Genomic DNA, 61,603 nt, shown 5'->3' with positions numbered 1-61,603 from the left:
TTTTTGTTTAAGATAAAATCTACATAGCTAACATTTTCAGAAAGAATTTGGAAAATTATAGACATAGAAGAACGAAGAAAGTACAGTAAGGTTTCAAGAATGTTTCATTGAAGGTCGGCAATATTTTAAAATAATATTATGGGATGTGTATTTTTATTTTATTTGCACTAAATCATCTGGTTTTTTTGATATCCGCAAAAAGTTCAAAAAGTTCTGGATGAGTTTATCGTAGTATACTTTATTAAAATTCTCATATGTATATCTTATATGATTTGCTAAAAAATTTGCTCGAACAATAACTTTGTGTTTTTCTCTAAAACTAAATTAATGAAAAATATTTGATTGTATTTACCAACTATTTAGTTAAAACTGATTTCTTCACTGACGAGTCTCCAAAAAAAAAAAAACTATTAAATGAACTTAGTCTGGGTTATTTTATTAGTCACTGATCATATATAGTATAAGGCGAGAAAGGCAGAAAGTCTCTAAGAAAACTGATTAGTCTATTAGAAAAAATGGCTCTAATATTTTATTAGTCACTGATTATAGTGATGTATTCCACTCATTTGGGTAATAGAAATATTGAGGGATTGATTAGTAAATTGTGTTTGTGGTGAAAAGGTTATTAGTTAAGATGTATTTGTCAATATTTTGACAGCGAAATGATTGTTGACAGAGTCTGTTGTCGGTATCAGCAAAATTTACTTTAAATATTAAATTTAACTAATGTATAAGAACATTGGCTTTATCTTTTTAATGCATGCTTAATATCTGGATATAATCGAAATAATACGTATATATAATCGAAACTAAGAAAAAATTTTATGTTTATATTAAAGTATGTTTAACTTTTTCTTAATTACTTTTGATTTAGTCTTCCTTCTTCTTTTAAAGTAAGTTTGGCATTGATAACCTTATGGAACAAGTTCTGCACCTTACTTAAGTCTTTGTTTTTTGTTGGGGATCATGACGATAGATCTCCAAGTTACGATGCACAAAATAATTTTTACCTATTCTGAAACATTTCACATTTGTACTCCTATATGTTTTAGTTGCATTGTTAGCGGTGGTGACACCTATTGTGCATATAGGTTTTTAAAATGGAAAACCTGACATTGGATATTGTTCACTATGCTTAATAAAAAGATTATTACTTCTACTTAATCATTATTTATTAATCGATAATCTTTTAGTAATAGTTTTTATCTAGTTTCTTGATCTTATAGATCTTTAAGGTTAACATAACTAAACAAATCGGCTCACTTAGAAAGCATTGTCTTTAAAGAAATGGGTTTACTTGACATATTTATTTTAATATAAATTTTCATTAAATATTTTTTAAAAGCAATTTTAAATTTAATTAAAGATTAAAATTAGAGATTAAAATTAAATTTTAAATATATTCTGAGGAGAGATGATGGATGAGTTGGATGGTGTTAGACAGGAAACAAGAACCCTCAAAATAGTTGTGTTCTACCCCTATTTATATTAATTAATATTATATATTTTATACACGTTTATATTTATGTTATGTTTATTTACATTTTTTGTGAATACAATATAATAAATGCACATATAACATTAAATATTTATTATAAAACCCCATTGCATTTATTTACAAAATTTGTTAAGATTAGGGTGATATCTCTACCTATATATTTCAAAACTTTTATAAAACGAAATTCAAAATCAAGTTGATTGATAATATTCAATTTTAAAGCATTTTTCGACAGAAATGCAATAACTATCAAGTGCACTTGAGATTCAGATTAAAATTAAAAATTTTGTACTCAACAAAAGTCCAAGTAATTTGGACAGTATATATCAGTCCAAGGAAATATCAAGTAAAATTTATTATAGGAATTAATAGAAAATGAAATGTAAATATTTATTATTTTAAAGCAAATTGCATCAGTAAAGTAAGTTTTCATATAAATAATTTCTTTATAAAAATTTGAAATAAAAATTTATAGTCAATCTAATTGAAAGCTAAAGTTCATATATAAAATTAATCAAGACGTTGATAATACGTTAAGAGATAGAATGTATTTGGAATACATAGTAAACAGAAATCATAGCAAACAGAAATAAATAAAAGGGATAAAGGGATAATAAATAAATAAATAAGAACACAAATAAAGTTTTTGTAGTAAACCGATTGATTTTTCTCTAAATAAATCTTATTTGGCTCAACATTGCGATTTGCACAATCTGAAATCATTTTAAAAGAGCGTTTTAGACTGTTAACTGATATATCTTACAAAAAAACGGAACAAGCTTTTTAGATAGCTTCCACATCCATAAAACACTTTTTCCTTTAAGAAGCAAATGCATATTCCGATAGAAGTAAGAGTCAAGTCAAGTGAATACTTAGATTAGTTGACGGTTGAAATTCGATTTCTAGTCAAAATCTCGGTTAGAAGTATTGATAGATAATATGACGGACAATCGTGTAGCGAATGTTAATTTTCTTCTACTTGACATTCTGACGAAGAACAGTTAATATTATAAATCGAACGCTTAAAAAAGTCAAAATAGAATTCTCCATTAAGAGCTTAGCTTTGTGAATGGGTTACTTTTTATAACAGCATCTTTAGAATCCAAAAAATAAATCATTGTTTTTAGTTTTGTCTACTTCAAACAATTTTTTTTTTTGGATTTTTGCCGACCACTTGAAATTTCATTGTTTAGTCTCTCATTATTTCACTATCAGTAAAAGCAGATTTTCTTTGCTCTTTGGTCCTCGATTATATTCTTCGAATGTTGGATTTTGAGCAAGTAGTAGACTGATCAAAATGAAATAAGTTCAAGTTTTCGAGAAAGCTCAGCGCCTATTTTCTGAACTTTAATAAAAATTTTATCTGGTCTTTGATAAAGTCATGCACAATTTTGATGAAATTTCTGATTGTTACAGATTTCAGTTGATCAACATATTGCTCCGGACGATTGTTTGTATGTGAGGATTCAAAGTACATCTTAAGTGAAAAATGTTTACAGACTGCTTCTATAATAACATATTAAGACTCACTTTCACTACAGTAGCTTTGGTAAGTAACAGAATTAAAGGTAACAGATTTAGTTTTTCATGTATGGGTGAACATAATTTGGATTAAACGAGACTATACTATATGTTATATTATCACTTGATGGCTATATTGTCTACAGAAATCGTGCCGTATATTGGCTTTCAAAATCATATGATTAATCACTGGTAGAGCATTTTTTCTTACTCAGTGAAATGCGTTATATACAATAAGATCCACCATTTAAATATCGTAATCTTCTGGAACTATAAGTTGTAATCAAATATCTAGTAGACGCTACAGCTACATCCTTAACAGTGCGAGAGTGCCGCAATGTCATTAACGTGGAAGCTAGGTTATCAATGTCCAGCTGACATGGGCTCTTAGGCACAGGGACACATGCTTTGTTGCCTGATATTTCTTTCTTTGATATTGGTATCTCACTTTCAACGGTCAAACTAATATTTAAACAAAAATATCTGGGTATTGTTAATAAACTTGGATAGTTAAAAATTCCTGTTAGATCTTAATAACGATCTGCTCCAATTTGGACAACACACATATCGTTCAGCTAATTCATTAAGGGATAACCTGTACTGCACTACAATAATATTTCTACTGATAGGTCACTGCGTACAAAGAAGACATACTGTGAAAACCTATATAGACCATCTTATGAGGTCTGCCCTATAATGCACTTTGTAGGGGTTGTGGCTTAGCGGATGAGTTGAAAACTGTATTCTACTTTACGTTTCAAACTTGATATCCTAAACCAGGACAGATAATCTACTTATTATCACATTCTAATTGAACAACAAATCTCCAACAGCTTATCATTTATGATTAATATACTGTAGATTAGATTTTAATATCAGCGGATTTCCAATTCGAAAATTCTTTTGAGATTAACTGAAATTTATATTAGACGTAAAAATTAAAACGCAATTAGGTTTTTATTTCATTTTATTTAAAATTAATTCTGTTTCTTTAAATTCACATATTTGTTTTGCTAAAAATTAATTAAATTTTATATTTAAAATATATAAATACATATTAAGACGTGTGCTTAAATCGAGAAAAATAAACTTTAAACGTAAACCTAAAAATAAAATAATTACAATATATGTTATATATATATATATATATATATATATATATATATATTTCTTTAAATTGTTTTCAATAAAAATCTAATAATTAAATTAGTTGCCTTTTTTTTGCGCATAAATGAAAAATAAATTTTTCTTTTAAACAATGGGAAATCCATTTAAAAATAATTTGTTAAATTTAATTTAAGTTTTTTTTTTTTTTTTTTTTTTTGCTAATAAAATCATTACAATTTTCAAACAGTGATTTTATTTATTTAATTCTATTTTAACCTATTTTTTTTATTTTTATTTAAAACATGAGGATGTACTTTTGCTTTACACTCGTAGTATAAGTATATTATTGGTATTTATTACACTTTTGTAATTAATTATGATATTTATATTCCTTTGCATATGTAAATAGAAATTTGTGTATTTTAAAAATAAATTTATTTTATTTTTTTATTACATATAACTTTTAAAAACAAATAACAAAAAACCCTGCTTCTAAAATAGTGTCTTAAGGATCATGCAGTAGCGAAAGTACGTTTAATTAAAACCGAATATTATAATGCACATCTCTTTTAAGTTTATACATTATAATAATGCAGTTGAAAATTGCACGGAATTTAAAAAAGGGAACTAAATTCAAATTATCCAATTAAATTAGAATTCGCCAACACATATTTTTTTTATAAGCCTTAGAACTAAATTAAAACTAAAAATCTTAGAACTTAATTAAGTAGCTTATAAAAGTTTTTGTTTGGGACGGCTAGGGGGAAGTGGGAGAACATACGATACATATGATACATACGGTTACTGTAAATAAATTTACTACTTAATTCATTTTTAAGACGTCATCATAAACAAAGAAACGAACATTCACATATATTTATATAAATAAGATATTTAATTATTAATAAAGTACTCATATTTAATACATTTAAAAACAAAACAATAAAAAATTTAAAAACATTAACTTCAAATTAAATTTGGTTGAGTGCATTTTAAGTTGCCTTTACTTATCTAAGAAGAAAGTGTAATTTTTTTCAGTGTACACTGTGCGTTGTTGTAATTTATTTTATTGTGCATTAAATGTGCCTTTAAGTCAAAAATTGTACCGCATACGCCACGTTGTCCCTGTTGCTTACAAGAGGAGCTTAATTGTACAAATAAAAAACAACGATACGAATTGTTCAGTATCGTTGTGGGTGTAGGGTGTCAACATGCGGCAAGCAACTTAAAATTTACCCTTTGACCAAATATTATAAATCTTAGCTTACGTTAATATAACCCACATCCACCGAAAAGGCGTGATGGTATTTAAGTAGTGACATTTGTTTAAGTCAACGCCTGTAGAGCGATTACAATTTAATGCCATTTATTTCATTTACTATTAGAAAAAAAAAAAAAAACTATTTTATGTAAAAATTGCAGTTGCTGCAAAAAACAAATCCTACACTAAACTAAAGAATTACCAACGACTGCAACAGTGGCAGCATGGCAAATATTATTACAATAACTACGCTGTTGCATATTTGTATTAGCGACAACAGCAGCTGCTGCAGCAACTGCAGCAAACGCTGCATCAACCTCGTCTGCACCAGTTGCAATATGGTCGTTACCAATGATGGTGCTATCGTTGTGGCTATTATCGATATTGTTGTTAGTAGTATTGTTGCTGTACTCGTAAGTGCTGCTCGTGTATGTGTTGCTATTGTTTTGTGGCATGTAAGGTTGTCACATCGATAATGAACCAACGCTCGCCACTGCGGCGGCACTGGCCGACATGGGCGCATGTGGTGATTGATGCAATTGATGTGAATGTGCTGCACTGACGGCCAACGCATGGTGATGACTGTTGAAGTGATGCAAATTCATCGCTGGTGGCATACTCATAGCCATAGGACTGATTGAATGGAGTGAATGTTGCAAGTGTAATGGATCCAATTTGGCTTTTGCATCAATCAAATTTGCATAGTCGCCATGCTGCATGCTGCTCATTACTGTAGGATCGTTGCCTTTCTTGCTTTGTTTACGCTCCTTGGCCCGTCTATTTTGAAACCAAATCTTCACCTGCCGTTCAGATAACGATAACGCTTGAGCCAGCTCCGATTTGCGACGTATAGTTATATATCGTGATGTGCAATACTCCTTTTCAAGTTCCAAGCGTTGAAAGTCTGTATAAACAACACGATACTTATCTTTTGTGCGAGTTTTACCTGAAAAAAAAAAAATAAAACAAAAATATATTAATAAGTATATTCAAATATATTTATATTGAATATTTATTTAGTAAATATAAATAAACAAATAAGATTTTTAAATTAAAAAAAAAAAATTACTATATAATTTAATAAAAAATAATAATATTTTTAAGAATATAGAAAAAAATACTGCTGTGTTGTGATGGAAAAATTGACTTGGAAAAATCCAAGAAATATTTTCGATTCTTCAAAATATAGCATTTAGCAATATAGCTAGATGTTCTAGCTGCTTAAAGACATTTAAGGTATTTAATTATTTTTGAGATGCTCAAAGATGTTCGAGCTTGTCAAAGATGTTCGATCCGATCAAAGGTATTCGAGCTGGTCAAAGATGGTCGAGCTGGACAAAGATGTTTGAGCCGTTTAAAGTTATTCGAGGTACTGAAAGATGTTCGACCTAGTAAAAGATATTCTAGCTGCTCAAAAATGTTCGAGCTGCTCAAAGATATTTTAGCTGCTCAAAGATATTCGAGGTACTGAAAGATGTTCGGGCTGGTCAAAGATATTCTAGCTGCTCAAAGATGTTTTAGCTGCTCAAAGATACTCGAGGTACAGAAAGACGTTTGAGCTGTTCAAAAATGTTCGAGCTGCTCAAAGATGTTTGAGGTACTCAAGAGTATTTTAGCTGCCCAAGGATGTTTGTGTTACTCAAAGGTGTTTAAGTTATTCAAATAGCAAATTTTCTTTCTATTTAATTTGCTTTAAGCTACGTTTTGTTTCGCAAAAATATATTAAAGAAAATGCTCGAATACAAATGCCGTGATTTCAAGGAATTTTTTATAGTCATATATAAAAGTTTGAATAGCTCTATTTTTACACCAATAATAGTCACTGATGAGAAAACAAAATTCGGATGTAGAATACTTCCATTATCTTATGCTTCCTTTTAGTATAAGACAATCGCTTAAAAAGTAATATATTTAGTAATATATGAATAAGTACATCATTTATTTACCATTATTCACTCATAGATGTCGTTGAGTTAAGACTTTTTATATAATGAGAGTAATCGGATCTGCAATAGATTGTGAACGCATTCATTGCACAAAGTATCAAGAGTTATAAAATGAAATGCTCGAAAATCAATGACTCAAAGTGTATTTTGTCGTTTTTAAAATAGATCATACATATTGACTGTAACATAACTATACTATACTATCGCTTTACCCAATCCATAAAATTTTCATAGGCTGATTTATATTTAACGCTAAATTGTTTCAATAAATTTTCTTTTATGGCCGCAATCGACTTGAAATTATCTCTACTTCGAAGTGATAGTTTTAGCTTCATGAGTAGAATAAACTTACACAGGGCTATATCGTACGGTGCTTGGTCGATAACGTTTTTAAGTTCTTTTGGTAAAAATTCTTGCAAAATAAAATATTTTTTTATTATATTTGAGAACACTTGAAGGTACTATAATGATTTAGAGAAGTTCACTTTATGTCCCCATAGTTTTAGCCATACGTTAAGTGTATTTTAGCTTTTGTGTACTTGACTAGATGTCACTGCTGGACTTATGTTTGCAGATATATTTTCAGTTAATGTTGAATTAAAAATTTTAAAATTGTAAATAATTTTAAGGGGCTTCATATGTCATAGCGTATATGTTGAATTAATCAGAGTGATCTGTAGGAAAGCGGGGTGCAAGTCCATCATTCCGTTTTAGTCTAGAGGAATTTGTCATATTAACAATAGATCTAGCCAGCGAATTTACATGTATGTATGCTGATCCTTTTTTCGAGTCAGCGCAACTGAGCACTTTTACTCTTTGATAGCTGGGGGTACTACAGAGTCCCACCCATCTCTTTGACTAATTTATGTATTCCTTATAAGCTTCATGATTATTCAGTTATTGATCTAAGATCTGCGTATCTCCCCGTGCTAAATAGACTAAATTTTTTAAAAATTAGACACATGTACGTATTGTTCATTATATACAATACAAAGTATTGCTTTCTACATATATTCTATAGAGATTACTGTACATTTACATTCCTCACAATTTGGATTACGGCGTTTGTTAATTCCCTTATTTGAAGGTTAGACAAATGTAAATATAAAATTTAATTATTTCAGAAATAAATGAAACAATTGCGAAATTCGTTAAATAATTGTAATGAAGTACATATATAATAGTTATATAGTGTTATTTAAAAATAAGAGTATCATTATTTATACAAATGAGTGAATTAATTTTTCGGATTTACTTTGGATTTCGTCTTAAAAGGCTTTTGAAAACTTTTCTGTGTAAAGATTTTTATTAAGAATTGTTTTTTTAATTTTATATTTATTTTTATTGTCAACAAATCTAATCAGTCTAAGTAAGCTGTTATCATTTTCACAATTTTAACGCTTACACAAATAAATCCATTCGAACAAACAAGAAAATATCATAAAGACACGTACACAAAGTGAATGAGAAGTGTCTAGAATCTAAAAATCACAGGATTGCGAAACGTCAAGATTTACAAAAAGCAAGAATAAAGACCCAAAACTGAAAAAAATCACTTCTAAGACAACTGCAGCATTTAATATCAAAGGCAAATTCTGAAGTTGATCCAAGCTAAAGACTGTTTACCTTGGTTGACATTTCAGCGTTTGCGCCCACACAAATTGCATTTTGGGTATATGCCCGTAGCACGCACATTAGCACTGGTTGTATATGCGTGCTCATCCAGAAATATGGCAATGGAGCGCTGTGGTCCGATATGTGGGTTAGCGGCGGCGTTGCTGGTGTTGCTGGTGTTGCTGTTAGTGATGGGTTTATATGCGTAAAAAATGTGACTACGCGACAACACGCTATAAATTCTCGTCTAAATAAAAGTGTAAAAAACAAATAATACGCTAGAAAGATAAGCTATATTTTTAAGTTCTTCAACGGCATTAGTAGACCAACAACAAAAACACGCAAAACATACACAAATATCTCAAATACCCAAATACGTAACAGATATACTGAATTCTAGTGTTACTAAAGTGTACTGGTTGGCATAACAACCAGTACATACTCGTATATACCTACTCGTATATATGTAGTTATTCTTATAAATATGTGGCGAAATGTGTGTAGATATGTAAGTAGGATCGTGTACTTGTACAAGCAAACTAGAACTTATCATGTAGAACAATATTTATGTTTGTATAGTTTAATTGTTGCTTACACAAAAAGTAGAAAAAAATTAGAGCAAATTTATAAGAACACAAAAATTTTTAATAAAAAATTTAGATGTTTGCCTTTTGCGGGTAAAATATTTAACAAAAAAATCACACTTAGTCGTTGTCATAACCACTTTAACAGTTAGTGAAAAGATATTTTAGCAGAAGACCCAGTAGGAAGAAGAGGTGTCATAAGGATAGCGTTTAATGTCATTAAGGACTACTTAACATGTCTTACAAGTTTATAAATCACTTCTGATAGTAGGGAAGCAGAAAGAAAGAGAGAGACAGAGAGAGAGAGAGAGAGGGAGAGAGAAGTAGATATAGAAAATAAGAGATAAAAAAACCGAAAGATAGAGAAAATGAGAGATACAGAAAATAAGAGATATAGAAAATGAGAGATACATATGATTAAATATAAAAATAATGAGAGAAAAAAATAATGAGAAAAAAAATAATTAGAAAAAGAAATAATTAGAAAAAGAAATAATGAGAGATAGAAATAATTAGAGACAAAAATAATGAAAGAAAGAAATAATGAGAAATAGAAATAATATGAGATAGACATAATGAGAGAGAATGGGAGATAGAAATAATGAAAAATAGAAATAATGAGAGACAGAAATAATGAGAAATAGAAATGTAGAAATAATGAGAGATAAAAATAATAAGAGATAGAAATAATGAGATAAAAATAATGAAAAAAATATATAATGAGAAATAGAAATAATAAAAGATAGACATAATGAGAGATAGATATAATAAGAGAAAGAAATAATAAGAACGAGAGAGAATGAGAGATAGAAATAATGAGAGAAAGAAATAATAGAAGTGTTAGAGAAGGAATGAGAGATAGAGATAATGAAAGAAAGAAATAATGGAAGATAGAAATGATGACAGATATATATGACTTAGAAAAGGAAAGAGGGATAGAAATACTAACAGATAGAAGTAATAAAAATAAGAGACATATATAATAAAAAAGAGAGTAATAGGGAATGAAAGAGATAATAAGAATATAGAGCGAAAGACGAGATATGAGAGAAGGAAAAAGGAAATATAAAAGCGAATAAGACAAAGATGAATGTAAAAATTAAAAGCGGGTAAAAGCAAGAAAAATATAAAAAATTAAAATAATAAAAATATGGCAAAAAAAAAAAATTAAATCAAATAAGGAAAATAAATAAATAAAAAATTAAAATTCGAATAGCTGACATTTCATTCGAATGTTTTTTGATCAGATAGGGCCGATTAGAAGCACAAAAGATCAGTCATGATTGCAATACTCTGCTCCACTGGAAGTCAGTACCCCGAATATTTACTATTCTATTCTAGATGTGACACCTGTGATTCAAGTTATATTATTGATATATATTTTGATATTACTGTATTTTACTTATTATAACAATACTTTTGGTTAATCTAACAAATGTATAATCACATGCAAGACTGACAGCATAACGTAAGCTGCTTAGACACATTCTTCAATTACGTCTTATGAGCTAGCAAGACAACAAAAATATAATATATGTAATTCTTATTCTTAAGAGCTCAAACAAAATGAAATAAAAAATTTTAATATACGTTTTAAAGTTTTGAGGAGTGTAGACAGGGATTGCCACCGTACGTGGTCTACGAAATGTACATAATGATCACTATCCATCATTACTTATGCTTCTATTGTCAGTTTGTAGATATGGGATAACAATGTGTCATTAAATGTGCTCTCAAGACTATGAGAGTCTATAGTGTGGAAATCAGTTAACTGTAATTGAACGAAAATTTTTATTCTAAACCTTGGATGGTGTTTTGGTTAAATCAGAGTTTGAATCAACTACAATTTACATAACATTAATACTGTTTTTTAAAATGTGTAGGATATGTAGAGGTTGCCAATACCAAAAAGAAAGTGAAGCTTATTCATCATTCTCTATGTTTTTTTCAGGAAATCATTACCCTAAAGGCTTGGCAAGGGTAGTGAAGGTGAACTTAACGGATCTCTTTAATTTCATCTGAAAGATCATTTGATTTAAAAAGGATAGAACATAGATTTGTAGTGGAAATAACGGTGCTCTCTTAACTCAATCTTAAGTAATGGATTATGTATAACAGAAGGCAGTCAAAAGGATATATATGTCTATGTATCAAAATATATGTGAGATTATGAAATCATGAAATATCGGATTTAATCACAAAAAAAAAATGGCTGCTCGTTAAAAGTTGGTTTTCCAAGTAGCAACTATCTAAGATGGTTAGTTTATAGGCAGATAAAATTTTTATGTGATTGAAATATATAATTTAATTAATTTTAAAATTAATTAATAATAATTAAAAAATTAATTAAAGACTAAACTTTTTTTTATAATATGTTCACACTTATCGAACCCTTTTAGCATATTTTTTTATGGATTTTGTATAGATTTTGTTAAAAAAATCGAGTCTATTGCACATTGTTCAAATTATAAAATTCCCGATATTTTTTAGATAGTATATATTTAAATATAACTTACTTTAAATTACATTTAAAGAAATTATACCGTATCATTTAAGTTGTGTTCAACCATTTTAGACATTAAATACAAATTTGTTAATACTGTAAATATTTTTATATACCCAATTTGTTAATAGTTAAGCTTAAACTATTTTTCTTCATATAAAATAAGACATCTATTCTAGGTTTTCAAGTAACTTCTTTTCCTGAAAAATTTCTTGATGCGAACATGCATTCCATTTAAATGTATATAAGTATTTATTATATTTATACATATACTATATATGCATATAAAATATATAAACGTAACTTAAATAAACACTTGATAGGTCTTTCAATGTCAAAACCTTGACACTTTCCCACTGGGCATTTATATTGCCAAATCGTAAATCTTCTCTATATTTTTTTAATTAATTTGCAGGGTTATACGGTAAGTTACATACATATGTAGTAGTGTTTGTAAGTGAGAATTTGTATAAAGTGATTTCTTTCTCCATTACGTATTATGAAAACTGCTATATAAACACCTACTCGTCATATACCTATGTACATAATCGTAATTTCAGGTATGAGCTTGTTGTGAGCATATGACTTCGCTAATGTTGACAGCTGTCATTTGTTTAACTTTTGATTGACTAATTGCGCAGTAAGTACGTCTACGGACCCGTCTACATACCGAGCAATGATCCCTAAAATGAGGAATTCACTTAAATAACAATAATAATGAATTTTGTATCTTTTAAAGCAGATATTTTAAAATTAAAGTTCGCCGCCTTTTCGTCAGAGACAATCAACACGAAAGTATCATAATTCAAATATTGGCCACAAAGAATAAAATTGAAATAAAGCAGAAAATCAAAATATACCAAAATGAACGGTTATATAAATATTTTGATACGTTTTAACCTATGAAAAAATCTGATACAGAAAAAAACAGCGATGATGCTGAACGCGATGACGATGATGAGATGATGTGATGTGATGTGATATGATGGTGCAGCGTTTCGCAAAAATTCTTGGAGTTCCTCAAAAATTTAGAATATTTTAGCGGTTATTTTTGTTCCAAGAAGTTAAGATTGATTAGCTGTATTAAAAAAAATTTAATGCGAAAGGAATTTCGTTCAAAACATTAGTAATATAATAAATATATATATTATATATAAAAAATGTTTTCAATTATTAAAATTTTTTTAAAGATTAAAATTTTTTAAAATTTTAAAATTTGGGACTTATGGTTTAAAGTTGTACAAAAATTTTATTTTGTAAATATACTTAATAAAGAAATCGAGAGAGAATAAGAAAACGATTTTTTCAAATTTCAAAAGAAAAAATTTAAAATACATAAATTATTTACAGTTAAATTAAAATTTCATTACATTGGCCCCAATTTGTTCTTTCAGAGTTGTAAAAAAAACAACATAAGTCTGGTTGAAAAAAATTGGCATCACTTTTAAATTATGTTAAATGTTTTTTTTTTTTGACATATGTTTTCTATTGTTTTGTGTATGATATAAAATATTAAAATTATAAACACTGAAAATTAATTAATTTAAATAAAAGAAAACAAAATGAATATTACAATGGCAATGGTAAACATTTTTATCTTTTATATATAAATTAATTTATTTATTTAATTATTAATTTATATGTTTGAATTTATATATTAGTAAATAAAATGCTCATTAGATTTTAACATATGACTGGAATTTTGCAACATATTTCCAGTGAATATTTACAATAGGTTGATTTTTTAATTTGACCGCTATGAAACTTAAGAATCAAAATTTTTGACGAGTAAAACCTAACTCTGAAGATTTTAAGAGCATTGTTGTTGCTTCACATGTTTTCTTTTGTAAGTTGCGAGTATTTTTTTGCTACTCTGAAAGAAAAAATTACGGTTATTATAATGGTTTATTGGTGGTAGTAATTGGCAGCACTGTATCAGTAACATATAACAAATCCTACTACAAATCTGGTGATTCTGTTAAAGGTATACTCCCCGCAATTCGACTAAATCATAATTGATATAATCGTCCATCTTAGCGTTCTAAAGACAGAATTGTTAAAAAGTTGAAAGAAACTAGATCCGTAGCAGATCTATTAAGATCTGTAGCCGACGGTACTTATATATTAATCAGTAGAATGGATATATGTATTCCATATATTCTACCATGATTTCAAAATACTCGGCTCTGTTGAGAACTAGTATTTTGTTAGCTTAGACTATTATATTGCGGTATTAGAGAAGCTTAAAAAATAATAGTTTTTTTGACTTTCCTTTTTTAAAATAAAAATATAAAATTTTTAAATTTGTCTCTGATGACAAAAATAACAAAATAGTGAAAGAAAAGTTTTTAAAAAAGTTTGATAAAATTTTGCTGGTTGATGAAAAAAAATATCAATGAAAATTTTATAAATTTTTGAATTAAAAAAAGAATAATAATATAATAAGATTATTTTTACCTCATAGCTTGACATGAAGACAACACAAAAATTTATGTATATAATTTTATACAAAAAAATATTTACTTAGTTTTATTCAAAGAATCTTCATTTGGGGACAATGCGTTTATATATGTTAACAGGAAAGGAAATTATTTCATAAAAGTTGTGAGAAGTTGGGAGGCGATATTTATATTAAGGACTATATATAAAAAAAAATAAAAACAAATTTACAAGTTTTAATTTTATTTACATAAGCCTTTTTAAAATACAGAGAGTATAATTTATTTTAACTGATCAGTTAGTATTTAGTTATTAGTAAACTTTAAGAAAAGTAGAATATATTTCAGGTCTTAGTTATATGTATTTTTACCATAACACATTACTCGATTAGACCCAGTACTTAATAACATGAAAAGCTACATATATAAATAATATATGTTTTTTTTAGGTGGAGAATACGATTCTGACTATAAGTCATTGAGTTAAAATTATTTGAGTAACGTTGTCTTTAGGAGGAAGAAATCTATCTAATATCATGAAGAAAGAATTGGACCTTCAACAAACAATGCATCGAGTCACAAAGCGAAGGTTACGATTTCCACGTTGTAGTAATCCTTTTACCACCGTATTTGTAAGATTTGACTTCCTTCTCTTCTTATCTGGCACTACAGTCCAGTATGAACCTTGGCCTCCCTTACTACAGGCGGTATAACCTGAAAACATATAGTTCAGCGGAAATTCTTTAACTACTAAACACCGATCCTCTCTTCAGGTTAGTACATAAGAAGATCTGACCCTCCAGGTTGGGGGTTGATCGTAAGGCCAGCAATCTTGCATTGCAACCCTCAGACATACCTCGGAATAATGGAAGAATACACGTTGACGGACTTAAGATTTGAAACATGGAACATATACTAATAATAGGAAAATTGATGGAAATTGCTGATGAATAATGCAGATATAGCGTCCAGCTGCTACTAAATCCTCGCAAGATCGAAATATGATTCAAGGTAATAACAAACACATATTTTGATGATAAAAGATAAATCGTTCTACAATAAAAAAATTGAAATGTCTTTTTCAAATGTATTAAAATCCAATATTCTATACTACTTATTCTTTTTATTCTAACAATAAATTTCGTTATTTATATATATATATATATATTTCTCAGAGTTAACTTCCAAATTCAAACAAAGTACAATATTTTTACTTATAATATCAGTTTATGGTAAGAACTTCATTACTATTTCGTTCGGAGAACTGTGTCAAGGTATATAAGTCGTTCACTTGCTATATTATAAAAAGTAAATTAAGTCTTTTGCATTATAAATATTTTGCACTTATTTACTGTTTTATGAAAATATACATATAACGTATACGAATTATTTATTAATTAACCCAGTAGGAAAGTGGATAAATGCAGATATCTTAATAACAAGCGGGAAAATTTTTATTTATTTTGTGTATAAATAGATATCTTGGCTAAGTAAACTTTGTCAAGAATAGAAACAAAAAATAAAGTAAAACCCATAGGAAAATTAGTTGACTTTGCAAAAGATTAAATACCCTTCGCACAAATTTATAAAGAAATTAATAACAAGGTTTTTCATGGTATTTTTTACTAAATCTTCAATCTTTTGATATGGGGTATTCGCGATCACAAGAGGATGGCAACTACAAAAGCTACAACCACTAATAGCATTATATTTACTATTCAGCCGTAAGTATCTGTTGCATAAGTCCTCAAACATATCAATGTGAATAAATATTTTGAATCCTCAATTATACCGTATACGGTACGTATAAACGAAACTGGTAGTATTGAAAGGTACTATGGTCTTGATCGGTGGTACAAACACTGTATCTACGACAGAAGTGGTTTAAAAAGTAAAGGCTCGAATTGCACGAGTAATCAGCTAAACATACTGAAAATATTGACGGAATATTTTAAAATGAACTCAATAGAAAGCTTTGAATCACAATTTTCGATATAGCGATATATATACATATATTTCGATATATTGCGATATAGCACAGAAGCTGTTATGCTTGTGGAGTATTATATTTTTTGACAAGAAAATTTTTAAAACATTTTTGCTAACTAAATGATGGACTTTATCTAACAAATAGATCATTTATAAAAAATTAGATATTTAAATAACCAGAAGATGTGAAGTAGCACCTAAACCATGTTTCTTTAGCATATCGATTCTCTCTTCGTTGGTGTTTATAGAGCACGGCGTTAAAGTAAATGCGATATATATTATAAAAATGTTTCGCAAGGTGCTTTAAAACCGTAGTAAACCATATATATCAATGAAAAATAAAGTAAAATTTCAACAAAATTCTGTACCGTCATTCAAAGCACACAATAACCAACAATAGCCGTAATTTTTTCTTTCAGAGTAGCCAAAAAAAATACTCGCAACTTACAAAAGAAAACATGTGAAGCAACAAATATGCTCTTAAAATCTTCAGAGTTAGTTTTTATTCGCAAAAAATTATACGTCTTAAATTTTAATGCCGCCAAATTCAAAAATTAGTTTATTGTGGATATTCAGTGGAAATATGTTGCAAAATTCCAGTTGGCCGTTAAAATCATATGAGCATTTTATTTACTAATAAATACAAATACATAAATAAATAAATCATGTTTAAATATATAAGATAAAAATGCTAACCTTTAAATTTGTTACATTCATTTTGTTTTCTTTTCTTTAAATTAATTAATTTTCAGTGTTTATAATTTTAATATTTTATATTGTACACAAAACAATTAAAAATATATGTCAAAAAAGAATTTACTTGTTTAAAAAGTGATGCCCATTTGTTTCAACCAGACCTAATGTTGTTTTTTTACAACTCAGAAGGAAAAAAACTAAAGCGGTTAATGAATCGGAAATAATGTTCCACACTTAAAATTGTTATAAAATAAAATTTACATTCAAGAATAGTGATATTTTCTGTTAAATAATGATGTTTGGTAAGTGTCATAAAGTAACTAAGAACCATTATTAAATATTTATGTTCTAGAAATTCATTGAACAGTCCTAGTCATTGACTAGGACTACAAATAACTTATAGGTATATACTTATCCAACGTCAACCATTAATTTGTCAATTTGTCTTCCCAGAATATGTCACTAATATACTGAATAATAATTTATTTAAAAAGCACAACTTTTAGGATTTGTTTTTAAAACACATATGTTTAGGGGTGTTCACGATGCCGCGTAAAGAACTCGGTATACGAATAACACAGTAATAGTGCAAGACAGTAATAAATGAATGTATTTCGAGTATAAGTATTTTGTTATTGGCACTTAACAGTGTTACTATGTCAATCGTTTACCGAGCTAGATACTCGAGTTCTAGAATACCCTGTATATGTTCTCTGATTTATAGTACATAGTTTATAGTTCTCTGATTTGTAGTTTGAACGGAATTAAAAAGTTTGTAATTCAAATTTTTAGTGAACATTTGTATATCTTTATATAAATTGTCTGTTTTTAGACTTTTTATATATTTTATAGAATCTTAATGTAATGCTATATGTTGAAGTATGAATATTAATATATGGTTACTCTAGAACTTTTTGAAAGGTCTTTGCCAATGCTGAAATTCTAGTAATACTTACAATGTATAAATTCTGTACGGACTAATAGACTAAATAAAATATAAGAATATTTCCTAAAGATCTTTGATGCTGAGTAATTGGCAATACTAGAAAGAATGTTGTGTGGTCAGCCAAATTTCAATAAATTAACTAAAATTTTTGTTGTTGTCTTTTCATTACTATTCGAACCCTTCTAATAATAGTTTCTTAAATATTTTTTTGAACGTATTAATTGCATATTGGAGTCTTGTATATAGATTTGTACAAATCTGGGTGTTTGTTAGTAATTATGAATAAATTATAAAAAGAAATATTACATATGATTTTAGGGTTTTCAGCAAGTGCTCGTATGAAAAGTTTTATAAACATTTTTAAATAACTTAACAGTGTGCAAATAATGAAATTAATTAAAATATATATAATGTTTTATACAATATATTGTCTGAACACAATCCAAATGGATCAAATCTAAAGTGTACTTAGGCCGTGTGGTTAAGATTTTTTTCAGTTTTTATTTTATTTTATTTGCTTTTGTTTTAATTGCTGTGACTTTGCTCATTAAGTTGATTTGCTCGAAAGAAAAATATATGATATATGATAAGATATCAGGCGAAACCAAAAAATGGTACTTTAAGATACTTTAAGAAAAGCAAAGCATAATGAGGGAATCGCGCTAGTCGTTTAGCTTTTTTGTGGATATTCAACACACAAACGTTATTCATAATCTTAGAGCAAGTGTACATAAATTTTTTTAATGTCATTTAAGCAAATAATAGTGTTAATAAAGTATAAGAAAAAACAATTAACAAAAAAATTAAACAAATTTTATCATTTATCATGTGTTAATATTTGTTGTAGAAGAGATGAGATATAGCGCGGTAGAGGGAGGGTTGGTTATAAACTGCAAAAACTTTTCTAAATTTTACTGGTTATAAAATGAACTAAGCATATCTGATCTATATATACCCGTATGTCTGTATGTTTGCATGTTTGTATGTTTGTATGTTTATGTCTAGAATATCACTACAAATATAGCGCTTTGCTACTTTTTATTACTGAGGGCAACTCTTTTTTTATTTTTTTTATTTAGAATAACGTATTTTAATTGCTTTATACTTTTAAGAACTTTTTACGAGTGTTTATTGCACAAAATAATAGAAGGTGTGAAATTGTTTATTGGGGTGTCAGTAATAATACTCCAGAAAAATAAGAAAAATGTTATAAAAATGGCAATATAATAATTAATTTTTATTTTATTTTTTTTATTTTTTTTTTTTTTGGTTTTTTTCAACAATATTTAGAAAAGTTGTTTTGTGACAGATTTTATAATATAAACGAATAAATCAACACCATTAAACACATTGTCTACTTTGGAAAAGATTTATATATTTAAAAGATTTTGAAAAATTTATTATTTTATATGTTTTGTTTGAATAGCTTAAGTATTTGAGCAGAAAAGGCGTCTTAAGTTTTTCAAGTTCATTTATTCCTACGCAGTCCAAAAAATTGGCAACGTGTCAAAAAATAGATTTAATTACATTTGTTACGTTTTTGTTACATTTTTGTTACGTTTTCAATTAATATATTATTCAAAGAAACAAACTAATACTAAATGTCATAGTACCATTTTCTTTAAGAATAATTAGTTAAGTGAAAGGTACATTCAGAATTCAGATACATTTAGAAAACAAAAAACTATGTATTGTACAAGGTCAGATCCCAAAATAAAAAGAAATTGTGTTAGGTTTTAAATACCTATTCCAATAACTTTGAGACCACTTTGTAGGAAACAAGGCACAGGTAAATGAATCCGACTAGTTCGTCCATTTGTTTGGCCAAACTATTGAAGGAAAATGAATTTTATAAAAAGTTTTGAAAATCTCTTCAAATATTTTGACAAATAACAGAAAATCCTTATAACAAAGGTAAACGAAATAAAAATTCGTTAAATTCTAGGTAGTTTAAAAGTACTTATAATTTTCATATACCAGTTATTCAATATATTTAGTTATTTAATAATTTACTGGTTATTACAACGAAAAACAAAACATATTAAATAAAAAGCTTTGAACAAGTACTTTTTGACTATTTCAAAAAATTGACCTAAGAAAATATATTAATAGGAACCCTCTAAGTTTAGTTGAAACAAAGTATAGATGCAAACAGCAAATGTCTCTTTCTTCACAGTGAGATATTTATTGCAATCCCTTTAAAATTGCTAGGCCAAGGTAACTCCCACTAACCATTGTTGGCTATATAAACAGTTTTCTCTTCCAGACAGTTTTTCTGGCAGAGTTCAATGAAGAAACAGTTTTATAGACATGGAACCAAGTCTACAGTCCTAAGCAATACATATATAAAACTATTAATAGATTCCACATTGCTCTCATTATGACAATGACTGCATAGTCCGCTTGTTGGAATGTGTCACCATTGAAGCATTGTAGTAGTTTTGCTGAAACCCATAACATCTTCTACTTTTCGCATATCTAAAGAAGATTCTATCTGACCTAGCGTCCTAACCAACCGGGTATTATGACAAAATATTTAAGCTTGCCGAAGATATGGATCTTTGATGCAATAACAATTGCAAGTAGTATTCAAACGTTAGTTACTTGTGGTTATATCGTATATCTATTTCATAATATTATATTCTATTGATATTATAGTTACCTATAACGTTATTAAATACGATTTTCTATGACATATATTACTTGCATATATCCAACAAGTTATTAACAACTACCAAGTCACTTTCCAGACAAGCAAATCCCTTGCTAACCATATTTATTAATTCATATATTCAGTCCGATCTTAAAAAAATCAAACGCAAACCAAATAATATTACATTTAATTTATTAGTTTGATTTTAAAGCCATTTATTAATTATGTTGAGGCTAGTTGAGTCAGTGCACCTGAGCACTTTTACTCTCTATTAACTGCGAGGTTTCATCAAAACCCCTCTTTACGCCTTGACTAGATTATTGTTTATCACTTCATCAGACTAAGCAATAATTGACCTCAGATCTGCATACCTCCCCGAGGCATTCTGAGATTTGATAATGCGGTGTTATTTAGTCTGTCAGTTTTTTCAAATAATTTCAGGGTTCTATCCTTCATATTTTGATGGGATCAATCTTGAGGTCCCTGAGGATGTCATTCTTCCTAAAGTATCATGGTACACTTATGTTGGATTTATTTGTTTTATATAAAAAATTATGTTCAATTTTTTTGAACTTTTAAAAAAGTATATATACATGCATACCTGCTACAATATCAAAAGTCAGAAATATAGTTAATGTTAATTGTTTTTAAAGCAATCTTTAAATATTATTAACATACATAATTCAATATTATATTCATACGTAGATGCCTTCTCATTCCGTAATGATGAGCTGCTTAAATGTTTTGTGGAAAGACGATTACAGAATCGTCATTATAACTAGAGTAAACAAGTTAATAATACTATTACTAGAAAAGGATCTAAAGGCAATGTCATCTATAATAATAAAATTCCCGATACTTCTTGCACTGAGTATAATTTTTTCTCTGTTAGCTTAGAAATTAATGGTAATCTTTTAGCATTTGAGCTAAACGATGAAACTTTTCGTAGAAACCTATCGTGAACGGTAGAAGATAAGATCGAGAAAAGTAAGAAATTGGCTGATAAACCAGGTAACCCCTATACTAAAAACCTGTTGATAATGAGATCACGTTTTTAAAAATCTAAGTGATATTTATAAAAAAAAAACAAAACCCCCTTATAAATATTTAATAGAAAAGAATTAAAAAAAAATATACATTTTGTATTAAATAAATATAATAGAGTTATGACCATAACGAAAGATATAGTATGAAGGAAGGCCTTTTGTTATTACGAATGTATTTTATGTACAACATTAATTATTTAGAGAAAATATTTTTAGTATATTAGTTCTTTAAAGATTTCATTTTATTGAGTATTCATCAAACTGAGAGTCTACTCTAGTAAATGCTTAATTGATCTGTAACAGCTTAACATATATGTGATGGTATAAAAATTTTAGCGAAGCTGAAAGCTAACTTTTTACACGTTTAAATACAATTTACTCATGAGTTCATGAGTATAAAAGATATCCCACAAAAACACATTCAAAATCAAGATAAAATATATATATAAATATGTTATATACTAGTATCTCAGTATAGTATATTCATATGTGTATTTATTGTATTTCTTGATCAATAGACATATTGACGACTTTATATGCAATTGTACAATAGTACCGTGCCTTGATTTTCTTTATTAGCTTTTATGAGTATTGCTGCTATTTATAATGAGTCTTTGGATTTACAAGTATAATAATATTTACACATGTTTATTCAATTTAAAAAAATAAAAATCGTAAAGAAGTATATTTTTTTTTGTTAAGCAGTTTTATATGTTTAATCAATATGCCGTAAAGTACCATTATTTAACATAAATATCCCTACCGTTGGACTATATGAGTGTTTATATATTGTGTGCATATAAACATTGAACTTTTTTTTTTGTATTTTGCGGCAGTAACGCAACTGAATACAGTCCCGCCATGATGGATTAGGGAACATGCATAGATAATAAATAGGCAAATAACAAAATATACTCAGACCATATTCAGGTATTAAACTTGTCATATATGTGCAATGATGACAATGACGTATCGTATCTGTACTGTGGGCACATACAATTCGACATACGTATATGTAAAAATATATCTGCGATATCAAATACTAACAAATATCACATCAAATGCACCGCTGCTCTATAAAACTGATATTTATTAATTCCACTTGAGTAACAAACTAACATAGTGAAATAGTTGAACTTAATTCTATCGTATCATTATCAATATCGTTCAATATCAGATAAGCCATAGGTTCGTTGCATTCGCATTGAGTAGAATATTAGTTTGACTTCGTATTATAACATTAAATATGCCATTAATATTGAATCGTCATAGTTAATACACAAAAAATAAGTAAATCGTTTGAATTATGTTAATTTGATTTAAATTATAGTTAATAATAAATAATAATTATATAGTTAATAAATAATAAAAAATGTATATATAATGAATTTGCTAATTAAATAATTAATATTGTATGAAAGGTCCTTTTAGAGTTTCGAATTTATTGTTAAAATTTATAATATATACATATTGTGATATATATATTCTTTTAAATAGATTTTTAAGCATAGAAAGCATTAACTTATTTTTTTTATTTTAGATAATTGCCAAAAATAAAATATTTTTAATATGTTTAAGTTTCTCCAACTCAGACTGCAGATACTGTAGAGAAGAGAGAAAAACTGCATACAATGTGCTTGAGGAGTGCCCGACACTGATGTACAAGTGGAAGAAACACCTTGGAAAGTATTTCATGGATCATACGGATGCTAGACTAGGAAAGATATGCTCTATATTGTCTTTCATTAAAGACATCGGACTTGAAGAAACACTCTAATCCGACTAAGGGGCACAATAGGTCTTTTAGGTCGCTGTGCACTATCCCTTCTTTTCAATAATAATAGAAAGATTTCGTGACATAGTCATTGGGAAATACATATATACAGAATGGTTCATCTATAACTTCCGATAATTACTAAGCTGATGCCTTTGTTCTAGAATAGAAAAACATCTTATTCAGAGACGTAGTTAATTTTCAATATATACTGAAAGGGTGCAAAGCTAAAATCTACCAAAAAAAAAAAAAAATTGCACTGAAAAAATAACAAATAACTCAAAAACGGTTGAATCATATAGCTTTAGTCATTTATCAGCTTTTAATACCCTGTAATTTGATACATAATACATCCATGTACATACTTTAATGATGTGTTTAGAAGTTCCGTTGTTTCATTGTTGATTTTTTTGAAAGGTTTTAGTTCATTTTCAATATATATTGAAAGGGTGTAAAGCTAAAATCTACCAAAAAAAAAAAAATTGCAGTGAAAAAATAACAAATAACTCAAAAACGGTTGAATCATATAGCTTTAGTCATTTATCAGCTTTTAAGACCCTGTAATTTGATACATAATACGTCCATGTATGTACTTTAATTCGAAGTTCCGTTGTTTCATTATTGATTTTTTTGAAAGATTTTCGTTTATTTTTGGGGAGGGCCTTTTTAATTTGAAAAATTTTTTAAATAAAATCGACTAAAATTAAGTTATATATTATTGAACAAGCGAAAGTTTATAGAAAATAACATTGCTGAGCAAAAATTACAGCAAGGGTTAAGACTTCCATTTGGTGTAAAGTACTGCGATAGAAAGACATTTCGTACTGAAACTGTTTCGAATAGCAGGTAGTTGGCTTTTCGAAAAAAGATTAGAATATTTCTCGATGGTGATGGAGACAAAAGCTTTTGTTTCAGAATTCACGTCATGACCCAGATTGAATTCGGTCATTCAGTCATAATATATGTGACAAGACTTATAGGCTACCTTCAAGAAGGGATGACATACTGTCATTTTACACAAATCTATTTTATTGAGTTGATACATAGAGAATAAAGTTCTGACTGGTACTCTTGCCTGCAATCATAAATCTGTGTTACTGTAAAGTCTCTTTTTGAAATCGAATGGACGACGTAGCTTTTTAACGCAAGAGTTATGTAGAGCATAGTTTTAACAGCGGCATCTTTTGGAATTTATTCAATACCAAATGAGATTTTGACATAAAATTATATGGCTGATTTAGTTTTTTTTAATTTGAATGGATTTTTCTTATTTTTAAATTGAATGGACAAACTAGCTTTATAATGCAAGGGTTAAGTGAAGCATTGTTTTAACGATCGCGTCTTTCGGAATTTATCCAATACCAGATGAGTTATACCAGCCCATTACACTTGAAAGATAATAAATTAATAGTAACTATAACTGTTTGTGTAAATACAGTTAGAATTGTCACTTCAGAAACGTTTGTAAAGATTATGTAAACCACAGACTTCAAGTAAAGTTTTAACTCAGACACTTTCTACCTAAGATCTGTCAAATTTTTGCTTGTCAGATATTTGCTTAAGCGTGTCATTGTAACCCGTCACCTTAAAAAGGGTACAGAATATCTTATGACCTTTTAAACCATTTTAAAGATATCGAGCGCAGACTTTAACTAAAGCATTAGGCGTTTGAAAGCTCTTTCGTTCTATATGTACATAAGTACTTGATGCTGTCAAGGAGCAAACAGAGAGATGTACAAAAATATCTATGAACTATAGCTTGCAATATATGACTAAAATAGTTGCGATAGTGAATTTTAATAAAGAAGAACTGTGACACAACAATAAGTTGGCAACTAATTAAAAAAATCATGTGTGAAGCGTTTATGTACTTGAAAGTATGTATAAAATTAATCTTATTAAATAGATGCATAATATATATATAAACTTGTTTATACAAACGTGTATATTTATTTTTTATCACTATCTGAAAATATGTTCTATTTTTCCATTCCATTTGAATGAAATTATTTACAACTTTTTTTTTAATTAGTAAGTTATTATGTCTACAAATTCAAATTGATAACATATTAGAGTAAAGGAATATTAACACTTTTTTATGTACTTATCTGCCAAATTAGTCTGATAGTCTGATAACAAATTCTTTTTCTTAATAAATTCATATATATTTGTACAGTTTTAAGTTGCATGAAAATATGTATTATATATTATCAAAAGCAAAAAATCGATAGCACTTAAAATTTTTAGATTTTCACAATTGGCCAATCAGAGTCGTTTTGATATTAACAAAAAGCCTATTTAAAAAAACAAAATTACTAAAAAATTTTTATTTAAATCCTATATAATTTTGGCTCAAATTGACTTAATTTAAAATGATACTATATTATGTGTGGACAAGGCCTACTACTTATCTAACATTACTCATATAAGCCACCTAAGAAATATACGGCGCAGTTCATAAATTAATATCCAACGACCAATCAGTCGGGTAACAAACTATTTTAGTAGACCCCTCGTATTCAAATGGCTTTACGCGAAGAGCTCTTGTAAATACAACACGAACTTGTACACAATCATTTGTCACAATTGATAATATATATTATGTACATATACATATATGCCACATAATAGCATACTATTTGTTTTTATATTAAAATCCTGTGCTATAAAACTTTAAGCCTCCGGACTATCTTCTTGTTTGCACGCTCGCCTTTGTCGGCGAAAAAATCTAAAACCATTCAAAAGTAACTTTAATGCATGAAATATAGAATAAAAAAAAAAAACTTCAATTTTCCAATACGGAAACTCATATGTCCCAACTTAAATAGATACGATATAGGTAGATATTGTATGGGCACGATTAAAACGATCGCATTTATAATATTTGATTAGTTTACATTGTATTGTGGTTACTGATTGTTGTGGTTATTGGTGTGCTTCTAACGATAAATCATTTTCAGATGGACTTAATATGCTATATCATTTAATTAAACAAATTGTGTATTCTTCTTCATATATATTTAACCATTAATTCCGTACACTTCTTTACGGTAATATATCAAAGTGATATATTGCAAATATTTTTTAGACTTTTTTTTTTGTCAGACAAAGATCATCGTATTTAAATGTTGTATTTGAGAAGAGAATAACAATTTATTATTAATAATTATATGATCATATTTAGATCAATTAGACAACAAATTTTATATTAATTAACATTTTTATATACACACGTTAAAGTTAGAGATGCATATCTCTTTAATGAATAATACTCTCTCTTATGTTATAACAATGTTATATTTATTAAATATCGGTTTGAAATTTTTATCTACTGTTCGTAATATGATTATAACTTATTTTTTTATTTATTAATAATTATTAACTTTCATTAATAAACAGTTTTGATAAAAAAAGCTATTGTATCTTTACTCTGTATTATGTATTTTGGAGAAGCTGACAAGTTCTTCCCTTTCAATCGATATAATGTACAGTGTCACGGGCACGTCAAAATCAAAACTGTTGTTGTTTTCAATGCAAATAAACTATATCAGACTGCAGATACTGTAGAGAAGAGAGAAAAACTGCATACAATGTGCTTGAGGAGTGCCCGGCACTGATGTACAAGTGGAAGAAACACCTTGGAGAGTATTTCATGGATCATACGGATGCTAGACTAGGAAAAATATGCTCTATACTGTCTTTCATTAAAGAAATCGGACTTGAAGAAACACTCTAATCCGACTAAGGGACACAATAGATCTTTTAGGTCGCAGTGCACTATCCCTTCTTTTTAATAATAATAGAAAGATTTCGTGACTTAGACATTGGGAAATACATATACACAGAATGGTTCATGCAATGCAAATAAAAGTACTGAAAGTTAGAGAAAAAAAATAATGACGTTTTAAATTCGGTCATGAGAGTCGAGGCTATCACTACTTCGTCGTTCAGTCAAAGAATAGTTAATATACGAAATTGACAAACTGATGAGACACTCTATATATCATGCATTTTCGTCTTAGCTTGAAAGAGTCAATTTTGACGTGCCCATGACACATAATTAGAACTATGAAATTAGCTTTTAATCAAAGGTTTCAAATAGTAGTGAATTGTAATAACAAAATTTTCATTTTTTTATTTTTAATTAATTGATCAGAAAGTTTCGAAACCTGTCTAATAAATTTAATAGAGTTTCTTAAATAAAATAGCGTATCTATCGTTTCATATATTAAATAAATAAAATTATAAAAAAAATTTAGGAAATGATTTCGATTTTTATGAATTTTAAAAATTAAGGATCCGTCTTTTTTAGTAAGCCACATAATAAACCAAGTTTAGTTCTTAACAACGAACTTTTAGAATTTTTGAAGCAAAATAACTATAGATTAAAGTCAAAATATCGGTAACAATCAAATATTTGTAAAAACTAATTCAAAAAATGATTAAGGAATTCAAAACCCCTTTCGAGTTGGAGAGTTCCAAGAGAATGATGATGACTTCATTATTTAAATTTTTAATAATATAAATAATTTTATATTTCCCTGAAGATGTCAATAGTCATCTTCAGTCGAAATGTTGGAAAAATATTTTAATAAAATATAAACTATTTTTAAATATAAATAATATATTATAATTTTTTTATTACTATTTAAATTGACCAATTAACCCGTTAATAAATTATTATTTTTAATAATGTGACAATATGTGACTTATTCGCCCGTAAGAAAATAAATTATATAAAGAAAAGAAAAAATAGTTAAGAAATCCAAAACCCATTTTGAGTTGGAGAGCTCAAAAAAGATGATGATGATGATTTAATTATTTAAATCTTAAAGAACATGTGATGAAAAAATTTAGATTTGTAAGTTTTGAAAATATTTTTGTTATAAACAAACAACTTAAAATATATTATTGCTATTACTCAATATCTCTAAACAGTGAGTTAGATGAAATAATTAAAAATGTATACTTCCGGCAAAGCAGGATGAAACGATTAGTGAGAGTAAGAACTGAAAGAATTAATCTGCTACGATGATTCAGTGGTGTTTTAAAAAATGGACATTTCTTGAAAAACTACAGAGTTTATACTACGCTAAATTCTGGGTAGCAACAAAATAATATTTTGCTAAGATGGGTGAGTTGATATTCAGTGATTTAAACAATCAGTATTAATTTGAAGAGTTTTACATAAATAATCAGTATTATTATTTATAATAAATTGGAAAATTGTAGTTTATTAATAAAAAACAAATAATATTTTTCTGATTTGGCTTAAGTAATTGATTAGTAGTTAATGAAGTATTATTCCGACTTTATTTTAAATCAAATATAAGACAAATATATAAAATATAGTGTAACCTTTTTATATTATCGCTTTTTTTTTTTAATTTAATTAAATAATTAAACTATGAATTGATTTTTTTTATTTGGTATATTATAAAAAATCTATATAAATAAATACAAAATTTGAGAGAAAAAAATTTTGAATTGATATAGAAATATATTCATATTTAATAAACATAATTTTCACATGTAAGTAACCAGCAGATTTCAAATATAAGTTACCAGATGTGTTGAATATAAAAACCATGAAAAATAATTTGTTTTAACGCCTGAATTTGTGAAGAGTACAAAATTGACAATAACGAAAAACAGTAGAAAAAAAATTTTATACAAAATTATTACAGTTTCCACAAAGGTCCCAATGGTACTATTATGTATCTTCGGAAACGTTTACACAAACCAATTGAAACAGACAGAAAAATTTATATGCACGCCAGAAAGGCAGACAAATCATACCAGATAGCTGCTAATTCCCCCTGCAGAGAGATGACATAATAAGGATTGAACTTTTAAATCCTAACTATGACACAAACACGTCCCGCATGCATAACATTTTAAATTTGTGCAAGTGGCAAGGACGGCTCAGTACCAACCAACCACAAGCAACCACCGCAACCTAGGCAAACAGCGCCTGGAACGCATAGAAAGTGTGTTAAAGCATATAATAATCGTTCTAGTGTTTAAAATAGGAACAATACCAAGACAAGGACACTCCTGGAGGATAATTGCTATTTTACGCATTTTGTCTGTACAACAAACTGTTGACAGTATTGTGGCAGCAATGATGACAAAATTATCTGCCCACAAAATATGTCGTCCATAAGATAACATGAAATTCCCTAAGTGAAATTAAATTTTGCTGGCTGTCTCGTTCGCAGCTGAAGCGTTTAAGAAGTGGCTGTTCCGAGTAAATAATGGTAAGCAGCAATCACAGAAGTTCCATTCGGTACAATTATCACAAGGATCACATTAACATTGTAACAAATAGTTGGTACACAGGTATTTTGTTTTTTTTTTTTTGTGATTTTTTTTCCTATTCAAAGGATGTTGAAGGACCGCTTAAATACCTTGGGAAACATTTATTATGGCTTACATTCAGTTTACTTTACTTGTTAAAACAATTTTATTTGGATACATAAATATGTTAAATTTTTTATAGTCAACTTCTACCAAAGGAGGTATATCGTTATATATGGTACATTAGAAAAGTTTAAGGATTGCCATATTTAACATACTTTATATAAACAATTATTAAATTAGTTATAGTTAAACTCGTAAAGTAACTAGAAATATAAATAGTTTACTAGTATTACTGTTGAGACATATATTTCTAGACATATATTTCTAGATATATAATTTTATTTATTTAATAAACGAGCCATATTGTATGCACATAATGAACTCCTCAATTATCTCTTTATATGGATATACATATTTGCCAGATACCGTTTTTAAATTCAGAAAAGTAAGTTAAAAATAATTAAAAGTAGTTCATCCACTTCTCTTAATTATTTACGAAAAAAAAGAAGACAACAATTTTCTTAGTTTTTCTATATCTACCGATGAAGATGTGATGATCTGTAGTTTTATTTGAATACCTATTAATAGTTATATAGAAAGTAGAAACGTGGAGCAGGGAAGAGAAAAGCATTTTCTTTTTTCAATTTTATCACATCACTTAATAAGTCTCCGGTCTGACACACAATTGGTAGCACTATTTATAGGCCCATATGATTTAACATATGAAACGTAGTGTCCTTTTAATAATAACAATAGCTTCTGTAATTATAGTTTTATAATTTTTTTAAAAAATGTTTGAAAAATAATTCCGAGTGTGGGTAGAAATTGTTTTTTTTTGTTTTAAAAAATACTATTGACACTCAAAAGTAAGTTATAAGTTATGATAAGTGTTATAAAAACTCTACACCAGAGAAATCAATAAACACCAATAATGCTAAATGCTCTAATCTTCTAATATCGTTAGTTATTCCAAAAAATAAAAAAAATCCACTAAATAGTTTTTTTAGGCCTTTCAGTGAAATTGCCTGATTTGGTGATAATTCAATAATATCAAAAATACATACTCTATGTATGTTGCATTCAAAGTGGATGTATCGTTTGCTGTTTCATCAAGACAATATCTCTTGTCAGAAATCTTTGAAAATTAAATTGAATGAACTATATCACGAACTGGTTCAACACACATTATACTCCACGATCCGGCCCCCAAGCGACTATTGGCTTTTTGGTGATATCAAAAAAACGCACTCAAGGAAAAGAAATATGACTCAATTAAAGAAGTAATTTTTGAAAGTGAGGGTTAGTGTAAAAGCAAATCGTTATACAAAAAAGATATCGAAAAGTTAGAGAAGTATTGAAGAAGTACTAGTAAGAAGAGAAGTATGTTCAAAGTAATAAATTCAACTTATTAAAAAAATATTTGATTCTTTTTATTTAGACTAGGGACTTAATGAATAATGTGTTGTGTATTTTTATTTTATTTAAATATTGGATTTAAATATCAATATCAAATATGAAGATAAATATCAAATTTAAATAACCGTTTCTTTTTAAAGAAACATATAAAATTTATTGAGGCTGTGGTGAAAGGCATTTTGCCTTGTTCATCTAGCATAAGTTTTAATTTAATTTAATAACAGTTCATTTTTATTTTAACAGTTTAGATACTACTTTCACCGGAACACCTATATGATAAGTTTAAGAATTTATTATTATGATTATTAAACCTTGTACGGCATCATATGAACCCGCACTGTCTCTATGCTGGGCATAAGCTATCTACAAGTAATTTCTATTGCCTTCTCTGCAGCGCAACGTCTCGCATTTCACTGATGCTACTGTAGCTGTTTCTGTTGGACCCTGCCTTAATGTTAATTTCATTTAATTTGGACATTCTTTAAGTTATATTCGAATGGTCTCTTTGTCTGTTACCTAATTATATATGCCTTGTTAGCTGTCGGTTTGCGTAGTGTATGTCCTATTCAGCCAAATTACGTCTTCTATTATCTTAAGAATTTACTTGATTTAAAATTTATTTTTGGGGTTTAAAAATTTCCATACTATTACCACCATTTTTCTATTCGAAATAGATTTCTTGTCATAAGACACAAAATTCTTAATTAAAGTTTAGATAGTATATATTCGTGATCTATTATATGATATGCGAAAAAAAAAAATAATAACTCCAGAGGGTTAGTGTAAACAAAAAAAAATTTATTTATAAAGACTAAGTCTATACGATGTCTGGGATATATATTGCGACGACCAAAAGTTGCAATACAGTTATCAAGAAATTGTTGTTGCGGTCAGCTTGTGTTTCAAGGGAAAAGAAGTACTCGAAAAGGATCAATCAATTCAATTGAAAACGACCTTTAAAAGATGAAAGTACGGAACTATAGATGAATAGTTGGTTATTATAATGTTTGGAAAGAAATATTAAGAAAAGCTTTATCCCATCCAGCGGTGCTATGGTAAGAATTTATATATGAAAATAAATTTATTGTACACTGATTACGGATGGATCTATTTTAATAATTTTTATATTAGAAGTTTTAAATTTATTTTAAAGTATATTGTAATGGTCACTAATTTTGAATTAATTTTTTTACTTATAAAATAATATTTCGTTTATACTAACATCAAATATAGTATAATAAACATTTTATTTCAAATCTAAGTAAATATTTTTTACTTGCTTTAAAGATGAAAAGTATGAGTTCAAGGGCATATATATATATATGTATGTAGTAGCGTCTTACTTACAGATATACATTCGACTAAGGACACTTGTATAGACTCTCTATAATGTAGTGATACACTCGTACTTGTTGTGCTTCAACTTTTTAAATCGTTTGTAAGACGAGCAGTGTAATTTTGTGAAGTGCACTCTAGGGATTGCGACGACGGAGTTGTTGGAACAAAAACATCAGGACTGATTTTGAATCAAACTGGAATCAACCACAATTTTTTTCAGTTCATTGTGCAACTGTAAATGCTCTGATAATGACAATCTGTGTTTTGGATAAACTCTTATGAAGTGGTTAGCAGAAAAGATACAAAACGTACAAATAAAAAAAAATTTTTTTTTTTCTCTGCGTAACCGAAATTTAATAGTGAACATATGAAATAGTGTTAGATGAAAAAAGGAATAGATGGTTAGAGTGGATGTAATATATCTTCGAGTTTTAGAAAAGTTGTGCAAGCATGGTGTGCAAATCCCACTTGGCCAGAGAAAAGGTCCTTACTGATATTACATTTTTTTTTAGACTTTTTTCGGTTTCATTTTTTGACTTGTGCAAATTTTGGTCTTAAAGCGTTTTAACGCACATTTTCATGTATTGCTAATTTTTTTATTTTTTGCTTTTTGGTACGTCTTAAATGCGCCGGAAAAGTCAAGCTTCCGGTGGATTGTTGTAGTTGTTGGTTGCTAACACCCGAGCGACAATATAACAATAACATTATTTGGCATTTTGTGGCGTATTTTAGATGCTGTTATATCGTAAATATTAGCTTAAATTACATCATAAAATCATTTGATTCGATTTGACGTTTATTTCAGGCCACAAAAGTGCAACAAACACAAAAATTATTACACTTTATGAGTTTTTATATGGAAACTTATCACACATCATCGACCTGCATTCAAGGGAGCTGGTTTATGCTAAAATGTTTTTAGTTTAATTATTTGAATTAATAATAATAGTGGTTTACACAATTAAATAATACAATTAAATATGAATTAATATCTTTTCTGATGCTATATTTGTAGCAAATCATCGTAACCTCTGATATTTGCAACCAAGTACAGCACTGAAGGTTATTATTTTTAATTGTTTTCAATTAAAAAAAACATTATGCAAAAATTCAATTTTAAATTGGAAATTATTTATAATTTTTTTATATTTGATTAATTTGTGTTATAAGTCTCAGAAACTTTTATTACCGCATTATTAGTTAATACCCGTCATTAATTAGATCAACACTTACTATGCTTATTCTGTAATTATTCAGAAATTTATTTAGTTTGGTTTATATTATAATTAATACCATCCCATTATTGTATATAAATACTTGATACATATGTCTGAATATATCAGAACGTGATTGTTGTTTGTGTAAACGTCATGAAATAGAAAATATATGTCATATTATTGGTGTATAATGACCGATTTTCAGAGAGCATAGACGTCCTTTTCTTGATAAAGCACTTTTGTCCAAAGAAGAAGTTAAAGTCTTGTTGAATGTTAGCAATACTAATAACTGGTGATCTCAAGGGAATCCACTTAGGCCTATAGGCCCATTGTGCTACGAATGTTTTATGTTACAGAAGATTAATTATTGAAGAATTAATATAAATAGTAATGTCAATAATATGCAACACAAAAAATATGTTATTTTCAATTTAGATTTTAAGTTAAATGATATAATTTTTTTTTTAAGTGTTGTTCTGACATTCACTTCTCAGTTTTTGGCGTTCCACTTGCAACAGTAAAATAGGTAATTAAACGAAAATATCTAAGCATAGCCAAGCTACACTGGGCTGACGAACCCTGCTGCTATCAGATTTGTTTATTTGGATAAAAAATGTACTAATTAACTACTTCAACTAAGGCGAAACCTGCTCAGCACTATGATATCGGTGCTCCCATAGCATAATAGGGAGGCATGCTATGAGACTTTTACTTCTCTATAATGATCTTTAGCGCTGTTGTGGCTCTGACGACGACGAAGAAACCATATTTCATCTCAACTGGGACACGTCTTTTCTTATCGATTTGTTTGAGCTGTCATCCTGGAATATAAGGGGCTTAGCCATATTCATAGAATTGTCAGATTGGTTTACCTTTACATAATGGGGAGAGTCGTTGGTCGTGTTTCTATCAGAAACAGATCAAGCATCTAGATGCAACTAATGTGAATGACTTGGTAAATCTTTTTTGTATTATATGACTTTTTTCATGTGATATATCAATATGGATAAAATATGAATTCATTGTCGAAATACAGAAATAAATGGGCTATCAACTAAGCAGACAGTATGTGATAAAAGTAGGCCAAAGCGACATAAGAATGTAAAAATCAATTTTTAATTTTTAGTCCTTGATCTTCAAATTGCGAAAATTGGATAGTGTTCTTTTTAGAGATAAACTTAAGGTGTGTTTAAAGTACAATATTACATATGAAGAACGTAGTCTTTCATACTAAGACATGCTATAAGTAAATCATTATAATGGGAAAGTAGTTCCAAATTGTAGTCGGGATCCTTCTAACTTTGTGCGGACATAAATGTTCTAGGTTAAGAAATTCGGGTTCAATAACTAAGCGATTATAGAAACTGAAGATTATTTTAAAGCTAAAAATAATCATTATATAAAAAGAGCTTCGTTTAGCTATAGAAACGTTGGTTTGAGTGTATCAGACTATATTCCCAAAAAAAAAGTCGAATTTTGTCAAAAAGTTCTAAAGTTTATTTAGAAGCAATGATAAATCATTTTAGAAGAAAAACATCGAGTAGTTAGAGAAACGTTGGTATAAATATCACTTTTAAAGAAATTTATATTGTAGAAGAATCTCGAATTATTACAAAAAGTTCTGAAGATAAATTTCAGACCACTATTAAGTTATACTCAAGAAAGTCATTGAATGATTAGTGAAACGTTGGAATGAATATACCATATTATGCTATATACTATAAGGCTATACCATATTGTGGTAGAATGTCGAATTATTACAAAACTTCCGGAGATTAGTTTCAGACCAGTGATAAATCATACTGAAGAGAGACATCGAATTGTTGGAGAAACAGTAGAATGTATGTATACATCTTGAAGAAGACTATTGCTAAAAACATGTCGAATTTCGTCTTAAAGTACTAATTGTGAAGAAGAAATTTGTATTCTTTTTTTAATTTTTTTTTAAAGAAAACGAGAAGAAATCTAAATCTTGATTTTTTAAAGAACCGATAAATCGTTCTACAAAAAAAACTTTGAATAGCTGATGTAATGTTGAATTGCGTGTATTAGTATTGAAGAATATTGAAGAATGAAGAATATTACATTTTGGAAGAAAATCAAATTTTGACTTAAGATTGTGGAGATTATTGTGATGCCAATAATATGTGGTTTTATAAAAAAGGCATCGAAAAGTTATAGAAACTGCAGAATAAACGTATAAGCCTTCAAGAAGATCATATTTTTGAATGAAGTAGAATTTGTTCAAAAAGAATTGGATGACAATAAAGTCATCCTAAAATGGTTTGTAGAATGGCGACGACTTACATATGTATGGATATATTAATGTTATGTAAAAATAAATGTAAATACTGCAATTTATATCACCCCAAAAATTTAATATTTTAAATATGCTAGTTATAATATCGTAATAGACACGTTTACATAAAATACATTTTTGTATATATAAGACTTTATGAAGATATATTTATGGTGAAATGTAAAAAGTACGAATATATTTCATTATATTTAAAATATGTCTAATAGCTTTTACAACATAAAATTAGTGAATTTCTAGAAAATTAGAGTAATTTGAACTAATGCATACCTTAGCATCTAGGCAGGCACGCAATAGAAATTCAAGCGACAAAAATTATGGTTAATTATATTCAAAGAAAACAAATAAAAAATATATCTAATATACATAAATTGCATACATTATAAACGTTATAAACGACATGCAAGATACATTAAAAAATTGCGCTTTTATTGTGAAGATATGTAGAAAAAACACAATAAATATCTGATCGCGTGCATTGAAACAGACATGTTGAAGCATATAAATATATATACATAAGAACAGTATGTGAACATACTTATATATTTAGATACGTTTAAGCATTTCAATGTTCAGTCAGTTACTATATATTAAAGTCAACAGCCAAATATTTTGCCATCTGCCTATGTGTTTCTGTATCTGAGTGCTGGGTTACTGTGCATGTGTAGATACAATTTGCCATTGGTTGGTCGGGTTGATTTGTTGCGTTAGTTAGTTGCTTGGTTGGTTGAACGTTTAGTTGGTAGGTTGGAACATTGGCTTATACCGGTTTTATACCAGTACACACATAAGTGTGAGCAATAAATTTTCTTATGAATTGTATGGAGCTTCGGCCAAAGGAAAAATTTCAGATATGGCAGTTAAACATGCAATATGCGAAAGTATATATTTAAGCCTTACTGAACAAATGTTATTCGTAAATAACTATGTGTCTATAAGGTACCGAATAGCTAGCTGCATAACTTAAATATTGCATGTCGTTGGATATATAAAAAATACTTGCAGGCCTTAGCAAGCATACATTTTTTTTTTTTTGTTACTAATTTTGTTCAAATGCAGGCGTCTTAATTATTAACATTTTTTCAACCACTCACTGACGCGGCGCCATCAAAGTACCCGTCCCACTTTACTTTTTCAGTTATATCAATATATATATGTATATATATATATCTGCATATATATGAGTATATACATGGCAGATATATGTGTTTATGTAAAAGGTGCATGCAAACATTACTCATAAAACCATAAATTCTTTTGGCAAATAAACAAAAAATATACAGAAAATAAATTTTAAACATTTTCATAGCAATTTTAGTAATTATTTCAAATTTTATACTACATAGCTGAGAGGCAGTTATAAATTTGTACTGACATACAAACTCGATTCACGAAAATATCTACGTGCGATAGACATTCGAATGTATAGTCTTTATTTGGCTTTTATTACTCATGCAGCTAAATAAAGGAAAATAAAAAGTATTTGATTTAAAAAGTTATTTTGGTGCCTACCGCTTGGGTCCATTAACTCTGTGAAATCTTCTAATCTAGGCGTGTTGCATAGTTCAGCCTCTGTGTATGTGCCTTTAATATAAATTAATTGGATAATTATGTTATTATTTTTAACTTTTATAGTTTGTTATATGAACAGTTAAAAATTATAAAACATAAAGAAACATTGCCATATTATTGTTATCTTTGGCTCAAAAATATAAAAAATAATAGACTATATATATATTAAAAACTATAAAAAAATATGAATTTATATGTATAAAATGTACATCAGAATATTTAATCGATAATATTGAAACAATATAATATAGTTTCTTTTGTTACACATAAAAAAAAAAGTAGAAGTAAATTTTTTTCTTAATTTACTTCTTAAAGTTATTAAATATGAGCTGAATACGGTGCTATTTGTACGTAAAACTACGAGTTCTTATTTGCATACCGTTGCATCTATATATCTCTAGTAAATATTTGTATCCATATTTATTGCAATGTACATATGTATCTTATCATTAGTAACAGGTTGACTTGGGTCAGCTTTGTTAAATATTGTATATTTTGACAAACTCTTAACCCCGCCAAATACTTTTACAATATTTGCACTGAAAATTGTTGATCATATATCATTTGAATTGTAAAATAATAAAACTTAATAAAAAAATAACTACTATTATTACATTATTTTCCACTTTATGATTTTTATTGTTTTATACATTTGTTTTAATAAAAATGTAAAGTAAAAGTGAAATCTAAACAAAGTTAGCAAAGTCAAATTGATTTAGTACTTCAATGTCTGTCCGTCCCAATATATGTACATATATCATACATACATATGTACATAATATATATCATATATATATATATATCATATATATATATATCATATATGTACATATATAATAATATTATAGAAATTATATATATTCAAACTATCTAACTTAAGTAAACACGTTCACATAATATTAAAGATGTGGCGAGATCAGACAAATCAAACTAGTTTAGAAAAAGAATATATACACATTAAACCTGTTTAATGCGTTTTAACGAAAATACGGTTTAGACCGACTAAACTAGTTTAAAAATCATATATTGTCAAAAAACAACACTATTAAAATACGAATTTCAAACAATAGTGTAGAATTTGCACTCACAATATATCAAAAAACCTATTTAACAGAATAAACTCCTCTACACTTGCCATTTGCATCCCTGCCTATGGAACAAGTTTAGTAAACTAAACCCAGTTTTATTTCAAACAATAATAACATTGTATTGAAAAACATTTCGAAACTAGTTTCTTTTAAACTTGTTATAACAATAAATTAGTTTCGATTTAAATACTTTTCAAAGTATTATTTTGTGAAGTCAAAATAACTGAGTTCAGCAAAATCCCCTACACTGGGTTAAAATGGCGTGGAGGTCTTGTATAACAAAGTCCACTTAGATTTTATAGACCGAAGCCTACTTGGTATTTGTAGACCAAAACCTACTTGAATTTTATAGACCAACACCCCTTGGGTTTTGTAGACCAAAGCCCACCTACGTTTTGTAGACTAAGGCTTACTTACGATTTGTAAACCAAAGCCCACTTGTGCTTTGTAAACCAAAGCCCACCTGCGTTTTGTAGACCAAAGCCCATTTGCGTTTTGTAAACCCATTTGGGTTTTGTAGACCAAAGGTCACTTAAGTTTTTTAGACTAACGCCCACTTGACCTCAAATAATGACTAGGACCTAAGACATACATATTTTTGCTAGCAGACAAAATTGGAAAAAAATTGGAAATTTATTGTTTTAATAATTTATATTTTTTATATAGTTATATAAACATAATAGATTATAGAAATTATTTAATAATAATATTTGAATTTGAATATAAATATAAATATCTTATTAACATTTAGCGAATCAACTAATTCTTTTTAAATACCCAACCTTTTTTTTTTATTTCAAGCTAATACAATTAAATTTGTTTTCTTATATTAATTAGTAAAAAAAAAAAATTTTGTATCTATGTTACCTATGGTATTTTCCTCTGTAACTACTAAGCTTTGGCTTCCAAAAGAAACAAAATTTTTAGGGAAGTACCCGTTTGATAGTTTGTCAGACTGTTCAGCGGTAAGGATGAAATTATGTTAAATTAACTAAATTCAACGGAATAGAAATTAAAATTACGAAAAATCGCTAATTAAAGGTAACGGAAGGATATATGCTAAACTGATAGTGCAATCAAACTCATCAAGTAAGCTAGTTGCCGTTTCGTCTTGTCTTAACAAGGCCCTTGTCTTTATCAAGGAAACATTAAAATAGAATAGAACAGAAATAAACAGAGTACCTGCTCGCACTGCGACCATTGTTGATCTTTTATGCTGCAGCAGACTCTAACCGAACAGAAGACATTCCGCCTACCGTATGAAAGCTAAAATGTCTGCCGTTGAGGACCTCCTAATGTCGGAAGGTAAGAGTAGTTCTCGACCCAGTGACCTCCTCCTGGCCCAGATCAAGGCTGGACAGTCACAGAAAGTGTGATTGGAAGTCTCATCTGCTTCTAATCAGAGTCGACAATCTATCTCTTCGGACAGAGCCATTTTGTTAACATGATAACGCAGTACATGGTGACTCGTTAAATATCCAGCAATCTCAACTCTCAACTTTTACTTTGTGTATCTTTACGTGAAGAAGGATACCTTACCATAACTGTAGAGATGAACTAGCTCTTTAGTCTGATTGTTACTTATCAAACAAGGAAAAATAAGTTTCCTTATAAATGGAGTGTCATTTAATGAGAAGAGATATATGTATATAATTTATTATAGTATGAGCAGAGGTTAAGAATTTAATTATATTTAATGTTTACAATTATTAAGCTCTTTATATGCATTGTATAATATTGTATAAACAATAAAACCAATAAAGTGTACTCGTACATTACCCACTAATAGCCAGACGGTCTGCTACTTTCATTTAAGTTTGTTTGTCATATAAAAAAAATATCAACACAATTCACCAAAATAAATTTTAATTATAATAATAAATTAATATCTTTATGGTATATATATAAATTAATTTCAACTATTTTGAATAATCAGTGCAACTCTAATCGATTACGTTTAATGGGTAATATTTCAAACCAAACAAAAATATATTATTAGTGTTGTGTGTACTCGTAGATACTATATTTCCCAATATTAATGCCAGTAGTGAACTGTTTTGTATTCTTCTATGTATTGTATCTGTTCTTTTGTATGTGTGTTTGTGTGTATATTTACTTTTTATGTGAATTAATATTTACAGTTTCACATTAAATTTTTATAATTATTGCTACTTTATTGTATTGTTAAACGATTAAGAACATTATTATTATTGTTATTATTATGGTTGGCTACAAATCTTAAATTAACAATAAAGAGTACAGAACGCAAAATAAAAAAAAAAAAAAAAAAATTTATATGCATATAAGGAATATATGAATACTCATAAATGAATGTACATGTTGTATATGTATATATGTATGTATGTATATACTTATATGGTATTAATAAATAAAATTCATATTTAAGTAATTTAACAGTAACTTAACGCATTTATTTGCAGCATAAAATCTACAAACGTGACAGTCAATTCGTTGAACACGTTTTCCTATTTGTTTACAGAATATAAATACATAAAATAATTAGTAAAAAAGTGAATATAAGTGAATATGTGAATATCGCATCTACGTATGTACATATGTACATATGCACGTATGTACGAGTGAAGCGAAATTATCAGAGACATATAAAATATAAGTATAATATATATAAAATAGGTTGTCAAAATTTTTAGTATAACATAGGTGTAGAAAAGATTTATGGGTTTCAATGATATTTGATTGACACTTACTCGTGGTAAGCTTTTAATGTCACATTTTCAAATTATTTGAAAAGGAAATATTTGAGTGTGTATTTCTGGCGTTCTATATAAATAATATATGAAATAATAATTTTGTTGTTTATATATTTTTAGTGCTTTTAGAAATTTGACTGATAACAAATATAGTACAGTGGAACGTCATGTTTTTATAATGGTATCGATGAGTAAATGGAAACGTGCACTGCAAGTACGAAAAATAACAATGAGGGGAATTGAAAGTTTGTTCTTTTTTTTTTATGAGTTCCTATAGCTTGCTATCAAAGTTACTTTTGAAGAAAATCCAAAACTAAACATTATAAAAAATAATTATTGTATAATAATATAGACTGTCAGCACAATTAGGTTTTCCCGGGTACGGTCTTTGATAGCTAAATTAAAAAAAGCTATTTCAAAAAGTTTTTTCTATCACGCTATATGTAATAATAGCTTAGTTTTCAAGATATTGAACTTTAAAATGGAAAATTTCAGAAAACATCAGAAAACAAAACGAAGCGCCATCTAATGTGTTTATTTACTGTTACCTGTTGTTTGTGTAATCAATACATATATAACATACATATAGTACAAGTTGCGGCCCCATGCCCCACTAAAGGAAACGGACACTAAGAAGAAGAAGAAGAAGTTGGCACTAAATATTTGTGTAAAAAGTTAACAATTTTATAACTTGAGAAGATTTCAAGAAGAAAGCTATATTGGCATATAGCGTAGTGAGAAAATTTTCTCAAAATAATTGACTTTATTAAAAACTACTTTGAAATTGGTGTGCAAAGCAAATTGGAATCGCGTTACAGCGTTCTTACCATTGAGCTAAAAATTATCTAAGTATTCTCTAGTTGTCCTACTAACTTACTTACTTATTTAGCAATAATAACCCATTACCGAGTTTTGGCCTGACGCCGCTTGTCTTCCCAAGTATCTCTGCTGCGTTAGTGCTCCCTCAACTTGATCATTCCACTGGATACACGGTCTACCTCTACTGCTTCAACCACCTTTTTCGTTGGAGCATCTTCGCCCATTTTTATGACATACCCAAGCCAGCGAAGCCGCTGGATCTTAATTCGTTAAATTGTATCAATGGTGTAGTTGGTAGTCGTCGCCAACTATGTTAGAACCAAAGATCTAACGAAGAACTTTTCTATTTCATTTAATTAAAGATTCTCTAATCGTTGTCCAGTAAACTCTAATTTCTTAACTAATGTCTAAATTTATATAGTTAGTTAGATTGTGCAGATTGCTATTAGAATGATTTTTTAATTGAATTAAAAATTTTTACACGTTTGTCCAATAAACTATAATTCCTTCATTGATCAGTAAACTTATATAAATAATTAGATTAAACAGGTTAACATCATACTACGGAAAGATCTCCAGGTTTTCAACAACAATAATTATATGCATAGTTAATAAAAATTTAATATTATAAAAGGATTCGTATATACGTAGTGGATGATTTAGTTCCTTGCCAATGGGATATTTATTATTATAGAGTCACTATATCTCTGTTATGAGGTCTTTTTAGTTCTCTGCTGTTTAGTAGAACATTTTTTACCATTTTTGCAAATTTTAAAATTATTTGACTAACTTATCTAGACAATACCATTGAATTATAATAAACTGTATTATTTGTCTCTTTAACAAAGTCAAGGATAAGGATTGGGAGAGTTTCTGTTTGGAAAGTTGTGTATAATAATAGTTCGTTTACATATATTACCCTTTAAGAACTTTATATATATTTGTTAAAGAATATAATATATCGTTGATATTAACACTAATCTATTTGTGCAGTTCAGTACCAAGCTTGGTAGCTTCATCATATCTATGGTATCGTTCCATACTATTTATATTTGTTATACTATACTATTATTTATACTATTTACTTGTTATATCTTTTTTTTTTATTTTGTTAACATTCATAGAATTATTCTATTATACGAAATTAGAAATTCCACCTTAGAAAGTTCCATCGTGATTTCCATCTAAAATCAACAATATAATGAAAATGTTTTTAAAATTCTTGAGTTTTACTAAGAATCATAAAAACCCCCTAAAATTTGAAATGTTATCTTATATATACATATAATATATGTCATAAAGTTGAATGAATCAAAGAATTATTGAAAAATAAGTAATGCGATAAGCTGTTATATGAAAGAGTGAAGAAGCTGCTATCAGAGGATTATCGGTTTTAGCGATTAGAGTATCTCGTATACTAAAAAGGAAATATAAGTTACTTTAGTCATATTATTATTTATACAATTAATACAGCGGAAATTATATATGCAATATGTAATATATATATAAAGTACAGGATAGTTTAATTGAATTACAACCAATTTTAAAGATGTGATTACATTTACATTTTGATCAGTGACAAAATTCTATTGTTTACAAACGTGTAAAGATAGTAGCGTTTCAGTTTTTTGGAAAAAAAAACTAGTCCATGGTGGAACTCAAGAGTAATTGTTTGTCAGCATTTTATTAGATGGAATAATGACAAGTGGCTATTCCTGAGAGTTCCCAATTGTTAGCATTATTTATAGATCGGATTCATTTTTAAGATTTATATTGTATATATTAACATTTATTACAGACTTATAAACTTAGACATAACCTTTAATCCTGAAACCTGTAGTGTTACAGAGCATTATTACAGTAAATGTAAGAAATCTTTATCTACGGTAGAAGTATTTCGGAAGGTTTAGGTTTTTTTGTAGTGCTATGTGGCTGCTTAATTGCACAATCATACCGAATACAACCATACAAGGAATACTCAAATTTAAGCTTGAAGCGAAGCCAGGTAACAAGTGCTGTTCCAAAACACTCTGGAGGTGACTGTAAAGAATCTTTATTTGAGGCCCAAGTGGTTCGGGATGTTACATCATTAATTGTGATGAAAGACAAACAGCTGCTCCGTTTAAATACCAAGCACAACCATGCTATGAATATTCGAAATCAAGTTTAGAGCGAAGTCAGGAAACTGGTGGTGTTGGAAAACACCCGGCGTTGGTGAAAAGAATCTCTATTTGAGGCATAAATGATTCAGGAAGTTATGGCTTTAGTTGTGGTGAAAGACAAAAGGCTGCTCAGTTAAAATACCAAATAAAATAATAATAAAAATAAAACCAAAATCAAGCCTAGCCAGAAAACAAGTGCTGTTGCAAAACACCCTGGAGGTGACTGTAAAGAATCTCTATTTAAGGCCCAAGTGGTTCGGGAAATTACGGCTTTAATTGTAGTAAAAGACAAACAGTTGCTCTGTTTAAATACCAAATACAACCATGCAACGAATATTCAAAATCAAGCTTAGAGTGAAGCCAGGAAACTGGCGACAACTGCAAAAAATCTCTAACTAGGGAAAAAGCAGTTTTGAAAAATTTTCCGGTTGAGCAATTTATGTACAAACAAAATGATTGTGTTGTAGATTCAGAGAGGTCGAGGGAAAATATTTAGACATTTGTATGACTAATGTATATATTGAACACCACCGTCTTCAGGTACCATGTAATGGTAATACAGACATATAACATTTAATTATGAAATATTAAGTTATTTTATTTAAATAATTATAAAAAATAATTATTATTTTAATAAAAATAAAATATAAAAATTTAATGAAAAAAAATATTAAAAATTAGAAACTTAACTACAAAATCAACAACAAACAACGAAGTGTATAAACATTGATAACAATCTGTTATTTTTTCTATTTGTTTATTTTACTTTGACTCGTAATTCTTTTTGGTGAGGTGTGAAGCCATTTTTGTGCCCATTTTAATGCCTTATCACTTTGGTTAATTCTTTTTTTTTTGTAATTTTTTTTTATATGTTCATATATTGTATTTGTTGTTTTATACGTGCAACGCTACTCGATATTAGAAATATTCAACACGTTTGCCCTTATGCCATGGCCATTGAGCAGCAGGACGTTGACAATTTTTATTAACAAGCCTCATTGGAAATTGAAAATGGAGTTTTAAGCATTATTCAACGATTGTTTGTATGCACATACATATAAGATAAATATTTATTTATTTGTGTAGATGTAACACCGTTAAATTTGTAAGCACACACACACACATTCAGCACACACAGCACACAAATACATACTAAGAAATAAAGAAATATTTAACAATGCACACACAAAAGTCTACACATATCTGATTGTATATTTTGTTTGTGTAATTTTGTTGCTGTTGAATTGTTATTGTTACTCATAAAAGAGGAAGGGGTTGTACAGATTTTTAGTAGATTTTTTATATATGGCCACACATAAATTTTGTGCGCATTGACATATTAAATCTCAATGTGTCATTTCAAATGACATGTGGCATTAAATTTTATACCAAAAATATTATGAAACCTGTCAATTCAGATTTCTTTAGGTATTAATCTGGTTTTAGTATTCTTTTGAGCAGATAAAAAGTATTTTTGGCTAAATAACTCATAAATACTTGAGTATACAAATCATAAACTAATTTTAATGGGTTTTCTTATATTATGTGTTTACATTAATGTTTTTTTTATTTTTTTTTATTTTTTTTTTGTTTTTAACTGACCCAGTTAAGATGACAAGTAATGCTTCCAAAACAAAAAAAGCGCAAATATTTATATTCAAATTATTAAATAAAATAAAAGTTAATTACTTCTTAAAAATATGTTGAGGGAAAAAATAGAAAAGGGGCTGACTAATCGTGGTTATCTACTGATGAAAATGTGCCAATATCCAAAACCGCTTAATGGTGTAACCATCCAAAAAATTCGATTAAAAAAAATTTAATTTTGGATTTAAAATTTACTTACTTTAACCTATCTATTCTAAAATAAAATTTAAGGTCAATACATTTTAAAAACATTTTTATAAAACAAATCAGAAGATAGGGTTATTGTGGATAACTAATAATGATAAAAAAAAAATTGACAATATATGAAGCAGCTTTATGGTCATTTAAAAAAAATCACTTGATTAAAAACTAAACTTTTTTATTTAAAATTTATTCATTGTTATTACCTTTTCTATTTTAAAATAATATTAAAGGTCATTATTTCTTTAAAATATATTTTGGAAAAAGCGGAAAATTTTGGATATCCATTAATGATAAAAAATCGGCAATATCTTAAGCACTAGACCCTATATTATCTAAAAATTAGTTGTTTAAAAACTAAATTTTTGATTTAAAACTACGCACTATTACACCATTTACTATTTGGAAACAGTTTTCTTATAAGAATTTTAATAAAAAAATAAATAAATATTAAAATACATATCACATATTTTATGCTGTAATAAAAAATATTATATATAAAAATTATTAATTTGAATAATTATATATTAAAAATTTGACATTTGACCTATTATATTATTTTTTTCTTAAATATCATATATGAAATTATTTATATTTTATAATTAAATTAAAATATCTAATACTATAAAAATAGAAGAAACTAATTCTATATTTAAAAATAATTGTTATTAGTGCTTGTAATAATATACAAAATAAAAGCAAATAATAACAATAAAACTAATATAATAATTGTGATAGTTTAGAAAATGTTTAAAATTTGACATATTATAAAATTTCCTATTATATATAATATTTTATTTTTATTATGTATTATTTTATTATTTTTTTTTTATTTATATATTTTATTATTATATATTTTTTTTATTTTATAATTAAAGTAATAAACTTAATATAACAATACTGAAAAAAATAATCCTTTATTTGTAATATAATTATAAAAAAGTGCTTGTAATGATATGTAATATAAAATGTTTAATAAAAACCAACAAAATAATTATAAAAATAAATCTAATATAATAATTATGATCATTTAGTAAATATTACTTAAAATTTGACTTATTATAAAATTTCTTATTATATATCACATATAAAATTATTTTTATTTTATAATTAAAATAACAAACTTAATATAATAATACTTAAAGAAAATTATTCTTTATTTGTAAATAACAATATGTAATATAAAATGTTTAATATAAAAAAAAAATAATTATAATAATAAATCTAATTGTAATAGTTTAGAAAATGTTTAAAATTTAACTTCTTATAAAATTATAAAATTTCCTATATTTAATAATAATAATAATTTATATGAAACTATTTTTATTTTATAATTAAAATAGCAAACTCAATATAAAAATAATAAAAGAAAATAATTTAAAAATTAATAATTGTAAAATAATTATTAGTAAATGTATTTCATTAACAGTAACAATTATTTATATTTTTTGAACTACAATGATTATTATATTAAATTTATTGTTATATTAAACAATTTTAATACTTATAAAATAAAATATATTATAATAAAAAATAAAAATACACAATTACCATTATAATAATATTGATTAAAATAATAATAATAATTGTTGATAACAAATAATATTGTATATTAATAACAATTATAGTAATTATTGTGCTTAAAATTATATTAAAAATTTAAAAAATTTTTTAAAATTATTATTTGATAATTACAGTAAATGAAATAATATTAATAATAATTATAATTAAAATAATTATGTATAATAAATATTAATAAAATACAATATTAAATACATTTCTAATATGATTATATATAACTAATATATTCATTTTGAAACATTTAATAATTAATTAATAATAAAAATAGTGTTTATAGCTGTATTGTGTTTTGTATATATATGTTAAGATATAGTTATGTAGCCTTAGTCAAGGTAAACGTATTGAAAAGCATTGCGTGGCATGTATTTTACAAATTTTTTTCCAAACTATTGGTTATTGGATTGGGCACAAACATACAAATACTTATGAATAGGAAGGTAAGCACTTAATAATTATTAAAATTGATTGATAAACCAATTAAAAGGCGCAACAATTTTATATCGACATTTCATTATAAAGTACAAAGATTGTGTATACATTCGTATTAAATTTTAAGTATTTCGTAGTTTTGCTTGTTTTTTGTAATAATTTTATAGTACTTTTCTTGCAGTTATAAATTCTAAAACAATAATTTATCATAAGGTATTTCCAATATAATTGTTGAAAAGATTTGCTAAATGTCGCTATTTAATTTTTATTGGAAGTCATACTAATTTTTATTGGTTTATGACGAACGTGCTTTAATAAATTCGGTTTGGCTTGATATCAAGCAGTCGCAATTGACATTATTTGCCGCGATAATAAAACCGCGTATCACTCAAACGACTTTTTTTATCAGAGAACAGAAAACAACAACAACGCAGGATTTACACACCAACAACAAACGATTGACAATGAAAAGCGATACAATAACAAAAATGCTAATCTAATCGGATACAAATTTGTGTTTTTTTTTCTCTTCAATTTTATTTCCACACCTATTGACGACAACAACGGTAAATAAAAAGCTAAAAATATACATTTTTTTTTTCAAAAATCCAAATAGAAAATATCAAGTATGGTTCAAGTTGGGGTGGGGCTAAAACATAACCCATTCGAACTAAAAGTTAACAGTATAGGTTCTAGGAAAATTGATAATGAAATTTTCTCCAAATACTCTATTCACTGAAATTTACTAGATCAAAAATTCTGTTCATTATATAAAACCATTAGGGTAAACAATTTAATATATTGAACGTTTAAACATACAAAAGAGTTTAAAGTTTTAAAGTTTTAAGAATATCTTATGATATATATATTATAAATAACAGTTTTTTATTGATATTTTTAACTTAAGCAATTTAATATTTTATTTTCAGGCGCGCTGATTCTGAGCTTCACATTTGGCAGAAGCCGAGTTCGATTCCTGGTACTCAAAGTCTCAAAAAATAATTATTTACGAATAATTAAATACAAGAATTATTTTCAAGACCACTGATGATGGGTATTTGGAAATACTCGAAACAGCTGTATGGTCAGCCAAAAATTCAATTAATTAAAATAATATAAAAATGAATTTTTGTTGTTGTAGTTCACTACTGTTCGAAAAAACCTCTTTATTTTCATTTTATTAAAAATAATATATTATTAATAGAGAATAGAAATCAATCCTACGAAGATTATGAGTGGTAAAAAAATCAAGTTTATTTGTGTTTTTGCCTTTCATGATGGTTTATGATCGTTCTCCATTGGTGTTTTTTAACTGTAGCTAGAGGTTATGTTATATATTTTAAAAGACTTTTGGAAAATGTGTTGTGAAACCGTAGACAAATGAACATTTCGACTATCGGTCAGAAAAAATATATACATAAATTAATAAGATTCTGCACTATTACACAAAGGACGTGCCGTGCCAATCAACAATATCTGACAAGATTTAGCAAGTCGTTTCGATCGCACAATATATTGGATAGATAGTGACTAGATATAACCTCGCTGGATACTCCGCATGTACTTTGAATATTAAGTGTTTTATTCACATTTTTTAGTACAGAAATACTTTAGTACTATTTTTACGTTAATTATTTTAATTTTTATCATTCTAAATTAATATTAGAATTGTATTTTATTTGTGTTTGTAATTTATATTCATTTTTTTTTTAATTATTATTTTTACCCTGTCATTGTTTTTAATAATTATTTCACACTATGTTTCTTTTAAGTTTATATAAAAAATTTATATATATATATATATATATATATAAATACTTTTTTTTTTCAGTTTTTTAGTTAATTTTTTTTTTTGTGTCGTTCCAGTATTTGCAATTTCATTTATATTAATTTTGTTTATTTAATTATTATTACATTTATTCTAATTTTTTATTATGGAAACATTTTTAAAATTAGCCATTTTTTGTTAATTTATAAGAGTCATGTCCAGTGGCGTAACTACAGGGAAGCAACTGGAAGCAACGCTTTCGGGCCCCCGAATTTAGGGGGCCCCACTATAAATGTTTGTAAACGTTTTTTCGTTGGAATAACTTCATATTGCATTTTATAAAAGACACGTAAATTTTAAATTTAAAGTACATAATATGTATGTACTTCAAATAAAATATTAAACCTATTTATAAAATAAAAAAGTTTTTCTAAGAAAAGTATGTGTCGTAATCGAGAGTTTATATGGAAGCTATATCTAGATTTAAACCCATTTGAAAATAATTTTGTACGTTGTCTTTTGCAAATATCAGTACTGTATACACTAAATTCTATTTAAATACCTTTATTAAAAACGGAGAAACCTCATATCCGATTGTTAAGTTTATATCACAGCTGCAAGAAATAGACGTCAAATTTCAATCAAATCAAATGGTGAACAGGGTCGGCTAAAAGTATGTGTGTAAAGTTTCATTCGAAGAGTTCAAAAGCTGAGAGAGTAGTTTGAACTGAAAAAGTATATATATACTGTACTGATATATACTTAATGGTATTTCCGACGTTTCCTTTAATGCGTTACGAAAATCTTGACAAACCTTATATACCCTTTTCACATTTTTCGTGTAAAGAGTATAAAAAGAGGGGCCCCTTAGTATGTTGATAGGGGCCCCTTAGTTAGAATTTGCTTACAGGCCTAAAAAATGTAGTTACGCCACTGGTCATGTCCATTATTATAGTGCTATTCATAACTTTGCTGAGAACAACTTTTTGTATTTTATTTTATTTTTTTTTCTTGAGCCCTGAATCTTTATATTACTATATATTAATGTTTCGAGTCAACTTTTTAATAAAATAATATATCATATCATGATATATCATTATATATATAATGTTATAGACTTAGATGACTAATATAATGTTAGATATGTATGACTTTTCATATCATTCAAAACTCATATTTCTTTGTATATATATTAAGATATATATATATATATATATATATATATATATATATATATATATATATATATTTTAAAATAATTGGTGTATTAAATTAGGGAATAGTCTTTCACTACGTTCAGAAGTAAAATTTTAAGTTGATTTTTGAACTATAGAATGCTCTCTTTCTCATTATAGCTCCCAAATTAATAAAATTAATTTAGATTAAAGTTAAATTTTTTATTTACCTACGGTACACAAGCGGGCAACACTGGACTGGAGTATTGGAATAAATTAAAAGATGTTTGGTTTCTGAAATGCAAGTACTTCTGTAATTATCTTTAATTTATTCGCTATATATCCGAAAAAATTTTGTTTGTAGTGCTGTTCTCTGATGATGGATCCTACAGTTAAGTACGTTGGTTCTCATTAGTTTTTTCATTATAAATTAATATAAATATTTTTCAAATATATTTATAAAAATTTTTAATTTTATTAATACATTTTTTTGTTTTTGTTATTCTAATTTATTTTTATTTTTTACTTTTTTTAACATTTTATGATTGTCCGAAATCTATGCAAATGATTATTTATTTTTAATTGTCTTAATAAACATTAACTGAAGTAGTAAAAAAGTGTGTTAAGTAGCTTCTAATCAAATGCTGAATATAGCTTGATTTACAGTTGGCTTTAAAACGATTTAAATTCGTTTTTAATTAGATTAACACTTTATCTTAAGATTTTTCTTTATAATATTTACACGGCATGCATTGCTCATTGGGCCATTTTAAACAATTATTGCTTCAAATAAACGCTTTAAATTGACTTCATTCGAGAATGAATTAATTATATATAGTTAATAATTTAAACTGATAAGTTGATTGAGCTGTATATTAATAAAAGAAATCTTAAGCAATTTTATGTTGACAATGAACAGTTTTCATAAATTAATAAATAGTGCTTATGATTCAATAATGATATATTTTATTTCATTAATAAATTTTGTTAACGAAATGTTTGCTAAATGAACAAATTTTTAGAAAATATTCTAGTAATTATATCTTTGTGTTCATATATATATGTTGGAATTTTTTTAATAATAAAATGAAAATTCTTTTTAAATATTGAATACTAGATATATAACTTAAGGGATATTTTGAATTTCAAACACGGAATAAATTTAAAACTTCTAAGACGAATAGGTTTTTTTTTTTAAACAAAAACTCGCTAATTGATTAATTAATACTTACATATACGTCTAACGCCTAAAACGCTTCAAAAATTGCATAGAACAATCAAAAAATAACCTAAAAATCATCACGAGATTATTGACCGGTCACTGTAAATTGAATAATCACCTAACAAAATTAGTAATTCAATCCAAATTAGCCTGTAGATACTGTAGAGAAGAGAGAGAAACTGCATATTATGTAGTTGGGGAGTGCCGGCACTGATGTACAAGCGGAATAAACACCTATGAGGGTATTTCATGGATCATAAGTATTCAAGACTAGGATCTTGGATTCTCCAAATCCGATAGATCTATATATTGTCTCTCTAAATGAATACATATATCTATAATTAAAGACATTAAAAAACCAAAAACCATAGACATTTTAAATACTATAAAGCAGGGTTCTGGATTACAAAAAAAATGAACAACTCAAAACTTTAAATATTTTAGTATTATAAAGCAAGGTCTAGAAAATTAAAGAGAATTTTACAGCTCAAGACCTTTAATATTTTTAAGTGCTATATAGCAATGCTTTGTTATTATAGGAAAATTCAAAACATTTCAAAAATTAATTGCTATAAATTACAGTTTCTTAATCGTCGGTCCAACTGAATTATACATTCGTTTTATAGAATAGTGAATGACAGAATTTCGTCCTTTATAAAAAAGGACATTTCTTGAATTAGCTATTAGTTATTTTGTATGAATACTATATTTACCACACTTTTAAGTATAATTAGGTTTTGTGTTACAATTTTCGGTAAAAGGTTACCGAATACCAAATTACTGAAAATCCCTATTCATAATATTAATTTGATCTATATTAAAAGACTTCAACTAATGAAATGTTTTTTTTAAAGCTATTAGCTCAATATATATTAGAAAAAATACAGGAATATAGCAATAAAAAATACAAAAAAATTATATTTATTTAAAAAAAAAAACAATTTAAAATATATATACCAATTTTTTTTAAATCTATATAAACCTAATAGCCCACAACAAATAATTAAATTTAAAAAAAAAAAATATTGATCATTAAATAAGAAATTCTATAACAAAAAGTATTTTAACATTAATTAATTAGAACTAACTTTTAAGGCGTTTTAATTAGTATTATGATTATTGTTAGGGGATGTGCCACTGCGACCGTCGGGTTTATTGTGCCCTCTCTGTTGGGCCCTGTTGGGTCAATAAAAAGTAGTATAGAACCTACTTTCCAGAGTTTTATTGCTGCTTCTGTAAGAATATACATTTCCAGCTGCCTATTCCGTATGTGCATTAGCATAGTGCGTCGTTTTAATCAGTAAATCTGGACTCAATCTAGATTTACTCTCGATTTGTCAAAATTTAGTTGTCCAATCGAACGTTTTTAGAGTAGTCTGATATATTTATAGTAGTGTTAGTAGACATTTATATTTATCATAAATATATATATTGAATAAAGTCACACTTTATTTGTCAAGTCATATGAAATGGCGGTTCATTTCAAGGTAAACTTGGTAGAGTGTTATATATTAATCTCAAGTGTTATATATTTCTGTCGAGATTTAGCAATTGAAAATGAAAATTGCACTAGAGTAAATCTCAATTGAAAAAATTACCCCAGATTTACCAATTAAAAACTGCATTAGATGATTGTGTTTAATAAACAATGGTTATTAATCATTAATTATCTATTTAACTATTTGTTTTTAACTATTTAAGAAATAGTTAACAACTATTGTGAACTATTTAAGAAATTTTCATATCATGTATAAGGGTTTAATAGAATTATTCTACCGGAAAACCTCTATTAGAGTAAGCCATATTATTCAAATTATTTATATCTACATATATAAGCGAATAAATACAGAAATATTAAAAGTATTGGAGGTCAAATACTAAACGTTGGAAAATATCAATATTCATTAAAAGGTAGTAGAATAATATACTTAGTAGTATTTGTGAAAATAGTTTTTTAATTTATAAAAACACATATATATATATTATATATAATGTTACATAGAGGAGCATAAAAACCAACTGCCTTAATCTTAAAAATTTTTATGGAATTAATAAAACACATTAGCATCGGTTTCTTCCCGCTAGTTTTATTGATTTTGGGATTCTTCATTTTGGCTTTCATTTTATAATACAGAAAATGTTTATTGTTAAATGATTTATGATTCAAAATTAGTCAACATTGTATTCATACTGTAGCATTAAATAGTTAGCTTAGTCAGCATATTTTATCTAAGCATATTTTTTATATATATATTTTTAACAATATTTTTAAATGAATTTATACAAATGTATATTGCATAAATTTAAATTTTTTAACACCTTTCAAAAAATTATGTACATTTTTATAATAAATATCAAAAATATTTCCTTCACATATATGCGAAGTCTACTTTGAGAATTTTGGGAATAACCCACGTATTATGAATACAAATTTATACAAATAAATTATAATAATTTCATTTTTTAATTTAACAAATAACAGAGAGTGTTAAGCAAATTAGATGTATATATAAAATATTAGGTATGACGGTTTTTAGTGTGAAAATTTGCTGGAATTAATTTATTTTAATAAATGATAAATTGAATCATAAAAAATATTTAAAAAAGAAAAAAGTTTTTATTTAAAATCATTTTTAAAATCATTTTTAAACTACTTCATTTAGATAAACTACCTTTCGTGTAAGTTTATATAGTAAATATGTATGTATAAATATGGTTCAGGATTTTTTTGTCCTTAGAAAAAAAAATCCATTAGGTAATTATATTTAGTTTCCGTATTCTTTTTTCACAATTATCTGATAAATGTGTTAAATTTTCAAATTTTTCTATGTTTTCCGCGAAATATGTTTTTTCTACTCGTCTAACAAGGCCATCCAATATTTTTTTTTTCTTTTTGTTATATTGTTACTACAGGTAGTTGTGTGAACCACTAAAAGATACAATTACTTGTATTTTTGTATTTAGAGAGTACCTAAAAGTAGTTAATTTTGTATACCATTTGTACGTTAGTATAAACAATAGCATATTATATTAGGAAAACTATAGCACTCGCTAAAATATTTTAACAAAACTAATTTTAGTCTAAACTATTGTAGTCCTAAATTAAATTTTATTAATTATAGTGGTCTATATAGGATTAAGACAACCAAAACATTCAGCCCTATTTATATGGAAATTAGTTGTTATCCTTAATTACAAAAAAAAAAAAAAACAAAAAAAACATTAATTAATAATATTAATTAATTAATTGTATACAAATATATATTAGAAATGTTCAGAATAAAACGCGCCCGGTTTAACTAAAATTCTTAAATATGTGCAAATGTGAATCCCTTCAGACTACAGTGCGTTTTCATAAATGTACAATACAAAACAGGGTATCTATATATAATTACTAAATTTTAGTTTTAATTTAAAAGCAGTGATTCTCGACTGTATTTTCGCGGACGGCAGATGGTCCTCGAGATGGCTGAAAATGGTCCATAAATCAAATTTAACCTCACTTATTAGAAAATAATCACAAAAAATGTTCAAGTAATTATATACCTATTTTAACATATAGCCCATATAATCTACATATGCACTTATACAATTCCTCATACATTATGACAGAAAGGCATTAAAAAGTATATTAAAATAATTATACAGTTTATTATACACTTTATACTTAAAATAAAAAATTTCATGGTAGTCCTTGGTCAAAAAAAGGTTGGGAACCACTGATCTAAACCATCCTAGGATTTAAAACTAGATTTTTCAAAATTAAGGTTTTAACTCTACAATACAAATCCATTGAATTATACAAATATTTATTAGTTATAAATTATTTATTAAAAATAAATGTGTATTTAAAACATTTATTTGAAAATTTTTTTATGTATATTTTCACACTTGAAAGAAGTAACTCAATTGTTGTGTAATTTCTCATTTTCTGCAGAAAATACTAAAATTGTTGGTAAGATTATTAAGATATTATGCATTAATTATAAATAAAGTAGTAGAAAGTAGTGTTCTACAGAAATTTTTTTAGTCCTAACAATAATTTTATTCACCAATCACTACCATCGTTTTATATTATTATTAATTTATTATTCACTGAGTAATATACGAGCTGGTGCACAATAGAAAACTAACAACCTAAACATGCAAAAATGATGTTCAAAAACAACAGACAGAATATTTGCAACAATAACGACGTTGTTTTGTGTAACACAGAATTTTATTTATATGTACAATATCGATTTAAGCGAAAAGTACAGAATAGTGAACTACCTGTTATAAAAGAATTATTGAAAATTTGAATTTAGAAAATTTTTTTATTGATTTACAATATAGTAAATCTTCTCTTATAAATGAATTATTGAAAATTAAATTTTTGTGAAACTATTTTTTACAACATTTACACATTACTAGTATAAAAAATATATCAACATTAACGTAAATCCGTGTAGTAACGAGAAAATTTGCTTTATCTGATGCTTAATAATAACCTTAAAGAAACGTATATGCTCTTAAGCCACAACGTTACAACAGCTCTATAATCACCCAAATATATTGGCTATCATCAAAACAAAAATTTAGAAAAATATATAATATCAATGGATAAGAACTATTCATCGAAACTAACCATAATGAAGGTGCAGTGTATAATGGATAATTAGACAGAATTCATTGTGATGCAAAAATTTGCAGTAATTGTATTTGCACTAATAATTTTATGAAGTTGCCGACTCTACTTTACAAAAGCTACAAGTTGCTCAAAGTCAGGCTCTCCAAAGACTCTTCAAAGTTCCTTTTTTACATCCGCACAAATGACATGCTTAGAAACCTTAGAATAGATCCGATCAAAAAATACATAAGGGACAGAAACCTGAAGTTATATGCAAAAACTGACAGGCTATCCTACTTAGCACTATCTAAACTTAGAGAAATCACTATCCGCAAGGGGAGGTACGCAGATCTTAGATCAATCACTGAATAATCATGAAGCTAATAAGGAATACATAAATTAGTCAATAAGATGGGTGGGACCCTGTAGTACGCCCAGCTATCAAAGAGTAAAAGTGCTCAGTTGCGCTGACTCGTAAAAAGGATCAATATACATAATTTTATGAAACAGAAAGGAAAAAACGAATATATATATATATATAAATTTTATAAAGGAATATTGATTTGATTTTGAAATCTAAATATAATTCATAAACATTCGCTTTATATTAAAACAATCTTTGCTGTAACATTTAGAAACGAAGAATTAATAAAAGTTATATGATTAAAAAAAATGTTCAATAAAAATTGAGGAAAAGAAATTTAACTCGCTTAAATCTTCTAGAAATTGTTTATAGTGTATAATAGTGTATAAGTGTATAATATTTATTGCAAAATAATGCTTTAATAGCTTTCATCAAACACATTAAAAGATTTTAATGCAATAATTTACTAACTAATGCAATAGATTTGTTTTCTTATATATCTTAGAGATATATTCAATTCAATTCAATAACCAAAACTGGTTATTAAAAAAATTAAGATAACAATTAAATTTAATTTTATTGCATAATTATAACACAATATACATATGAGGCTTTTCATACAACATATAAGAAGGTCACAGTCTTAGACATTTCTTCTATTTTTCAAATATTTGTAAAACTTGAAATTAACCCATGAATTCATATGAAAGACAAATCTAAATCTGAATCAATCTGTATGCAATTTCTTAAGCAATAACAATCTAACGTTCATTTTCAATTTAATATCTATGAGTTATCTAACTATCTATAATATAGTTAGATCGTATATGAAAATTTTTATAGGCAGGATATATGATTTGTTTGTATTAAGAGAAACCCTTTTTCAGTGCCCTTGTTTAATTATAGCTTAATTAGTCAGCTACAATATTTAGTAAAGATATAGACATAGTTACAATTTTAAACTAATCAAGTTTAAACTGATCAAGAATCTGTCTACTCTCAAATGTCTTCTGTAACACATTACATATATTATAATATACCTTTTATATAAACATTAAAATAAAACTTATAATAAATATTAATAACAGTAATAATTTTCGTTTCTACTTATATATTTTGTAATTAGTATTAATAAATCTGTGTAATGCTACGAAAATAACAAAAATTTAAAATGAGATCCTTAATTAACCTACCCGTCTATCTCTCAAACACTTTTTTTCTGTTACAAATATATATAATTATATCCTATTTTAATTTATCTTTATATGCGCTGAACTTAAATGAATATTGATCTTAACAGAAACGTACTTTGCAGAGATTTATATTGGACAGAATATTGGAAAGAATATCTTAGGCTTTGCAGAAAGATACGGACTTTGGAGAGATTTATATTGAACTGAAAAATGGAAAGAATATCTTAGGCAAGCTTGTAGTCTTAACTACTGGTAAGACATGGGCTTAGCATAGATTTATATTGAATAGAATATAAGAAAGAATATCTTAGACAAGTAGTAGTCTTAACAGAATATAAGAAAGAGAATCTTAGACAAGTAGTAGTCTTAACCCTGGTAAGACAGGGGCTTTGCAGAGATTTATGTTGAACAGAATATAGGAAAGAATATCTTAAGCAAGTAAGTAATCTTAACCGCTGGTAAGACATGAGATTCGCAGAAATTTATATTGGACAGATTATAGGAAAGAATATTTTAGACAAGTAACATAAGTAGTTTTTACCACTAATAGGACAGGAGCTTCGCAGAAATTTATATTGAACAGAATATAGGAAAGAATATTTAAGACAAATAGTTTTTACCGCTGGTAGTTTTTACCGCTGGTAAGACATGAGATTCGCAGAGATTTATATATCTCTACATGTAAACAAGTTCAGAACTTAACGACGTTATATTACATACATATATGTGAATATTTTATATGCAAACCCTATTTAGCAAAAACAATTTCACAAAAAAAAACATCTAAAGGATACTTTTCAAAAAAAAAAAAAAATAAATAAATTGTTTAGAAATTATAAATACCGTAGAAAAAAATAATACCGTACATTCGATCAAATTATTAATTAAATTACAATTAATTTGTAAATAGTCTTACCTGGTGTAGGTTGAGCTGGGTAAGATGGTTTTTTCATCCAATCATAATATTGCGCCTTAACTGGTGATGTCCGATTGTTGTTGTTATGAATGCTACTATTATTGTTATTGTTGGCTGTTGTTGGGCTTGTGTTGTTATTTGAATGATGTGTTACATGATGTGGTGACGAAGAAGATGCAGGAGCACCAGGGCTTGATATTTCACTACCAGATACTGTTATTGGAGGTGATGGTAAACCTTCGGCGATGTGTTGCTCACCAATACTACTAGCTGTTTCATTCAATTGCGTGTTAGTCGATGCTGGACCTGCCGTTGTTGAGCTGCTGCTGCCGGAAGCAGTGGAATTACTTGAACCGCTGCCATTACCGCTTCCACTACCGCCAGTGCCATTAGGGCCACCGCTGTTAAAATATGATTGCTGATGCAAGATTTGATGCGCACTTGGCGCATTTTGCGTAAAATTATCCGAGGAAGTTGGTGAATGCCAATCTGAAGCCGGGGTAACAACTGAATGCAGCATATGATGATTATAGTACATTTCATGTCGATCCATATCGAATTGATGATTTGGAGTCGTGTGATAGTTTGCAGCCCATTGCCATGACTGACTACCGGGATAGGGCAAATTGGCCGCACTGTGCTTTTGCGTATATGGCAATGCGTTGTAATATGAAACCATTTTAAATGCTTTTAGAGTTGCTTAGTTAAAGTAGTTAAATATTTTTTAAAATATATTTATGCTATATATTGTTATTCAAGCAGAATAATGTATAATATTATTAATGCTTTGTATACTTTTTATATTTTTTAATTTTTGATTTTTTGAGTTTTTGATTTTTTGATTTTTTGCCGAGTTAATGTACGTATTCTTGTATTTGTTGTAATTTTTTTTTCCGTTACTAACGAAATTGGTTTTTATTAAAGTTTGTTTTGGTTGAACTGTGACTTTATTGGCTATGCGTAATTGTTGCACTTTTTGTCTGGTAAAATCACTGGTCACCGTTTAGAGCTTTAACTCCAACGAATAAAAAATTATATATTGGATATATTTATATATATCTAATTTTGTGTTTTTAAATTTTATTTATGGTGATATTCTAACAATAATATATTTGTTTACATTTCCTGTTTAATTAATTGTACTTAATAACACTTGGTATATATATGATTTACATATTTTCAGTTTAAGTTTTTTAGAACTAATTTTCATAAACTGCTATTTTTTTTACATTTTATCTAAATCTCGTTATTAACTTTATGTCTTGCAGTTTCTACCACTTCAGGTGCACTTCAATTTGCAAATGAAAATAAAAACTCCGCTTTGCTCCGCTATTCGTAATTAGGCGACAAATAGTGCCAGATCAAATCAGTCACTGTTTATTTTTTTTGCACTTAATTTTTTTAATTTTCTAAACACAATATTTTTGTTTATAAAATTTTCAAATAATTATTTTAATATTAAACAATTTATAAATTAATTGCTATAATATATTTTACGCTCTCACAATAATTGCAGTTTATAATCCAATGCAACTCCGTTTATAACAAAAAGGCAAATCAAAGTTTTTTGTAGAGTTGCGCGATTTTTTGTTGCTGTTATAACTCTACACTTGTTTACGTATGATAATAATAAAATCGAAACTGCTTCTGCTTGAGAATTTTTTGACACCGTCTTTTGTTAAATATACTTAATACTTAACGTGCGATAATACCTTCCGATATTACCGTACACCGTACTTGTTAGTCTCTTACTGAAACACCGATAAAAATTTTTACAATTCTTTTTCTGCTTTGCATTTCGGCTAATAATACGTTTGCTTTACCTGACAACCTACCTACCTATCTGCCAGCCTACGAAACTTATCGGCTTATCTTTGTTTTCGAGAGCTTATTGTTCA

At 27.3% G+C, this 61,603-nt stretch overlaps 1 protein-coding gene across 1 annotated transcript; it reads right to left on the bottom strand.

Moving 5' to 3' along the window:
* Window positions 1-5,504: 5,504 nt before the first annotated feature.
* LOC119689493 (homeotic protein caudal) lies at window positions 5,505-60,458 on the bottom strand. The gene is made up of 2 exons (XM_038104326.1): window positions 59,706-60,458; window positions 5,505-6,333 (listed from the first exon to the last, which is right to left on the bottom strand). Exons 1-2 carry the CDS (start codon window positions 60,382-60,384, stop codon window positions 5,852-5,854), a joined length of 1,161 nt encoding a protein of 386 aa, XP_037960254.1. The 5' UTR covers window positions 60,385-60,458; the 3' UTR covers window positions 5,505-5,851.
* Window positions 60,459-61,603: the final 1,145 nt, after the last annotated feature.

Source organism: Teleopsis dalmanni, chromosome X (genome assembly GCF_002237135.1).
Source record: "Teleopsis dalmanni isolate 2A chromosome X, ASM223713v2, whole genome shotgun sequence".
Taxonomy (NCBI): Eukaryota; Metazoa; Arthropoda; class Insecta; order Diptera; family Diopsidae; genus Teleopsis; species Teleopsis dalmanni.
The sequence above is the reverse complement of the archived record's forward strand: the minus strand, read 5'-3'. Positions and strand labels throughout refer to the sequence as shown.

Coding starts and splice junctions, on each gene's coding strand:
- LOC119689493 (XM_038104326.1), bottom strand. CDS start 60,384: ATGGTTTCATATTACAACGCATTGCCATATACGCAAAAGCACAGTGCG. Junction 6,334..59,705: donor CCCAGCTCAACCTACACCAG/GTAAGACTATTT, acceptor TTTTTTTTTCAG/GTAAAACTCGCACAAAAGAT.